This window comes from Thermobia domestica, chromosome 16 (genome assembly GCF_964235325.1).
Source record: "Thermobia domestica chromosome 16, izTheDome1.hap1.1, whole genome shotgun sequence".
Taxonomy (NCBI): Eukaryota; Metazoa; Arthropoda; class Insecta; order Zygentoma; family Lepismatidae; genus Thermobia; species Thermobia domestica.
This window is the reverse complement of record NC_137469.1, coordinates 84,692,905-84,764,993: the sequence shown is the minus strand read 5'-3', so window position 1 is coordinate 84,764,993 and position 72,089 is coordinate 84,692,905. Positions and strand designations below refer to the sequence as shown.

General features: G+C 35.0%; 1 protein-coding gene across 4 annotated transcripts; it reads right to left on the bottom strand.

Annotated features, from left to right (window-relative positions):
• Nucleotides 1-21,145: 21,145 nt before the first annotated feature.
• On the bottom strand, nucleotides 21,146-52,958 carry LOC145673217 (nitric oxide-associated protein 1). 4 transcript variants are annotated; one of them, XM_081742704.1, is made up of 4 exons: nucleotides 52,936-52,958; nucleotides 38,191-40,263; nucleotides 26,969-27,157; nucleotides 21,146-24,503 (listed from the first exon to the last, which is right to left on the bottom strand). In XM_081742704.1, the coding sequence occupies exons 2-3, from the start codon at nucleotides 40,202-40,204 to the stop codon at nucleotides 26,982-26,984; spliced, it is 2,190 nt and encodes a 729-aa protein (XP_081598830.1). In that variant the 5' UTR covers nucleotides 40,205-40,263; nucleotides 52,936-52,958; the 3' UTR covers nucleotides 21,146-24,503; nucleotides 26,969-26,981. The 4 variants fall into 4 exon arrangements, with proteins under 4 accessions (XP_081598830.1, XP_081598829.1, XP_081598828.1 ...); XM_081742703.1 differs by lacking the exon at nucleotides 52,936-52,958 and adding an exon at nucleotides 52,736-52,874; XM_081742702.1 differs by lacking the exon at nucleotides 52,936-52,958 and adding an exon at nucleotides 52,589-52,832 and having other exon boundaries at nucleotides 26,982-27,157.
• Between the last annotated feature and the right edge of the window lie 19,131 nt (nucleotides 52,959-72,089).

Genomic DNA, 72,089 nt, shown 5'->3' with positions numbered 1-72,089 from the left:
TTTAAAGTTTTCATAAATAAGATGATAAGAGTAATAGGATCCTTGGGGCAAAATATGATTATTAAGGATTTAAAAGACAGCATAATTTATAGTGTCATGATAGATACTACTCAAGATATAGCAGTGATAGACCAAGTAGCCGTTTGTTTTCGTTATGTTGTACAGGGTAAAACCTATGAAAGACTTCTTCATTTAACTATAGCAGAAGATACCTCTGGCGAAGCACTATTTGAACAATTACAATCATCGCTTGAAAAGTTAAATATACCTCTTTCAAATATGGTTGCATGCTCTTTTGATGGAGCCAGTAATATGAAAGGCTGCTACAATGGTCTTCAAGCACATTTGAAGAAGGTAAACCCAGAAATCATACACACTCATTACATGGGACTCGTTCTCAATTTAGTTAATAGAAGATTCTACTGTAAAGTGCCTCCAAGCAAAACATTTATTCGGGCTTGTGGAAGAATCCGCTTGCTTTTTAAGCAATTCATACAAGAGAATGATCGTGTGGGAGAAATTTACAAAGAAACATCATTCTGGGTGGGCAAAGCTATATCGATTTAAGAAAATAGGTGCTACTAGGTGGTGGAGCAAACACAAAGCTCTATCATCCATAATATATTTATATTATGATAATGTTGAATTTTCTAAATTCGTTACATTTTTGTCAGTATTCTTAGATATGTTAACAGGCAATTTCGATTGCAAAACAAAATTTAGAGTGCGTTCCCTTCTAGAACAGTGGTGCAAATTCGAAAATTTGTTTCTAGCTGTAGTCATGCTAGACATGTTTTCAGTTACTTCTCTTGTGTTCATCTTTATCCAAAGCAAGTCTTTAGACTATGCAAAGGCCTGGCAGTCGGTAGATGCATTATTAGACGAAATTAGAAGAAAAAGAAGTGACAAAAATTTTAAAAGATTGCATGACAAATGTAAATCCCTCGTTAAAGACATCAAAGCTTATTTTAGGAATGGGAAAATTGATATAGAAGGTGATTTTCCAGAAAAAAGAATTCCCAAGGTGCAGAAAATGCCTTGTGAACAAGTTTCTGACGAGGCTAGAAATTTGTCACATGACCAGAAATACAAAGCACTATACTTTAACATTCTCTATTATACGAGTAAAAGTATAGAAGAACGGTTTGTACCCAACAAGACTCTACTGCTTGATTGTACCTGGTTAGACCCAAAAAGGTACGATGATATAGTTGCAACGGAGGTAGAAGATTTTCCAGATGATTGCTTCTAAACTGTTTCTCAATTAGCAAACGTGAATAGAAGTGAAATGAAAAAAAATGAAATCTTTCAGTTTTACGTCCCACGGTTATACCGGTTAGGCTAAAGGAGACGGTGATGTTGAGAGATGAATGAAATGAAGAAAGTGGGAGGAAACGGGGGAACCCTGAGAAAACCCACAAGCACGGTGTTTGTTCACCACAAAGTCCACACGGCGCAAGCTGGGATCGAACCAGGGACCCCAAGCACCGGAGGTGAACGCTCTACCACTGAGCCACCGCGCTCCCAGTGAATAGAAGTGAGTTGTTGTTAGAACTGGAACAGTTTGCAAGCCAGTATCGTAATCTGAGTGCAGATTTTAGTGACAGGTCTGAAAAACCTGAAGGGAAAGAAGAGTGTAAATTTGTGAGAATCACAAGTAATGATGGTGATGGTAATTCAGGTGAAAGTGTGTCATCTGAAGAAGAATCTGAAGATAAAAAGAAAAAGTCTGAAACTCAATGTGGTACTAAAAGGAAATGTTTCAGATATCTCTCATGTGCATTTCCCATTCTCTATGAACTATCGTCACAGTCTGGATTATTTAGTAATTTATATACTGTGTTTAAATATATAATGACCATTCCATCCACTCAGGTGACTTGTGAACGAGTTTTTTTCGAAATCGAAAATTGTAAAAACAGACTCAGATATTCTTTAAGCGAGAACTTACTATCTCCTTTAATGTTGATGAATGTTGAGAGACTTATTTATAAATTTTGACAAAAATAAAGTCATTGATGAAATTGCGGTGACAAGCGAAGTTTTGAAAAGAAAATTAATGTATTGATATGTTCCTGATACTTTGTTATTCCTGTGTGTGTCTGAGTCATTTTCAATTTTACAATTATGTGCCTTATGATATTGTAATCATTTATTAGTAGTAATCAATAATTTGCCTGTTTGTATTAATATAAATCTAGAATAAGCTTCACTTTGTTATTGCATACCAATATTTTTGTCTTTTTACAGTTACGTCATATAAATGTTGTAATACACGTTAAATATTTGTCATTAGTTCTCATAGAATAAAAAAAAATGTATATAAATATACGGGTTTCGCATAATTTTGCCATATCAACACATTTCTCTTTATTTCACTCATTACATCATATAGTACAATGCTGAACTGACGCCGAAACCTGTATCATGGTTTATATATACGTCATATTGCTTAAGTATGTTTTACCTTGTCATTTATCGTAACATACATAGATTTAAAATACTTCAGAAACTTTTTTTCATAAACAAACCTTTAATCATTGTTGTAAGTACCGAAGATAGACTGTGAAGAGTTTCTCGATCAGGGGACCCACGACCAACTTTAGCCGAGGGCCCGTGATTGCTCCAGACCGGCACTGTCCTTGAAGAATATAACATTTAAACTATATTTATTATTGAAGTATATTATGTAATGAATTGCCCTTTATTATGTTCGTACAATGATATCAATTTATAACTTTTACTATGAATTGTGTGTCACTAAAGCAGTGTTTGAGATCTAAAACTTGGTTAAACTTGCCTTGATCACGAGACTCAAGCAAATTTTCGTCTCCGCTCGATTCTCGTCTCGAAAACGACATAAGAATTGCAATGTTTGTCTTGTTTCCAATTGGAAAATACACTTCTAGTCTCATGAAGAACACTAATAAGGCACTGGACAGACAGTATTGGCAGGGAAAGGACTTTCATGGAAACATAAATCTTTACGTAATATTGCTGAATATAATGAGAAATAAAAATTGCGTTTGAATATAAGCAAACACGCCGTGAATGTTGTTGCAGAGAAGGAACTCCGATCAATTCTCTTGTTGAGCTTGAGATCTAAAAGGATATTATACTGTAATATATATATATACTGTTCTGGCCTGGGAGAGTTTTTAGCTATTCACTTTGACGGTAGAACTTAGCGGAGGGGAATTATAAAAAATTAATAAAACTCATAGTACTCGCGCCGAGTCGTCAAGCTTGACCTAGATCTACCGATTTCATCACCCAATAGAACGCGAGGGTGTGTTCCGGTCGTCAACCCCCACCCACCAAATTTTGTCAGTGTCTTCTCTCGCGCTACACGGAAAACATCTCCCGAGAGTACAGTGTTGTCGGATTGGCGTCAGGTACCGTTTTGTTAATTCTTTTTTTTTTTTTTGCGTTATGTTTCGTTGTTACTATTTGTGCTATTGTTACCATTTTAGACTAGTTGTTACAGTATTATTGTTACAGACTAGTTGTTACAGTAGTAGTAGAAAAATGGCGGTTCTGCGCCACTGATCCTCTACCCACTTTCTCAGTCCCGCCTGAAGCAGACAACGAATTTTCCAGTGCCGCCTGACACACTATGCCGGGGGACATATGGGGGATACGAGAAATCGAGCATCGTGAACCGTCAACCCACGGTCTTTTACGACCTCCATTTTAGGGGTGAATTTGTTCCCTTTTATGAGCACTTTTTAGGGGGTGTATTCATTCCCTTTTATGAGCACATTTTAAGGGGTGGACTCGTTCTATTTTATGAGCATATTTTTCAACCCCTATTTTAACATAGCAGATAACACATAGCAGAGACTACGTAACATACCAAGGGTGTACTCGTTCCCTTTTATGACCACATTTTAAGGGGTGAACTCGTTCCCTTTTATGAGCATATTTTTCAACCCTTACGAACACATAGTAGAACATAACAGAAGATCAGATAACAGATAAGAATATGAAACACACAGCAGAACAGATAACACATAAGAGTACGTAACATAACAAGGGTGTATTCGTTCTCTTTTATGAGCATATTTTTCAACCCCTATTTTAACATAGGAGATAACACATAAGATTACGAACACATAGAAGAGCAGATAACACATAAGAATACATAACATAACAAGGGTGTACTCGTTCTCTTTTATGAGCATATTTTTAACCCCTATTTTAACATAGGAGATAACACATAAGATTACGAACACATAGAAGAGCACATAAGACTACGTAACATAGCAAGGGTGTACTCGTTTCCTTTTATGAGCATATTTTTCAACCCTTATTTTAACATAGGAGAACATCAGACTACGTAACATAAGGAACATACAGCAGAGCAGATAACACATAAGACTCGTTCTCTTTTATGAGCACATTTTAAGGGTGAACTCGTTTCCTTTTATGAGCATATTTTCCAACCCCTATTTTAACATAGCAGAACTAGTAAAAGAGTATGACTTATTTTTTAACCCTTAATTGAACATAGCGCATCAGACAGAGACTACAAAACATAGTGAAGATTAAAGGGTGAACTCGTTCCCTTTTATGAGCATATTTTTCAACCCCTATTTTAACATAGCAGATAATACCTAAGACTACGTACTTTTTCCATCCCTTATTTTACCACAGCAGAGAATACATGGAGACTACGAACACATAGTAGAGCAGATAATCTTTTAGAGGTGGACTCGTATGATCACTTTCCACCCCTGTTTTTACCATGGCAGATAATACATAAGACTACGTAACATAGCAGGGGTGTACTCGTTCCAACCCTTATTTTAACATAGACAGTGATCACATTATAGCAAAGATTACTGAACTGTTCACCCACGTTCTACAGATAGTCATTTTAAGGGGTGTATTCATTCTCTTTGATGATCACTTTTCCACCCTTATTTGAACGTAGCAAATTCATTCCACCCCTAATTGAACATAGTTCATTTTAAGGGTGTATTCATTCTCTTTTATGAGCATCGTTTCCAACCCTAATCGAACACAGCAACAAACTAGAGAATAATGGGGATGTACTTGTTCCCTTTTTTAACCCCTATTTCCCACAGAGGCTACGAACATAGGAGATTACATAGCAAAGAATTCTTTTTACCTGGGTCTTATAGTTTATGTGGGATACGCCCTTTCTATGACAATTTTAACCGATTTGGATGAAACTCGGCATATGGGGGTTTTCGGACATGCTGATTACGAATATCATATTTATTTTTACCAGGGTCTTATAGTTTATGTGGGATACGCCCTTTCTATGACAATTTTAACCGATTTGGATGAAACTCGGTATATGGGGGTTTTCGGACATGCTGATCACGAATATCATATCTATTTTTACCTGGGTCTTATAGTTTATGTGGGATACGCCCTTTGTATGACACTTAAAACCCAATTACTCGTAAACGAAGCAACATATTGAGGTGCTGTTTCCACATTTAGTAATTGGTCATCAGGTACTACAAGTTCCAAAAATAATGACCATCGAGGTCAAAGGTCAAAATACTTAAAACCTAATAACTCGAAAATGGATCCACATACTGAGGTGCTGTTTCCACATGTAGTAATTGGTCATGAACTACTACAAGTTTCAAAAAATAATGGTCATCGAGGTCAAAGGTCAAAATACTTAAAACCTAATAACTCGAAAACAAAGCAACGTATTGAGATGGTGTTTCCACATTAGTAATAGTTCACCAACTACCAAAAGTTCCAAAAATAATGGTCATCGAGGTCAAAGGTCAAAATACTTAAAACCTAATAACTCGGAAACGAAGCAACGTATTGAGGTGCTGTTTCCAAATCTAGTAATAGGTCATCAACTAGTACATGTTAAAAAAAGTACTGACCATCGAGGCCAAAGGTCAATCTCTTAAATGGAGCAACGTATTGAGGTGCTGTTTCCACATTTAGTAATAGGTCATCAACTACTACAAGTTTCAAAAAATAATGGTCATCGAGGTCAAAGGTCAATCTCGTAAATGAAACCACATATTGAGATAACGTTTCCTCATTTAGTTAATTTGTGATCTATTCAATTTTGTACAAAGCAGAAAAAAGTGAAGAAGGAATAAATTTGAGTGGCTTATTTACTTTTGTATTAATGAGAAAGAAATCAAAGGAACACAATTTTAACTAGCGCAGAATTTGTGTACCTTTTTGGGCTATTCAAATGGACTAACAAGAAAGAAAGATATGTTATATTAACTAGCTGAGAATTATATGTCATCTTGTATTATTTAAACAAAACGAAGGGCTAAATTTGAGAAAGCGAACATGGACCATTTTACGCAAATTTGGATAGAGTATTTATCTTTGTATGAACCCCCAAAAAATGAAGAAGGTTCAATATTTCTGTACAATTTTGTACTACCCAAAATAAACGAAATTTTATTTTTGTACCAATCACAAGAAAATCAAAGAAGGGTCATTTTATACCTTCTTGTGCTATTCAAATAATAGAGGGAACAAATTTCAGTGGTCTATTTTATTTTTGTACCAATCAGAAGAAAAGCAAAGGTATGCCATTTTAACTATTTAAACAAACGAAAGGATACATTTGAATGACCTATTCAATTTTGTACCAACGAGAAATGCCATTTTGTACTAATCAAATAAAAAACCGAAGAAGAATATTTTTAACTAACTCAGACTTTTATACCATTTTGTACTACTCCAATAAACGAAGGAATACCAACCAGAAAAAAAGAAGTGAAGATTAGGTGGATTATTTTCTTTTGTACCAACTAGAAAAGAGAAGAAGAGCTACTTTAACTAGCTCAGAATTTATGTAACTTTTGAACTACTGAAATGTTCTATTTTTGTATTAATCAGAAAAAAGTGAAAAAAGACCATTTTAACAAGCTCAGAATTTATATACATTTTGTACTAATCAAATATACGAAAGAATAAATTTAAGTGACCTATTCAGTTTTGTACCCATGAGAAATTGCATTTTAAATGGCTCAGAATTTTACTACTCAAATAAACAATGGAGTATTTAGTTTTATATCACCGAGAAAAACAAAAAAATTGTACCATTTTGGAGTATTCAAATAAACAAAGGACATAATTTGTGTCAACACAAAATCAATTAAACGAAGTAATGCATTTGAGTGAGCTATTTAATTTGAAAAAACCGAAGCAGGATCATCTTAACTAGCTGAGTATTTTATACCATTTTGTATTATTTCAACAAACAAAGAAATAAATTTATATTAACCAGAAAAAGCAAAAAAGACCATTTTTACTAGCTGCGAATTTTATACTATTTTAAACTAGTCTAATAAACGAAGGCATAAATATGAGTGAGCTATTTAGCTTTGTACTAACCAGAAAAAAGTGAAGAAGGTTCACTTTATACCTTTTGGTGCAATTCAAATAATCGAGGGAATAAATTTGGGTGATCTATTTTATTTTTGTACTTATTCGAAAAAAGCGAAGAAGGACCATTTTATACCTTTTTTGCCATTCCTATTTCCTTTTGTTCCAACGAGAACCATTTATAACAGGCTTAGATTTTTATGCCTTTCTTGTAATATTTCTACCAAACAGAAAAAAGCTACACAAATAAACAAAGGAATAAATTTGTAATAACCACAAAAAAAGCGAAGAAATGCCATTTTTAACTAGCTCAGAATTTCTAGACCATGTTGTACTATTTAAACAAGCAAAGGGATAGATTTGAGTGGTTATTCAATTTTGTAGCAAGAAGAAAAAGGAAAGAACTAACATTTTGTACTAATCAAATAAATGAAGGAATAAATTTGGGTAGAATATTTAGTTTTGTACCAAGCAAAATAAGAAAAAGCAGTGAAGAACGAATAAAATTTGGATGGACTATTTTCTTATGTACCAACAAAAAAGAGAAACCGAAGGAGGAATAAATTTGGGTGACCTATTCAGTTTTGTACTACTAAAATAAACGAAGGAATAAAATTGAATGTTCTACAGAAGAAAACGGAGAAGGGTCATTTTATTTAATTTTGTAGTACTCAAATATACAAAGGTATAAATCTGTGTAACCCATTCAGTTTTTGTACTAAGCAGAAAATTTGTTGGCTTTTTTTAGAAAGACCATTTTATCTTTTGTATTCAGATTTTCCGGCTACTTTTTGCGCTCTACAAATAGAGATCATTTTATGTGCCTTTTGTAACGAAGGAACAAATTTGAAGGAGGCTCATTTTAACTAATCCTGCTGCGAGTAGATCAATGTGGCATTATTGCGACTTTCATTTTCGAATACATATGGATTAAACCACTATGGCAAAAAAAATACTACTTTCTCCTTATGCTTATTTGGAGTAGACTTAAAAGGATCAACAATTAGAAACCCACTAGTAGGGCGTCGATTCAGTAAAACCTGTTATGCTTTAGAAAACAAATTCTTTCTTCTACGGTCTTCGGCATGCAAGAGCAGCAAGATTAATATTTGTATTCCCCTGCTGGATAGAAATTCGATACTTGGAAATTGACCCAATAAGCATCTGTTAACTTTATCCATATCCGTAAATATTCTTTGGTGTGTAAAATTGGATCCACTCATCAGTATAGTAGTTAAAGATAATTGCTTCCAATCTCGTAATACCCTGTAAAGGCTTGTCTGAACATTGAACAAAATTTGGCAAATAAATTTGTTGTAAATTTTAATGGAAGAATTACCTGTATTCCATCTAAGACAATCTACACCCACGGAATCATCGTTGTTACAAATAGTGTTAATATTCTTGTCCTTCCATTCAAAAATTATAATACCTGCAAAATCTTGTGTAATATTCTGTTTGTAGATGTTCTGAAATTTTTCTATTGGCACATCTGCTAATTCCATCCTAGTACTTCTTACTTATATCTCCCAAATACTTTTGCACAATTTGTGGTACACCTCTTCCCCATTTAATTTAGCCTTAAATCTGAGAAATTAGATGGTATAAATGTGTTAAAAAACTACAAGCTTCCTTCTTAACTCTTTATCCTTCACAACATAATCCCCAAGTACATTGTCGCAGAATGGTGGTGTAATTGTTATCGGGTAAGTTTTTTCTTTACCTAATAACTTTCTTAGAGATCATTATTGCTGGTAGACTAGAAAATGTACACTACAATACACCTTTAAAACTCTTGTGCAATGTAACCTATTTAAAAAGTTTTTAATGTTCTTGTAAAACCTACTCTCATTCGAAAAATAAACTGCACTATTACAGATTATAATTATTTTATAAGCACAGTGCAACACCACTATTAATTGGAAATTCTTACACAATGTATCGTTCTTGTAATCGAAGTATAATGTAATACCACCTAAATTCTCCTGTCTACTCCAAATAAGCATAAGGAGAAAGTAGTATTTTTTGCCATAATGGATTATTCTGTATGTATAGCTTTATTGTGAGAAAAAACATTTGTTATTCTTTTTCACCAAGTTTCCAAATACTGCGAGGTCCAACAGATAGGTATCAGGAGATACCGCAAGAAGGCCAGTTTTATCACATCGTGTAAAGTAACCAAGTAAATCTGCAATCTGAATACTTGGCCTGAACTCGCACCCATGATTCCAAAAACTGTAGTAGCTCATCCAAAGTGTCCTGTGTTCTCCCATAGCGAAAGAAGCGATAATAGCGACTATTAAACAAATATCTATCCATCAAATAATTGTCTACCACATCGTTATAGCGGGCATTGTGTTCAACAAAACATGGCTGTATACCATTATCCAACCGAAAATATCTAACCTACAATACTAAGCCTTGGTACAAAACTAAATATTCTATCCCAATTTATACCTTCATTTATTTGAATGTTTTTTTCTCGGTGGTACAAATAGTACAAAATACTTAGGTTGTTACAATGGTACAAAACTAAATTCCTTCACTTTTCAGAGCTGGTACAAAAGAAAATATTCCATTCAAATTTTATTCATTCTTTACTCCTTTTTTGCCCGGTACAAAACTAAATTCCTTCGTTTATTTGAGTAGTGCATTTCCCTACATTTGTTTAAACGGCACACGATAATAAAATGGCATATCTTGTTCGTACATATGCCACTCAAATTCATTTATTCTTCCCTTTGACCTCTAAAATAATAATGATTTAAAATTTAATTATCCATTTTTTCACACTCTCTATCTCTACTTAATTAAAAAAACCTTCGTTTCTACTACTACAGTATTTACCCATATGGAACTGTCTCAAAATTATCTATTCGTTTTCTTTTACTAGCTGTAACCTCATAAATTCTAAGATAAGGATAAAGTTAACAGATGCTTATTGGGTCAATTTCCAAGTATCGAATTTCTATCCAGCAGGGGAATACAAATATTAATCTTGCTGCTCTTGATCTAAAATGCATGCCGAAGACCGTAGAAGAAAGAATTTGTTTTCTAAAGCATAACGGGTTTTACTGAATCGACGCCCTACTAGTGGGTTTCTAATTGTTGATCCTTTTAAGTCTACTCCAAATAAGCATAAGGAGAAAGTAGTATTTTTTTGCCATAGTGGTTTAATCCATATGTATTCGAAAATGAAAGTCGCAATAATGCCACATTGATCTACTCGCAGCAGGATTAGTTAAAATGAGCCTCCTTCAAATTTGTTCCTTCGTTACAAAAGGCACATAAAATGATCTCTATTTGTAGAGCGCAAAAAGTAGCCGGAAAATCTGAATACAAAAGATAAAATGGTCTTTCTAAAAAAAGCCAACAAATTTTCTGCTTAGTACAAAAACTGAATGGGTTACACAGATTTATACCTTTGTATATTTGAGTACTACAAAATTAAATAAAATGACCCTTCTCCGTTTTCTTCTGTAGAACATTCAATTTTATTCCTTCGTTTATTTTAGTAGTACAAAACTGAATAGGTCACCCAAATTTATTCCTCCTTCGGTTTCTCTTTTTTGTTGGTACATAAGAAAATAGTCCATCCAAATTTTATTCGTTCTTCACTGCTTTTTCTTATTTTGCTTGGTACAAAACTAAATATTCTACCCAAATTTATTCCTTCATTTATTTGATTAGTACAAAATGTTAGTTCTTTCCTTTTTCTTCTTGCTACAAAATTGAATAACCACTCAAATTTATCCCTTTGTTTGTTTAAATAGTATAACATGGTCTAGAAATTCTGGGCTAGTTAAAAATGGCATTTCTTCGCTTTTTTGTGGTTATTACAAATTTATTCCTTTGTTTATTTGTGTAGCTTTTTTCTGTTTGGTAGAAATATTACAAGAAAGGCATAAAAATCTAAGCCTGTTATAAATGGTTCTCGTTGGAACAAAAGGAAATAGGAATGGCAAAAAAGGTATAAAATGGTCCTTCTTCGCTTTTTTCGAATAAGTACAAAAATAAAATAGATCACCCAAATTTATTCCCTCGATTATTTGAATTGCACCAAAAGGTATAAAGTGAACCTTCTTCACTTTTTTCTGGTTAGTACAAAGCTAAATAGCTCACTCATATTTATGCCTTCGTTTATTAGACTAGTTTAAAATAGTATAAAATTCGCAGCTAGTAAAAATGGTCTTTTTTTGCTTTTTCTGGTTAATATAAATTTATTTCTTTGTTTGTTGAAATAATACAAAATGGTATAAAATACTCAGCTAGTTAAGATGATCCTGCTTCGGTTTTTCAAATTAAATAGCTCACTCAAATGCATTACTTCGTTTAATTGATTTTGTGTTGACACAAATTATAAGTCCTTTGTTTATTTGAATACTCCAAAATGGTACAATTTTTTTTGTTTTTCTCGGTGATATAAAACTAAATACTCCATTGTTTATTTGAGTAGTAAAATTCTGAGCCATTTAAAATGCAATTTCTCATGGGTACAAAATTGAATAGGTCACTTAAATTTATTCTTTCGTATAATTGATTAGTACAAAATGTATATAAATTCTGAGCTTGTTAAAATGGTCTTTTTTTCACTTTTTTCTGATTAATACAAAAATAGAACATTTCAGTAGTTCAAAAGTTACATAAATTCTGAGCTAGTTAAAGTAGCTCTTCTTCTCTTTTCTAGTTGGTACAAAAGAAAATAATCCACCTAATCTTCACTTCTTTTTTTTCTCGTTGGTATTCCTTCGTTTATTGTAGTAGTACAAAATGGTATAAAAGTCTGAGTTAGTTAAAATGATCCTTCTTCGGTTTTTTATTTGATTAGTACAAAATGGCATTTCTCGTTGGTACAAAATTGAATAGGTCATTCAAATGTATCCTTTCGTTTGTTTAAATAGTTAAAATGGCATACCTTTGCTTTTCTTCTGATTGGTACAAAAATAAAATAGACCACAGAAACTTGTTTCCCCTATTATTTGAATAGCACAAAAAGGTATAAAATGACCCTTCTTTGATTTTCTTGTGATTGGTACAAAAATAAAATTTCGTTTATTTTGGGTAGTACAAAATTGTACAGAAATATTGAACCTTCTTCATTTTTTGGGGGTTCATACAAAGATAAATACTCTATCCAAATTTGCGTAAAATGGTCCATGTTCGCTTTCTCAAATTTAGCCCTTCGTTTTGTTTAAATAATACAAGATGACATAATTCTCAGCTAGTTAATATAACATCTTTACTTTCTTTCTTGTTAGTCCATTTGAATAGCCCAAAAAAGGTACACAAATTCTGCGCTAGTTAAAATTGTGTTCCTTTGATTTCTTTCTCATTAATATAAAAGTAATTAAGCCACTCAAATTTATTCCTTCTTCACTTTTTTCTGCTTTGTACAAAATTGAATAGATCACACAAATTTACTAAATGAGGAAACGTTATCTCAATATGTGGTTTCATTTACGAGATTGACCTTTGACCTCGATGACCATTATTTTTTGAAACTTGTAGTAGTTGATGACCTATTACTAAATGTGGAAACAGCACCTCAATACGTTGCTCCATTTAAGAAATTGACCTTTGACCTCGATGGTCAGTACTTTTTTAACATGTACTAGTTGATGACCTATTACTAGATTTGGAAACAGCACCTCAATACGTTGCTTCGTTTCCGAGTTACTAGGTTTTAAGTATTTTGACCTTTGACCTCGATGACCATTATTTTTGGAACTTGTGGTAGTTGGTGAACTATTACTAAATGTGGAAACACCATCTCAATACGTTGCTTTGTTTTCGAGTTATTAGGTTTTAAGTATTTTGACCTTTGACCTCGATGACCATTATTTTTTGAAACTTGTAGTAGTTCATGACCAATTACTACATGTGGAAACAGCACCTCAGTATGTGGATCCATTTTCGAGTTATTAGGTTTTAAGTATTTTGACCTTTGACCTCGATGGTCATTATTTTTGGAACTTGTAGTACCTGATGACCAATTACTAAATGTGGAAACAGCACCTCAATATGTTGCTTCGTTTACGAGTAATTGGGTTTTAAGTGTCATACAAAGGGCGTATCCCACATAAACTATAAGACCCAGGTAAAAATAGATATGATATTCGTGATCAGCATGTCCGAAAACCCCCATATACCGAGTTTCATCCAAATCGGTTAAAATTGTCATAGAAAGGGCGTATCCCACATAAACTATAAGACCCTGGTAAAAATAAATATGATATTCGTAATCAGCATGTCCGAAAACCCCCATATGCCGAGTTTCATCCAAATCGGTTAAAATTGTCATAGAAAGGGCGTATCCCACATAAACTATAAGACCCAGGTAAAAAGAATTCTTTGCTATGTAATCTCCTATGTTCGTAGCCTCTGTGGGAAATAGGGGTTAAAAAAGGGAACAAGTACATCCCCATTATTCTCTAGTTTGTTGCTGTGTTCGATTAGGGTTGGAAACGATGCTCATAAAAGAGAGTGAATACACCCTTAAAATGGACTATGTTCAATTAGGGGTGGAATGAATTTGCTACGTTCAAATAAGGGTGGAAAAGTGATCATCAAAGAGAATGAATACACCCCTTAAAATGACTATCTGTAGAACGTGGGTGAACAGTTCAGTAATCTTTGCTATAATGTGATCACTGTCTATGTTAAAATAAGGGTTGGAACGAGTACACCCCTGCTATGTTACGTAGTCTTATGTATTATCTGCCATGGTAAAAACAGGGGTGGAAAGTGATCATACGAGTCCACCTCTAAAAGATTATCTGCTCTACTATGTGTTCGTAGTCTCCATGTATTCTCTGCTGTGGTAAAATAAGGGATGGAAAAAGTACGTAGTCTTAGGTATTATCTGCTATGTTAAAATAGGGGTTGAAAAATATGCTCATAAAAGGGAACGAGTTCACCCTTTAATCTTCACTATGTTTTGTAGTCTCTGTCTGATGCGCTATGTTCAATTAAGGGTTAAAAAATAAGTCATACTCTTTTACTAGTTCTGCTATGTTAAAATAGGGGTTGGAAAATATGCTCATAAAAGGAAACGAGTTCACCCTTAAAATGTGCTCATAAAAGAGAACGAGTCTTATGTGTTATCTGCTCTGCTGTATGTTCCTTATGTTACGTAGTCTGATGTTCTCCTATGTTAAAATAAGGGTTGAAAAATATGCTCATAAAAGGAAACGAGTACACCCTTGCTATGTTACGTAGTCTTATGTGCTCTTCTATGTGTTCGTAATCTTATGTGTTATCTCCTATGTTAAAATAGGGGTTAAAAATATGCTCATAAAAGAGAACGAGTACACCCTTGTTATGTTATGTATTCTTATGTGTTATCTGCTCTTCTATGTGTTCGTAATCTTATGTGTTATCTCCTATGTTAAAATAGGGGTTGAAAAATATGCTCATAAAAGAGAACGAATACACCCTTGTTATGTTACGTACTCTTATGTGTTATCTGTTCTGCTGTGTGTTTCATATTCTTATCTGTTATCTGATCTTCTGTTATGTTCTACTATGTGTTCGTAAGGGTTGAAAAATATGCTCATAAAAGGGAACGAGTTCACCCCTTAAAATGTGGTCATAAAAGGGAACGAGTACACCCTTGGTATGTTACGTAGTCTCTGCTATGTGTTATCTGCTATGTTAAAATAGGGGTTGAAAAATATGCTCATAAAATAGAACGAGTCCACCCCTTAAAATGTGCTCATAAAAGGGAATGAATACACCCCCTAAAAAGTGCTCATAAAAGGGAACAAATTCACCCCTAAAATGGAGGTCGTAAAAGACCGTGGGTTGACGGTTCACGATGCTCGATTTCTCGTATCCCCCATATGTCCCCCGGCATAGTGTGTCAGGCGGCACTGGGAAATTCGTTGTCTGCTTCAGGCGGGACTGAGAAAGTGGGTAGAGGGTCAGTGGCGCAGAACCGCCATTTTTCTACTACTTGCAGTGTTATTATTGGTAATTTTTAAATGCTTCTTTTATGTACTCGTTTACTATGTCTTCAAAGTTTGGCAATATAGTTGGTGAATTTCAGCTGTTTGATGTTTCCCCATCTGTGCGCTCGGGAAGCGGCTCCACGAATTGTACCGAAGTTTTCCGATGTGTTGAAGCTCAAGTAGAATATTTCTATGATTGGTTTAGAGTCCAAGCTTCACGACTCGGCGCGAGTACTATAATAACTCTTGAACCAAACGACCAATCTCGATCACATTTTCAACACACAGTAGATGGCGTTCGTGCCTGGAATGCATTTTACCATTTCACTTTGACAGAATAACGTAGGGGATGGGGAGATATACAAAAAACAATACATGTAAAAATAAGTGACCATGTTCGTAAGTTAATAAGTCTTGAACTACCCGATCGATCTCAATCAAATTTTCAGTATAGATGAAGCGCCTTTGGCGTGGGAGAGCCGGGTTTGGTTCCCGACGGGATCTCATATGGTTCGAATTCCACGTTAATCAGTAGGTACGTCTCATATAGCCTCGCTGCTGAAAGGGACGCTAAACTCAAAATCAAATCAACTCAACTCAATATAGATGAAGTTCGAACTTGGGAAGTTACTATTTCATTTTGATATTAGAACTTGGAGGAGGGTAAATATATGAAAATGAATAAAACTTAATTCTTGAACCACCCGACAGATCTCGATCAAACTTTCAACATAGATAAGGTTCGGACTGGGATGTTTTCATTATTTTACTTTAACGGCACAATGTAGAGGAGGGGAAGAGTTGACATGTGTAAAAGATTTTTTTTTTAAAAAAAAAATGACTGTCCTTGTGACTTCATCACGCAGAAACCCCCGAACCAATCTTAATCAAATTATCAACATATATGAGGTTCGGACCTGGAGTGGCTTTTTATCTACCCTTGGACGGTAGAACTTAGGGTAGAAGGAGGGGATATATATATATATATATATATATATATATATATATATATATATATATATATATATAACTCAATAACTCTTGAACCACCTGACCGATCTCGTTCAGATTTGCCAGAAGTGCGGGTTTGCTAGTCTAAATTAAAGGTTTTAATCTTTGATCTAATGTTAGTTCGTACGGATTAATATTCGATGAAGGCTAGACCCTATACTTTCTCTGTACGTTTTGGTACGTGGTATATAGTAATGATTTTTCATGTGCTACGAAATTACATTTATTAATTTGAAACAGTGGAAAAGTTTTTATCATAGCAATAATAATTTTAAAAGGTAAATATTATAGAGGCACTTTTATGTTATATATGAGAAGAAACATTCTCCGAACGGGTTTTCTATTCAAAAAAATGCGGCTAACCAAAATTATATAATAACTGTATACGTGCTGTTTAAAGTTATAGTGTTTTCAAACTATAAGTTAGTACGTATAAACAGCACTTCGACTAACATATTCATGCTACTCTTGGTCTGCTATAATCAATGCCGGATTTAAGTTTGATGGGGCCCTTTATACGTCAAGCTTTTTTTTTTCAGCGACATTTTTTTTTTTTTTTTTTAAGATATGATGTTATATGCAGGCACGTAGCCAGGATTTCGTAATAGGGGGAGGGGGTCCCTGACATGAAATAATGTGGTTATCACACCAGGGGCTCGATCATTCTAAACTATTTTACAGACAACATATATTGGTTTGTAAGGACAAAAAATGAAGAAATGTTACTAAGTATTTTAATAACAAACTATGAAGAAATCTCGAGCAAATAATATTTAAAAATGTTACCACAAAAAAGATTTTACAGTATCTACGTTCCTTCTGTTCATTCAAATATAACAATTTTCCTCTCATTATATCAATTATTATTTAAAAAAGTACATATCCACTATTATAAAAAGTACATATCCAATAATGTATTGTAAAATATTTTACAATATCTGCGTTCCTTTCTCTGTTGAATCAAATATTAACAGAATCTTCTTCCACATCACTTTTTTGTTTTTATTATTCCGTCAACTACTGTCTGTTCCAAATGACAAAGGAGCAGTAGAATTTTTTTTTTTTTTTCTGAAATAACATGTTTGATACTGCAGAGAAACGATGACGAAAAATTATAATAAATGTCCACACTATTACAGAGAGGCACTAGGTTTTCGAAATCTTGAAATTTAACTGACTAATAGCAGAAATTCTGAAAATTCCGTAACTTTTCTATAAATTTCAAATTTCCTTATTTTTCCAGAACATCCCTCTCATTCGCCACCATGTAAGTAATTCGGCTAATGCGTTGCTCGTAACGCTGGAGTGGAGAGGAAACAATTAGAAGGGCACATACCGATGACGCTGTGCTCAAGTTAGCGTATAATTGGCTACTACTTATTTAACTTGTCATTTGGAACATATAGTAAAACACGTCAATAACTTTCTCATTCTGTCTAACAAATATTTTTCTCGTTTCTTTTTGTTTTATCCTTCCTTAAAATCATCTTCATCTCTGGTTTCAAAGGGAAGGGGGGCGTGCCTGGCTGTATGCTAATTTATTGACCTAATGTGACACCTAAATGGAAACAAGGGCACATTACAAGAAGGGCTGGGAAAAGGGGGCTCCATTATTAGCGGGTATGGATAACAGTTGCCTCATTACAAGTGGAGCTGAGAATAGAGCCCGATTACTTGCTTCATAAAAGCCTAGTACATAACAATACAAAACACCATTGTTGTATGTGCGTTTTATCCCTTTTGCTTTTTCATGTTATTTGGAAATTACATTACAATGTTTTTTCTTCAAATTTTTTGGGCCCCCATGAGAGTGGGGCCCTAAGCTATAGCTTGTTTAGCTTATATGTGAATCCGGCACTGGCTATAATACTGCACTGCATCTCACTCTTAGTTGGCAGTTATACTACATCGAAATTACAGAACATCTTATTCCTGGCTAGATATGGTGGTACGTCGAGACATCACACTCTTGATCAGCTTATAGAAAAAGTCAGTGCTATCCTTATTATGTAGATATTTATTTTATGTCCAACAAATATTGAATTGCTCGAGAATGGATTTTTTGTCGTATATGTATTTGGTAACACTGTGTTACAAATTTCATTTTTTTTTCTTCCTCGATGAAAGAAGGTGATGTTTATAGATTTTGACCTCCTGATTCAGGATCTGTTCTTAGTTTTGCTCTATCACCCACAGTTTTCACGAAACAGCAAAGGCTAGTGTATATAAAATAATATTGCAATATACCTTTGTACATGAATCAATACGAAATTTTATGGGCAACATGAAGTACAATACAATATTTCATTTTTTTTTAAAGTTCAATTTATTTTTAAAATTACACTTAGATTAGAGCAAAGTTTTGCAAAGTAACGTACAAAAAAGATCCTGAGATGACCAGAGCAGAGTGAAAAAAGAATGAACTGACTGGTCATCTCAGGATCTTTTTTGTACGTTACTTTTATATAGTGGTATGTATTCCTGGTTTTACTCCTTTTATCTCCTTTCCGTTTTAATCTTTTTTACCTTGCCACTGAGGAAGGAACCAGCTGAGAGTTCCGAAACATCAAAATCTTCTAAATTTTTCAAGGGAGGATTCATTGGTAAGTACCCAATTTTTTGTTAATTTTGAATATCCCCCCATGCGCCCATGTAATTATAATGGAATGTCAATTCACTTCATCATATTAATGAGAAATATAGTGGAATAACAGCTACTTCGAAGGTATCGAGAAACTGGTACACCGTCAGAACTATTGCCTTAATGTTGGAGTCGTCTATTTCCAGAAAACTATGAATCTGTGAGGTAAGTTCACATGTCATCACATGGGAGGCAGCTAAAGCCGTTTAACAAAGATACGCAATTTTGGGATGCAAAGCTGAGTTCAGTGAGCAAATATTCGTACTTAAAGCTCAGATCATTATTGTATGGTTCGATTACGATTCGAATTGGTTTGTTGGTCGATTTGGAGTTTAGCGTCCCATTCAACACCGAGGCTATGAGACGTAGGTCTACAGCTTAACGTGAGATACGCACCAGAGCTCCCACCGGAAATCGAACCAGGGTCTCCTGCGCCAAAGGCTCGTACGATAATTCATTGCTTGGTAATGCTAAGAGTATGGAACAGTTTTTAGACCAACATTTCTTTATAACATGATTGATTACAACTACCTTACTACAAAATAATCTGCATCGTGACCACTATCACCGTGTACAGTTTTCTAATGTACCGGTAGCTCGTTTAGGAAGGAACATCTGCCAATGCTAACATACATGATAATGTTTCGGATACCAATTTCAATGACATGATACAACACAGTCTACGTTACTAAGTTTAGTCATTCTACCCAACCTGTTTACGAGAATTCAATGGTAATGAATGGGATAATACTCGCCCTTTTCTCAAAGATATAACTGAACGTAACCTTCTTGCTCCAGAATATAATTTACACCATGCTGACTATCATGTAGAAGTTGGCCACTGTACAAGGGTAATTTGATAAGTTCTCAGAATGATTCACAGATGGGAGCACTAATTCCAAACCGAACACATTATTATCAGCCATCTTCCGTTTGACAATTTTGTCATTATTGTATAGATCAGCAAACAACAGTTAACGTTACAAATAACTATTGTACAATCCGCGGCAAAAAACCTGCAACATGAGCATATAAGTTTATTGTGAAATGACGAAGTCTTTTGCTCCATAATAAGTATGCACAGGAGGAGGCCGAGGTTTATCCTGGCATGATTCGTTCCACTTACACGTTATGTTCATTCCCTGTGCTGTTACGCGTAGTTTCACAAAAAACTTACATCCTCATGTTGCAGGTTTTTTGCTGCGGATTGTACAATTGTATTGTTTATTTTAATAAATGACAAAGATAGGCGCCATGACTGCTAATATTTGAGCACAAATGATTCATAATAGAAATCTCTAAGGAAAACTTAGCATCTTTTCTTTCTTTTAAACTGATTCTATGCGTCCATTTATAACCACAGATGAAACATAGAATTACAGAAACAAAATAGCGATCAAAACAATGGAAACATTCTGGTTCTGCATCTCCGAAGAAGGCAATGTATGTAAAGTATGTCGGAAAAACTGTCATTGTCGAAAAAACTATGAATGCAAAATATACCCTTCACATTGACTACCTTCCACCTAATAATACAATCACTGTTGAATTTCGATACAGTTTTTTTTTCGGGGGGGGGGGGGTCAAACTACAGGTAACAAATGAATGCAAAAAGGCCAGATTTATCAAAAGGAACTCGTATCACAACAATGCTCGCTCCCATACAAGTGATGTTACAATGACAATCAACCAGAGAGTATAATTTACTGTCATGTATGTCTTATTCGCCAGATTTAGCTCCCTCAGGTTCCCATCTATTCCCGAAGCTGAAAAAATAACTTCACTTTGATTTTCTTCAGGCGAAGAGCTTAAAGTATTACTAGAGAAGTATTTTGCAGACCTACAGGAAACTGTTCTCCGCGATGTCACTCATAAAAATTTAAAAATATCGTTGAACTAAGTGCCTTATTGACATGAAAGACACTGTTGGTAAGTAAGGATTTCCAATAGGAAAGTAGATGTTTAGTACGTCATTTCGATAACTTCTCAAGTGGCCCTCGTAGCTTAAATTATCTTCGAGAAAAATGACTTCAGGGAAACGCACACCACAAAGAGCCTATGACGTCTTCTTTTTGCGATTCGTGAAAATACTCCATATATCACAGAGAAAGTCATAACAATAACCACAAAGTAATCTTATCACGTAAAGGAAAGGTTTAATAGGAAAACTGAAATAAAACAAAGGAGATATATCATAATATTTACTACAAAATTTAAGATAACTAACAAATCAACAATAAGAACTGTCTTCATAATGAATCCGATTACATGCCATTGGTGATTGTAACTTCTCATGGTGCCTCCTCTATGTCAAATGTCCTGACTATGAAAAATATGATGTCCCCTTGCTGTATTGCTCACAAGTAGCTACCTATGTCGGCACTTTGCTATACGTACTTCTTCAATACACATTAATTCTTGCCCTCTCCTCTCTCGATACTGTATAATAACAAAGACAACCCACAAGTAAACAGAAACCTCGAGCTTCAGGTTCGTTACAAAGACTGCTATTTAATGACTGACATTATGTATAATAGCGACATATTCTCGAAATCAAGAAGTATACCTCAAACCACTAGTGCTACACAACTGAGTGATTTTCCTACGAAAGTTAATGAATGGGTCAAGGACGACGTATTTCCGTCAGTACTTCTGAACGATATTTGTTTCCGGTGGGTTCTAAAGACATAAGCTACATAGGAAACTTACAATGGTTATGTTCTAGGTTGACTCACAAATTACGTTGACTAGATATATACTCGAAAGAAAATGAGTATACTATATCTCGATACATCAAGGTGTCTACTAAAATTCCAAAATTTAATTTCGTGACTTTTTCGTGACCTTTTCTTCACCAAATCATAAAATTTTCTAACATTTTCAAGAGCAAATTTGGGTGCGAATTAGACCGAAATTTCATCCATGCGAAAAAAACGTACTTTGCTTGCGATTTGGTAGCATCTAAACCCGACCATAGACATTTTTGGCAGTGAATTTTGATGTTTTATAGAACAAAATTTTCCAATCTGTACTTACATTTGTACAATTTAAACAAAAATCGTGACCCAAAAGCTAAATTTAGTGACTTCTTCGTGACTTTCATAACCGTTTTCTGATTTCGTGACATTCGAGACCGATAGACACCCTGTACATGATTTATTTATTTCAGAAACGTCTACGATCCGGTAAGGAGGGAGTGCCTCTGTACCATTGTAGTTACTAACGCTCTTGTCTTTGGTGCGAGAAGACTAGGGTCCGATTCCTGGTGGGGACACTCGGTCGAAATTGTGTAAAAACTTTTTCAGGCCAGCCATCCTGAGTCAGCTTAACCTCATTCACACCAGGCAAATGCAGGATGGTACCTAACATAATAGTTCCAGGCCTTCTTTCCTTACCCATTCTTTTCTTCCTCCCCAATTCGCTGGGTAATGTGATCGTCGAGGGACGTCATCCCTTATATACGACGGGCTAAAATGGCCATAAATGCCTAAAGCCTAGAAATCTAATTCCTAATAATAATCGGTTAAGAGGGAAACATTGTACAACATTCTTACTGAATTTGTATACCGAAAAAGCTAGTTAGATTAATTGGATATGTTTAAATGAACCTCAAAGTAAAGTCCGAATAGGAGAGTACCTGTCCACGAGGTGCTCTCGTGGCCTGAAACAAGGAGATGCGTTGTCATTCTTATTATTCAATTTTGTTCTGCAATACACTATGAGGATATTCAAAGCAACCAGGGCCTAGAGCTGAATGGTACTGACTAGGTTATGGTGTATGCTGATGATGTAAATCTTACAGAGGATGATATGAGGACAATCGAAAGAAATGCAGAGGTGTTATTAAAAGCCTGCATGGGCATAGATTTAGGAGTAAATACAGAGAAAACTAATCATATGGAAATTCGCCGTAATACTGCAAATTATAGGTACGTTAAAATATCAATCTAGGACCAACTAACCGATCAAAACCATACTCACGAAGAAATTAAGTGTCGATTGAAATCAGGAATCTCGTGTTATTATTCAGTACAAACTCTCGTCCTCACGAATTCTGTAGAAGAATTTGAAGCTTAAAATATAGAAAACGATAGTTACGCTATTGTGCTAAATGGTTGCGAATCATGGTCGCTTACCCCAAGAGAAGAACCCAGACTGAAATAATTTGAGAATAAAATCCTATGGCGAATATTAGAATCTCAGAGGGACGAGTTGAAGAATAACGGAAACTTCATAACGAAGAACTGCATAATTTGTACCACCTAGCAAATATTGTTAAAGTCATCAAGTTGAGAGTCTCAGGTGGGTAGATCATGCAGCCAAAATGTAAGAAAGTAGGAACGCTTTCGAAAACTGGAAACCCCAACCGAAAAAAGACCATTAGGAAAACCTAGGCGTAGATCTGAGGTCAATATTACGATGGATCTAGCAGAAACACGAATACAAAGTAGAAACTGGATTTAGTGTCCTATTGACGGAAGTCAATGGAGAGCTTTTGTGAATGCAGCATTGAATCACCGGATTCCATAGGCCATAGAGTTATAGATATACCACATTGACTTGACACCTAGTCTTCTGTTCCAAGCGCTGTTATCGACTGAAGGAACTACACTCCCTTTGTCTCGCTTAGCAACAGTTGAACCCTTATTGGCTCAACGCGTGGGTATGTGAGGGTATGAGCTTTAGTTCGCGTTTTTGCCACGGATCAAGACATTTTGGCAGCACAATAGTTAGTAATAATGGAAAATTTGCAATTTTTGTTTAAATTTCAGAAAGAAGATACTTTAAAGAGCAAATGGATCAAAGATAAGAAAACGTATGTAAGAGAACGTAAAGCAGAAGGTAAGAAAACGTATTTACATATAAATAAAGTAAAACACACATCGGCCTATGCCTTCTTTACCTAATAGACGTTTTGCTTCGAACTGAAAATGTGACTTTTGGAACACTGCGCTTAAATTGACTGCGGAATTGACGAAATTTCTTGACTCACCCGATGCTGGACATTATGAAGGTGGTATAAATCAGACAATCTTCTCCAATTATTGAAGATTCCACTGTCCCCGTCAATCGAACAAAAAAAGCATATACATTGCAATACTGGGCAATGGTGGATTACTGGTCAAATCATTCTTTGTCCAGAGATGGCGCTTCATGCCAAACTGTACAGAATGCCCAACACAAGCAGGCAGTACACATTCAAAAACTTCTCTTACAGAATACGTCTGAATTAACGTTGATTGTGTATTTAACAACGCTTGTAAAAAATATTCTTCCCGTGAAGGAACGTTAAGAAAGTTTTGAGGGCCAAGAGAGTCAATGTTTAACAGGTCAAGACAAGAGAGTTATGGTTTCATGCATTTTAATATGAATAAACTACATTCGTATTCTATGACTAGCATTAAATAAACGACGATATCCAAATACAAAAGGTGTCCATTTACTTCTTGGCTGTCTTTGTACACAAATATCATGCATTTGGGACGTGAAGTTGTTGCTCTTTTCAACTTGCACTTGTTCTCATGTTCTCTTCACTCTTCTACGTTCTGTAAAATAATAATAATCATATGCTGTAATTTATTCACATAAGAGCTGGATGTACACTTGAAAGTGTTGCTCTGACTTATCAAGATCGTCGAAAATGTTCTGTTCAAATAAGTAGGCCTATCTTGATCAAAATTATTTAAAAAAAGAAGAAAAAAACGTATTCTGCACCTACAACTCTTATACGAAGAAAATCATTAGCATCTTCCCAAAAGGTTCGTAAGGTATTAACAGCTATTTTGTATATTAATAGATGTACATGAATATTTTATTTATTCAGTGGGGGTAAAAAATCTATACTACTAAAAGCTTATTAATATAGACATACGGTCGTATATATTTATACATTAAATAACTCGAAAGTTGGTTTAGTCCCATGTCATTGGAAACCTCGAATAGCAAGTTGTATGCTGTCTGGAGTATACTTAGCAAAGAATTCATACGGATAGAATGGCCAGTTCCTTTCCACTAGGGATAATATAGTTAATACAGTTAGTGGAAAAATATACGATGGTGAATAGGCAATCAACACTGTGCTACTTAATATATATCAAAATCAATCTTAAATTATTATTAAAGAAAACATGTGTGTTCGGTATTTATTTAGTATTCCTATTGGAGATGATATAATTAACCATTACATTGTTCGTAGGCAAGGTGAAAATCCAAATATTTATAAATGAAACCTAAATACACACAAAAATACACATAATGGGTAAATACATAGGTATTTACCTGTTGAAACAAATAGCCAGGTATTTTATATCACTAAGAACGGATAACAGCTCTTTATTTTATATTAAAGGAGGATAGTTAGTTGACTGTTTAACATTTCCATTTACCATAATGCAGTTTTTTGTAGTCATACCTGTCAAACATAATTTTTTTCATTGTATCTAGTGAATCATTTTAAGTTTCAAACAGAAGGACCGTGAATTCTCTACGGCAAGGTTTTTGAAACTGTAATCTTCGGATCACAAGTGGTCCTCTAGGTCTGCTTTTGAGGTCCTTTTAGACTGAACATTAGTCAAAATACAACTAAAGTGAGTTGCGTATCACACGTATAGGTGGGAACCTCAAACAGGTATAGATTATACAAATAATACATTACGATGCAAGAATGAAATAAAATGAAATCTTTAAGTTTTACGTCCCACGGTATGCCGGTTAGGCTAAAGGAGACGGTGATGATGAGAGATGAGTGAAATGGTGGAATGAAGAAAGTGGGAGGAAACGGGAGAACCCCGAGAAAACCCACGAGCAAGGTGTTTGTCCACTACAAAGTCCACACGGCGCGAGCTGGGATCGAACCAGGGACCCCAAGCACCAGAGGTGAACGCTCTACCGCTGAGTCACCGTGCCCCCCACATTACGATGCAGTAAAGATTATAATTCTAATACCTTATTTAAATGTACTATTATCATATATTCTTGATATCCTTCAATTATTAAAAGTAAAAGAAACAGCATGAATTTTCTTCTATTAACACCAACATAGAATTAAGGGACTTCAATTATTATTCTTTTCAAAACATAAGTATATGTATACAACGGTATACGCTCAAAACTTTTTATTTTATTTTAATACAAAATGCTTTCGAAACTGACAAGAGCAGGGTAGTCCGTAAAACATTATGATTAATAAAAGTGGTCATCAAGTAACAAAAAGTTTCAGTAACGCTATTCTATAGCATCAATTAGAATATAGTATTACTTGTACAAAAGCAACACGGATCTTACATTAGACGGTTTTTTGGTTAAACCCAGAGGCGGACCCAGGGAAGGTCCGGGCAGCTGCCCGGGCCGCCACAGTGAAGAGGGCGCCAAAACGAGCCTCAAAAAGTAAATTTTATAACGTGTCTTCTACTGGCTTTTGGTTTATATTCTTGTAAAGTAGCGTCAATTACATCATCTTTCTCCATTCCACCATGGAAGAAGAGAGTTTCGTAGTACTAGGGGGACTGTATCGATAAATAGAGACATGGCATATAGAAGGAAGGGTGGAGAAAGAGTTGGTATTGTTTATAGCAGACCATGTTCTTTGTGAACTTTTCCCAGGCAATGAATGTTATTGGATTTTATATATGTTACTCTTTCAAAGTGATAATGAAGGGGAAGAGTATATACATCACTTATTTTTGATTTCTTAGGAACAACACTGCTGCGCCTTTGTTAAAAGTAGTGTCTACATGTTATTGTTTCATTATGTACTTTCGTAATAAAAGTACTAAATATACCTATATCATGTATTTGAGTATTAATTTTTCTTTTTGAAAAATGGGTTAAAAATATTAAAATCACTGTAATAAAATGTAAAATATAAACTAGGACGGGGGGAAGGCGTCAAAGTCACTTTATCCAGGTGAAAATTTTACCTTGGTCTGCTTCTGGTTAAACCTATTAAATAAATTAAGAATAACACTTGGTATGAGATCTAATAAAAATGGAACCCACTTAAACGACTTACTGAATATTCTCACTTATTCCTTGAAGAGTTTTCCTTTTCTATATGACAAACTTCCACGGATACGTTTTCCTCTGAGATTCACAGCGTACCGTAACAAAGGTGGGTGCCGTACATATATCCCTTTACCATTAGGAGTATAAACTCGAAATGCACATTTCTGATTAATACCTGTGCTTACTGCAATCCATCCTGAAACAGAAAATTGGATTTAAAAAAATATACTGATTACAGTAGAAACAATTAAAATTTTCATAAGCAAACTATGCGTAAAAGAACTCATATGAATGGATACTAGAAAGCGGTGGCTAAGGATTAATTAAGTCATTCACATATGGAATTAATGTGTTAACATGTGCTTACTATAGGGTTTCTTATCGCATCATGCCCTGCCCGCTAGTGTAGTAGATAGCTTGCATGCCTTTGGTGCATAGGTTTTCGGGTCAATTCCCAGTACGATTTCAGATTTTATAACAATGCTTTTCAAAAACATTGCAACAGTTAGGTCTTCCACAATAAACAGACTTCTCAATGCACGCCCACAAAATGGCTGACTGTTAGTAGCAGTTATTCTGTATTCGATATTACTCTAGTCCACCAGTATGTCAAATAATATAAAATACAGCTTTTAGATACTGCTGTTAAAAAGCCATTTCGTACTACAAACATCAATATACAAAATAAGTTTGGAAGAAAGTTCGCCAACAGAAATTTAAATGTATCATACAAACATTCGTTTCTTCGAACTGAAGAAATACCTAAATATATTTCTCAGGGCTTTCCATGACCTGATTCGAGGAGGCTTAATGGAGTTTTACTTTTGTCGGATACCAGACCATGAAAAAGAAAACTTCATTATATTTTAGGATGTACGTCTTCATGTAAAATATTCGCCTGCATGCAAAAACATGAACTTTTCATATACATGTATATATGTGTATACATATGTGTATATATAGCTTGCATTCAACATATTACAGGCATCTTCACAGACTAAACCATCCGTATGATTTACAGTAAACTGCCAATTATCGGCGGAATCGGGTGGCGCGAATCCGCAAAATGGCCGAAGCAGGATAAATATTTTGAACATTTTTGATGTACAGTAGAACACCTACACATACAATTATGGCTTAATAAAGAATAGTTTTCTGTACATACAAGTTTGGTCGTTTATTTTTTCACAAAACAATCGGCAAACTGCTTTTGTTCTTTCCTCTGAAAACATCTTTTCACTATTTGTGATTGAAGTTGTATTTAGCGTCACAAAATTCTTTTAGCAACATTTTCTTTTATTACCGTAATTTATCGTCGCAAAAATAAGAAAACAAGGAAAAGAACAACGACGGATAATTAAAAGTTTACTGTATAGTATGTATAAGCGATACGTGAAGATGGCCGAACTAAGTTGCCAACGATAGGTGCGTTTCTTCTCTTTCGACATAATCCCCATCAAATATTCAAATTATTGAAGATTTATTCTGTATCATATAACAAATAGAGAAAAATCCGTCTCCGTCTAGTTATATAACGCTTTTCAAATTTCCATCTACAGTAAACTATTCTTAAGAAAGTAACTAATTATAAGAACTAATCATCAGTGCATTTTTCAAGGGACACACATTTTCTTAAGAATAGTGAGAAATAAGATTCTAAAGACATACACTTTCAAATTAACGAGTGTTTAATACATACGCAAATTTTGAATTATTTCAACTTTCTTTTTGGTGTTCACAAAATAATCTCTGACACACAATCATAGTCAACGTCTTGCGAATAAAATCATAAAAAATAAACACACTGCTGAACAAGACTGCACTTATTTAATATAAAAACACATTTACACGTGACGTTTCGATCTTCTAGCCAAGATCCTCATCAGACGTACACTGTGATGTCTGTACGTCTGATGAGGATCTTGGCTAGAAGATCGAAACGTCACGTGTAAATGTGTTTTTATATTAAATAAGTGCAGTCTTGTTCAGCAGTGTATTTATTTTTTAAAATAATCTCTTTTGATCTGAAGTCACATACATATCGCAATTGTTTCAGCAAGATATGAAACCAAAGTTTGGTATTTCTAATAACTAACAGAGTAGACGAAATACATATTACCAAATAAAATTATTATTATTATTTATTCCTAATGAAATAATATCCAATATTTCGAACACTTTATTGTGTATTCATTTTCACGGCCCTTGAAAATAAATATTCGATAAAGTGTTCGAAATATTGAAAATTACTTCATTAGGAATACAAAAAGGGTTAGTACTGATTTATTCGGCACTATGCTAATTGTACTAGAATCAAAAAATATATTCACTCCCCACCTGCTTTCGACTGCTACAATAAAGAAGGTCAGACCATCAATATTTTCATGTATTGTGTTTACTTATAATACAATAAGACCTCTCAACTTGGACACCCCTCTATCATAGACACCTCTCTATCCTGAACAATCAAACAAAAGCCTATATTTTTGTATACATTCAAAACCCTTTATCTTAGACACCCCTCTATCTTGCATCTTGAGCAACTATTTAGACCAAGAGGTGGACACCTGTAAATAATTTTCGTGCTTTATATTTTGTTGTTGGTAAGATAATACAGTTACTTGCTCTGGTAATATACAGAACAGGGGAAGCATTATCAACATGGAATAATATTGGTTCTAGTGTCTTTGTAAAGCATTCAAGAACAGAGGAAGGAAGTACAGGAAAGTGGTCAGCTACTGAAATTCACTTTGAGAGATACAAATGCAGAAGTTAAAGTTTTATTTTCCGTCATTCACCTCATTTTGTGTTGTGTCAATATCGTGCATATTCCATGATGAGTAAACACAAATTAAATGAACTTTCTATTGAGTACAAGAAAGAAGTTTTGCATTGTCTTTAGAAAGACGAAATCTGTACGAAATTGGGAGAAGAATTTTGTGTTTTTAAATTAACAATATCCAACATACGTCGCAGTTAAGTCAGTATTGTCCAGGCGTGGAATCAGATTGTAGTGAGGAAAAGAAAAGACTGTGCAGAACGCCAAATGATGAGATGAATGACAGTTCTGGATTATTTTTTTCGGTTGTGCAGTTCAAAAAAAAAGTCCAATGACCGGGATGACGCTGAAAAAAGCTATTCAGTTAAATGTTACTGAATTTACAGCCAGTGACGGGTAGTTAGAGCACTTTCGAAAACACAACGAAATTAATTTTAATGTATTTTGTGGACAATCAGCTTGTAGGTTCCATAGTTTTGGAGCTATGAACCTTTAGAGTTCATTTTTTTATGTTTTCGGCAGCTTAAAACTCCGAAAGGATGCATTTGTTCACCTAGGTTGATCTATACTTTTTGTCTTATCTTGGTGTCAAGAATCATCTCCTAAACGTTGTCGGTGTTGTTTTGAAACACCCTGCATATTTTCTTAATTGTTTTAAATAATTTTTTGGGAGAACGGTCTTGCAACAAGTGCTCAGGAAATTCCCGTAATTGAACGCACAAAGTATCGGAAGTGAATTTCAACAATAAAACCATTTATTTTACGCTAGAAAATATTTAATTTTATTTAAGACATTTTGAAACGTTGAGTTGATTTTAGTTTAGCGTCCCGTTCAGCAGCGAGGCTATATGAGACGTGGACCTACTAATTAACGTGGAATCCGAACCACATGAGCTCCCGCCGGGAATCGAACCCGGGTCTCCCACGCCAAAGGCGCGTACGATAACCGCTTAGCCACGAAGGAGCTCATTTTGAAACGTTTATTTTATAAAACATGAATTATATAATTGAGTTGTTCTAAATTAAATTAATATCTTTGTTTTAAATTAATATATTTGGTGGTCATATTTAGCGAATGTCGCAGGGTATTGGGAAGATTCGATCTACATGTGTTCGTTCTTCTGCCTGTACCACACATATACTACACGGTATCACTTTCGGTCTTTTAAGTTTAACCTTTCAGGGTACAAGCACGAGACTCACTAAATTTCCTGTACAGATTTTGGTGGCATACCAACATAAAATTTCAAAATGGCGGCCATTTTTTCAAAAAGCGGGTATCCACGCCGCAATTTTCGTTTTTTTTTAAAAAAAAATGAAATCTTTAAGTTTTATGTCCCACGGTTATGCCGGTTAGGCTAAAGGAGACGGTGATAATGAGAGATGAGTGAAATGGTGGAATGAAGAACGTGGGAGGAAACGGGAGAACCCCGAGAAAACCCACGAGCACGGTGTTTGTCCACCACAAAGTTCACTTGGCGGGGGCTGGGATCGAACCCGGGACCCCAAGCACCAGAGGTGAACGCTCTACCACTGAGCCACCGCACCCCCTTTCGTTTTTTTTTAAGTTGAAATTTTTAGAGTAGAAGCATAAGACACTCTAAATTAGCTGTATATATTTTGGCGTCGATCCAACGTAAAATTTCAAAATGACGATCATTTTTCAAAACAGCAATGAATAGAAAATTGTTGCAAGTTTTGACAATGATAATTTTGAAATATAAATCACATTTTAACACTTTTATCCCAAAGTCATTGAAATATTTCGAGAAAACCCAATTAAACCCGAAAAAACCCAATCAAACCCGAAAATACCCGGAAAAACCCATATGGGCCCAGGTGGGTTGGGCTTTATCAAAAAGCCCGGGTTTTTTCAAATCCTGATGGTGGTCTAGGAGAAAAAGCTTATTCGGTGCAGGCACCACCACTAGACATCATTCTGCCCTCCCTCTAAAAAACAGTCAAACATGGGATCAAGGATTCAAAGAACAAAGATGTGGATGCTCTGATCCGATTTGTTACTCCTGCCAAGCAGCAGTTTTACAAAAAACTTTCTAAACCCTGTTGGTGTCTTTGAATTGCGCTACCGGATTCTGAATCTGAAATGGACGTATCACATTTGGAGTTTTAAACGAGAATAAAGACAGTGCAGTTTCCGGATTTTGTTTGCCTGCAACGTTAGATTAATGTATATTTCGTATTCTCGTGTGTCCCTATAAATAAACGTTGCAACTAGAGATGCAAAAAAGCCGGCTTTTTTGAATCGATGGTTTTTTGCATATAAAAAGCCGGCTTTTTTGGGAAAAAACGAGAATTTTGGAAATTTTGGCTTTTTTTCATTTTCATGATTTTTCTGTTTAAATAGCTTTCTTATAGTATACTCTAAAGTTAAATAAGATTCCATGACCTAAATGCCATATTTCGCTCTGGAATTCACCATCATGATAGATGGAGCATGTGGTTTATGAATTAAAGTAAACATAAAGTACGTAGTAATTGAGGGCAATTTTAGAAGGTATTTTAACTTTATTTTAACTTCTGAATTATCGACATTTTTTCTTCTCTAGATCATTTCTTTTTAGTCATCCGTGTTTCACTTCTTAGTGCTTAGTACTCTAGCTTCTAGCACATAATTAAACTTATGATTTTCAATATATCCATCAGAGCGTACGTTTTTCAATATATCTGTCAGGGCGTACTTCCACATTTCCGTTATACTGTAGCTGTGCAATGATTTAACAATAATCTTCCGGACAAAATTTTGAATACCATTTGATAGAAATAATCAGTATCGGAGTTAGAAAAATATTTGGGAGGGGTTTTTCTGAATAATGTTTGGTTTTTCTAAAAAGTTCCTAATTTTTTATTTGAGGACAGCTTGAAGTTTATGAGTAAAGGCAAAACTAATATTTAGTTTGTTTTAGAAATTCCGTAATTTCGGGGTAGAGGCTTCAATCCGAAAGACATCCCCACCCTAACTCTCTTCGCAAATCCATCACTGCTGGTAATTAGTAATAACAAAGATTTAAAAACGATTAGAAAGGAAGTCGGCCAGGACTCACAGTACACGCACTATCTCTACATTCACAGATGGAATTAAGAAAAACTTCTGTCAAAATGGTCGAATGTGGGGTTGAATCCTGGACTTCACGATAGAAGCGCGAAAGCTAACCTCTAACCGATGAAAGCGCGAAGCTTCACTCATGTTTGTTATGCAGTTGTGCTTAACTTAAATGTTATGACAGTCGTCACCTTCCACAATTGTATCCATATTGTTAAATAAAAATTTGTATTTTTGTTTTCCTATCTTTGTTTCAATTTGGATGTATTTTTTTGTCCACGTTTTCTTTCACGAAACTGGGCAGTGGTCATCGCGTTCAGCATCCAACAGGACACCCTCGCTTGTCACTAGGGTGATTTATTGTTCTCGGGTGGCAAAGAAATCCCAGCCATCTTAACGAACTACACACGCACACACACACAAATTTCAAAATTACCAGAAGAGAGAGAAAGACAAAATTTTAAAAACTACGACAGTTGTACTGAAGCATTGGAACAGACACCACGGTGGATAGTGCCTTCTATTCGTTCGTAACGTTTTTTTTGTTTCTGTATTATTCGAAATATCATCATGCGATAATTAGTGACGATAGTGTCGTCGTCGTCAATGTGCCGAACGTCCTTCATTATCTAGATTCTCTCTCTCCTGAAGATGTGTGTATTGGACAGTGTGTTTGTGTGTAGTAGCATGTTTTGGCGAGTAAGCTTCAACGAGATATCAGTACCAGAACTTACTTCTTTCTTGTCGCAGAGGGAAGGAGAGGACTCAGGCCCCAGCCTCCAATCTCGATTGTATATAGAGGACGTAAGAGATCGAGAGTTTTCACACATTAAAACTGAGGTAGGCTGTTTAAATCTTTTGTTATTAATCAGACTGTTGGATGTACGATGGATCACGGTTCCATGGCCAATGTGGTTATAATCCATTTCTGCACCTATCCGTAGCTTCTGTGTTGAGGGAATCCCAACGAACTTTAAATTCAACGTTCGTTATTTTGGAGACTTATCAGTAATGTATATTTAATTCCCGAAAGAAGATGTGACTCTTATTTTTGCTGTGTGGGCGAAATTAAAACTTCATTTTCTCCATCGATAAAAACTGTGCAGATGACCAAATTTTAATAACAACAACAACAATAATATTTTTTGATCAAATTAAGTTATTACTTACATCGGTCTTCTAATGACCTAGGGTTGCTAGTGGTCATAATTTAAGTTCCAGATATGATTTTGTAAAATCGAGACCATTTGTAGATTAATATTCACAAATGTTGTAAAATCGCTTCCTTATCATTCGTGTCATTGATGACATAAAAATTAACAATATGGTCAGTTCATCTAAGATTGTTATGATCAGAGTAGCATTGGATATCTTATGGTTTATCTATTTATCAGACATCATGTATTCTTGACAAATTTTTACTGTTAGGGAAATACAACATAAGCCTATTACCAGGACTAAGTTCACAAAGGTTGTGCACGAGTCAATTTTCATTAAATAAATGTCGATACTATAAATATCACCAAGTAATAAATCATTTTCAATATTTTTTTTATTTACAAGTTTGAATATTTCTATGTATCAAGTGCTTCGCATATATATACATTATTGTGAAGATAAAAAATATTTGGTGTTATGAATATATATATACAAGTATAATTAATGATTATTTCGTATGTTTAATTTGTGTAGATGTATTTCATATGCTCATATCCAAACTTAACGTTATCTATTCTAAACTTCGTAAGTACACTTTTATTCTATCTATTCTTCATATATTTTCGGGCTTTCGCTCATTTAGCAAGTCATGACTGCATAGAAATTCAGAAGTATCCACAACTTCTAAATTACTCAAGTATTTTTCTCCTTTCATCATTTTTCTCTTTTTGATATATTTATTTTTTTTAAATAAATCATTTTACGTGTAACTCGATACCTGTGTATCAATGTGCTATCTCGTAAAAGGTAGATCAAAATAAATTCAATTCATTAAGGTGCAAAAAGGATTTTTAAGGCCTGATATTGTGAATGTAGTTTAAATAATATTCTTGTACTCAAACAAGATAACAGATTCAGTTCTCTTTGTAAAATTAAGCAATAAGATTGCAAGAAGGTAATTGTTATTAACCATTTTCAAAGTCACGGTAATTATTTCTATAACAAAATTCCTGTTACGCAACCATTTTTTTTATTTGTTTTGTTGCTGTTTCAAGGAAAAGAAAATCAAAATTATTGTTAACTCATTTTATATTCACATTCGAATTTTTATTTAGTCAGTAAAAGTTTATTTCCGTTATCAAATTTCTAACTGTTATCATTTATGTTAAAACTCAGTAATCCTTTTATTATTATTATTATTATTATTATTATTATTATTATTATTATTATTATTATTATTATTATTATTATTATTATTATTTTACTCTATAGTATTAGTGTTTTTGGTGACAGTTAAGCTGACCATCACTACGCCAATCACCCTAATCACTCATTTAAGAACTATGTCTTATTTTAATTTTTAAAATACTTTTAGTAAAGTCTAAAATTGCATCAGGCAGCAACTGAATTTTTAAATCTCTAAGAATTCACTTGCTTCTTGAGAGATAGTCAGCTAGGCTATCCCAATCGAATTGCAGTAGCGTGATTGTATTTCAGCCATGCAGCATGTGAAAGAAGACGGAGCAAAACATTTTATTTAGCGTTCATAACATTTTCTTTAAATTCCACTTTTAAGACCTACCTTTTTCCAAAGCCCTGGAATCCGTTCGGAGAGGGGTTGGTCTAGGAGTGAAGTAGGAGGGGAAGTCATATTCAGGCAGCCCAGCGGACGAATCCTCGCATCAGTAGCGTTTTCAGCTGAACCGAGGTTCGACTCCAGTCGGACTCAAATCCCGGTAAAGCTGAGCGTGAAAATGTATTCTCTCTCTCTTTCTCTATGGCCACAAAAGCTCTCTATTGACTTCTGTTCTTCTCCAATCCATTTTCTACTCTGTATTCCTATTTCTGCTAGATCCATCTTAATATTGTCCTCCCATCTGGGCCTAGGTTTTCCTAATGGACGTTTCCCGATTGGATTTCCAGTTAAAACTTTGAAAGCGTTCCTACTTTCTTCCATTCTGGCTACATGACCTGCCCACCTGAGCCTCCTAGACTTGATGACTCTAACGATGTTTGGCAAACCATATAAATCATGTAGTTTCTCCTTATGAAGTTTCCACCATTCCCCATTCCCGTTCCTCTTGGGTCCAGATATTCGTCTCAGAATTTTATTCTCTAAAAATTTCAGTTTGCGTTCTTCCCTCAGCGTAAGCGACGATGTTTCACAACCATAAAGCATAACAGGCATTACCATTTTATATATTTTAAGCTTTAAATTCCTTCACATAATTCGCGACGACAAAATATTTTGAACTGAATAATAAGAATTTCTTCATTTCAGTCGACATTTAATTTCTTTGTGGGTATGATTTTGGTCTGGTAATACTGATCCAAGATACTTGAAAGTATCCACTGTGTCGAAAGTATTAATTGATATTTTAATGCATTCATAATTTGCCGTATTACGATCCTTGTCAATTTCCTTGTATTTAGATTTCTCTGCATTTACTCATGTCCCTGCAAGCGTTTACTAAGGCCTCTGCATTTCTTTCGATTGTTCTCCTATCAGATTTACATCATCAGCATACACCATAACCTGGTGAATACCATTCAACTTTAGGCCCTGGTTCCTATCTTTGATTTTTCTTTTAGCATACTCCAGAACAAAGCTGAATAATAACGGCGATAACGCATATTCTTGTTTCAGGCCAATCTCGACGTGGAAGCTCGCATTTTTCTACTTGGACTTTACTCTGGGATTCATTTAAACACTTAATAAATGTAGCTTTTTCGGCACTCCAAATTCTGTAAGAATGTTGTACAGTGTTTCCCTCCTAACCGAGTTGTAAGTCTTTCTAAAATCAATAAACAGTTGATGTACTGGGTAATATATGCCCATTTCTTTTCGAGTATTTGTCGAATGGCAAATATCTGGTCGATTTCAACTAAATCCACACTGATAATCTTCAATAATTTCATCTGCGTATGGGGTCAATCTTATTAATAGAATGTTAAGATAAATGCCTCGATAATTATTACAATCAATTTTGTAGTCTTTCTTGTGAATTGGAACAGTGATTGATTCTTCCACTCTTTTTAAATGTATTCCATAGTTTTTCTACTTTGTAAAAAAAAAAAAAAAAAAAAAAAATCGTAACGATATGTTGAATTTTCTTGTTAAAAATTCAGAAACCTTTAGGACTGGATAAACTGTGATGGTGGTTCTATATTCTACAGCCTAGGAAACCATACGCTCAGATGAACCGTCTATTACGTATATGATCCACGAACAGAAAATTCGATACTTTCCCGATTCTGAACAAGCTTAAAGAACAGTCAATGCATTACTGAATTTGGAGCTTTACCGATTTTGCAGATCCGAAGCACCTGATAGGTGGTTACAGATTATTACGTATGTGATCAATTAGTGAAAAATTTGTTCGAAATATTCATACAATGTATATGAAAGCTAAAACTTAACTGAAAAATTTCAAGATTGTACAGAACCACCCGAAACGAAGCTCTTGATGTGCAGATTTCTCTAATGTTTTTCTTTATTTTGCTTCAAAAAGAGGGTGTGTGATATTTTGAAGTAAAAATACTACATACAATTTTGCTAGTTATTTGTGTATCATTTTTTAAAGTACTTATTGTATATAAGAGGTTAAAATATTATTACATATATTGGTTAATCCTTTGGAATTCATCATGTAAATATGTTAAGAATTTTTAAAAATCTTTTTGAAATTCATGGTTTATTTTCGAGGTTTCATATTATTATCTGCATCAACCACTAATTAAATGAATTATTTTGTTGTAGAGAAGCGAAACAAAGTCTGCTTTATCAGTTTAAAGCACAATTTTCAAAAAAGCCCAAAATTTCCCAAGCAAAAAAGCGAAGCAGAAAAAAACAGAGTTTTTTTTTTTTTTTAAAAAAACGGGTTTTTTCCGAGCCCTTGCATCTCTAGTTGCAACACACGTCATTATGTGTTCTCCGGTCCTTTTTTCTTTCCACCAGTATTTTAGAATACGCAATAACAAGGTACATGCTCACTTTTCCACTTCCGTTATACATTATTTCTCATTTTCAGTATTCGTCTTTTATGCTCCAAAGCATACACCAAATGTTACACCATTTTTCTTCATAGGCATATATAAACACACAGGCTTACTGCTGTTAATTACCACGTTTCACGTTAAGTTTATAAACTTTGCAACTCAACACCTCCATTTTAAACTTACCTTCTCATTGCAGAGGGCCCTTCAATTAACTAATTAAAATATAACTTACCCACAGATGATAATACGATGTCGATGGCACACTCCTTCCAGCCAACTCCCACTGTTTCAATTTGTTTCCATTTCATCTGAGGCCAGTTCTTTAATCTCTGGTTATCACCAGAGGGCACAGCAAACAGTTCTGAGCCAAGAAATGCTTCATACAATTTGTCGGCTGCTTCCGTATGGCATATAGTTACAGGTAGCTTGCTTGAAGCCATTACAGTAACACGCACAGGGGATGTTCCTTCAACATAATCCACTCTCCCTAAGCCGGCAAGGAAGAGCGTCATGTGGCACTTGAACAAATAAGTTCTCGGAGACAACATCGTCTTTGGTAACGTCAACATTAATTCCTCCGTAGTCAACATATTCAGTATCTGTTCAGGGTGTATTGAACCCGGAGTGTCGTAACACCATTTTCCTCTGCAGAAATCGTTATGAGTTGGATCAAACACTTCTCCGATGTTAACTGTGGAAGCATTAACAGAAAATGGATCCCGAACTTCTTCCGGCTCATCCTTAAAACTCATTCCTACTTCACCTGTTGGGATTGCGTATCTCGGATTATTGGTTTCTCTTAAGCGTTCCTTTCGCAGTTTCTCTTCGTACAGCTGAAGCTCTCTAACTTCTCTCAAACGCCTTGAACGAACTTTAAGACGCCATCGCGAAGGGTAAGTAATCGGAAATTTCAACAAATTAAGTGTCGTTCCTGGCCATGGCGATGTAGTTGCTCTGGCTATCAAGTCTACAGCTTGTACTTTACAGAAATCAGACTTCAGCAGTGCGTTAAACAAAGTAGACTTCCCTACATTAGTACAACCAATCAAATAGACGTCGCCTTTAGTAGACCACGTTCGCTGGAGTTTGGTGATCAGTTCCTCAACACCATAACCTGTTTTTGCACTAACGAGGCATAGATGTTTAATATTTTCCTCAGGTATTCCTATACTGTTCAAGTTCTTACGAAGACATACTTTAAAATGTTCTAAATAGCTTTTTGAATCTTTCGGTATCAAATCAACCTTGTTTCCTACAACATAAATAGGGCGTTTATGGCCAATGAAGTCTAATAATTGAGGCCAAACACTGCACGGAAAATCAAACAAATCAACAACCAAAATCACCAAAGCTTTTTTCTCTTTAATTTCGCCTATTAATCTTGGGTACTCATCTGACGATACGCTCACGTTAAGTGCAACATCGTAAGTCTGCATTAGAAAACATCGCTGACAAACCATAGAATATAATTCTTTCTTAGTTTTTCCGATAAATATTTCACTAGGTACATATCCAGGAACAGACGGATTTTGACAATGCATTGTTGCACCGCATCCACCACATGGGATTGGACTCACAGGAACATCTTTACGAGGGGTTCCGAAATCTAGTTGTGACAACGCGAGTTTTTCCTCTAATGGATTTATAAACGGATTGCCGAAATCACTTTTGAAATAATCTGTTCTTAATTTTTCCAGTGCACGAAGAGATGTATCCATTTTTCTATCCGATGAATCCTCTTCCACTATTTGTTCATCTACGTAGCTCATTGCCAAAGGTGGTGCATTTTTATAATAAACACCTTCGTTATTTAGTTTATTTCTTTCTTTACTAAGTTTACTTTCGCGGATCTTTTTCTTCAACCAACTCAAAGTCGGATTGGTTTTCTCAATAACAGAACTATACAAAATTTGGTTTTTATATTGTTCAAGTTGAGATACAAAATAATTGGGATCATCTTTTAGGACTAGCTGCGAACTAGTCACCGTGGTCTCAGTAAGAGTATAATTACTATCAGAATCGTTCTTCACTACTAGATGAGACTCATTCACTTTACCAGCTGTACGAACAAAACAACTAATTACATTGTTGAATTTATTTAATTTACTATACCCAAGATTTGACAAAATAAAACGTTTCGTCACCAAACAATGGATATGCCTCTTTAAAGCGTGGCAAGGGAACACTTTGGAGGAACCTGAGCATTTCAGCGCGCTGACCAAGACTGGACGTGTAGTCATGTTCATGTCTGTATTGTAATTTCCAAATTATCTATATGATTCCAGTGACTGAAGGGTGAAAATGCCTGTAAAATAAAATGAATTTTATAAATATGATACTATTTAATGTGGTAATCAATTAACATTGTCATCAAGTGTACAAATTAACAAGTATTATCCATCATATGTTTTCTCAAAAGTAGAACACCAGTTTAAAAAATGAAATAAAATAAAACTAATAAATAAATGAGAAAAAATCTCGGGTGGGTATCTCCAAAGCTGAAAATACTGAGTTATATAACTACGAAGAAAGCCAATATTCTTTCGCACTGGTGTGAATAGAGTGTACTTTATATCGCTATTAGCTGAGAAGGAACTTGACTATATGTCTCGAGGTAATTGCGATATTGTAGATTTTGATGTACATATCATACATGCTCTTTTAAATCAAAGTTTTTGGAGTTACTCACTTTACACAGACACCCAAGAATTATTCTTAAATCTAGTTCACGACTTCTCTGATCCCAACATCAATGTGTCTTCCATTGCTCACTAAAATATGGATGTAGGTTCTGTCTATTCGTAAACACTCACGATTCAATACAAAACTTTTGGAAAGAAGGAGGGAGTTCATTCCACACTTCGTGGAAATTTTTGGTTAAAGATGTAAACGTTAGTTCACGTAGTAATGCGTTTCATATCTTGCGAAAAGTATTTACTTCTGAAGTTGTGGTAATTATGGAACGTTGATAAGTAGAATGTATTGTCATTGATACTGCCTTATAACTAGTTACCATGTAATTCAGTGTTTACAACTTTAAACAAAAATGTTCACAGTGTTAATTGAATTATCTTCTCACCTCTTGCTTTATATTGAAGCATAGGTCTTTGCGGACGGACAGAACCTATAACCATATTTTAGTGGGCAGTGTGGTGGTTGATAGTACGTTGAAAAAGGGGCCAAAGAGATCCTGAAACGTATGGTACGATTCTCATGTCCAGGATGAAAAGTAAGAATATTTTTTTCCAATATTAAGTACATATCCAATTGCTTTCACAAGTTAATATTAAGAGTATCAAATTAATTGCAGAGTAATCTGGGGACTGGATTGGCACGGCCAGATTCTGTTTTCTGGCGCTTCCTTACTCCAATCTTTACAGAAGAGAGATGTTTGGAATTTACAGAAAAAGTCCAGTACAACTGATATTTTAGTTGATGAAGCATCGGGAATTTCTATATATACTAAAAAAAAAAAAAAATAGCAGACCTAGACGAATAAAGTCGTATGGCTGAAAGATATTACAGCAATTGGTTGACAAACGAATGATTGAGGTTTGAATTAGGCTGGTGGATTTCTCTTTGTTCTATCGCACTGCCAAAACACTTAAAGGCTATTTGAAAGTAGTATACAAATCGTGATAATATCGTATTATTTACTCAAATTCTAAGTTTCATCTTAATTTTTCATACCTCAAGTAAAAAACAATTTGCTGATACATCTAAGACGCATTTTCACTGATTTTTTTTCTGAATAGGAGATTCAACAGCACATCTACACCCTCGTTCGTCCTGTCACTTTCTCCATCACTTTCTCTGCAATCTTCCCAGACGATTTTATCACTGCATTAAAATGCAGCATCCTTAAACTATTTTACAATTAGCAGGGCGGGAATGCTTTCTCATAAGGTGGAAAAGTAATGAACCACCGCCACTGACCGTATTATTCCTTCACCTTGGTTTTAAACAACTTTTGATGCTTACGTTCAGCGGCTGAATTGATGTCATGCCACCGGGAATCAGAACAAACTCCATCATTCGTCGTTATTTTGTTCCTTGGCTCTGTTGGTCAGTTATCCGCGAAAGGAGTTCATGCAGAACATCGATCTCAGGTTCAACAAAACATCAGGTCCGGGCGCCCCAAGACATTTTTCAGCTAGCTAATCACCCCTGAACTCTGAGATGGTCGTCACTACCAATATCTCCGTTTGTAATAGACGCAGTGCACGCGAATCTAAAATACCATCGATTCTACGAGCACCCTGACTTAAAGAGAGCCTATTTGTTAAAAAAAAAAAGTGCATCTTAAATTAAAAGTATTAAATTACTTTCATACGTATAAGGTATACAGTAGAATAAGTGTACTTAACAGACATAAGCAATATATTTAAGTTGAAAAAAAAATAATCTAAACAGTAATTTATGATTATGAACTTGTAGTGCACACAAATATAAACTTAAAAAAGGTGTGGGAGGATTGAGATACTCTTAAATTTCTAATTATTTCCAAGATAGACTTCGCTGCCCCAAACAACAATGAAAAATTTCCCTCGAAGAAACATGATGACTCAGTAATAATGCGCTCATCTCCTGTACGAGAAATCCTTGGTTAAGAGTCTAGACCATGAGTTTGTGATCGGTAAGATCGTGTCCGTGAGTTATCTAAATATTCTTCCGCCTGTTCTACATACTCATTCTTTCAATATTCTTACACAATTACTCATTTATAGATAACATCTATCCTCATAAGCATAAAGGAAACAACCTCTGAAGTTAAATTGAATATTATTTTAATTTAAACACACACAATCTTTTTCACAGATCAAGAACTGCTCATTGGTGATTAGAGACAAAGCGTGAATGCAAAAGAAATGGATTGGTATGACTCGATATATGGGTTAAGGAAAATGTAAGGAATTCGAAAGATGATGCACAGGTATCAGGTTCTTAAATCAATATTTATTTATTTGATTATTTTATATGATTTTTTTTACTGAATATTCTTATATTAATTAAGTAATAGAGCCTATTTATTACGATTTGTGATCTCGTCATTCAAGTTTTGTACTGTCAAAATGTTTAAGATTAGATTTTATTATTTTGTGAAGATGATTTTCCAATAAAGAACTCCAACCTACAAAAGACAGGAGCATCTGTTGAAACAATTTATTAAAAAAAAAAAAAAAAAAAAAAAAAAAAAAAAAAAAAAAAAAAGCAAATGACTAAGTTTACATATTTCTTGTTTTACAGAATTGTAAGCAAATGTACAGAGAAGTTACTTTAGAGTAATTCCAAACAGTGCATTGTAAATAACAAGGAGCGTGTCAATTGATTATATCTAGGGGCACGAGTTTTTCGCACTAAGAATTTGAAAATTTCGCGTTTCGTTTCTCATATTTCGCGTTTTGTCGCATTTTCCAAATAAAGTTTCGCATTTTGTAGCTCTTGTGGAACAGAATTCCATGACCTTTTTTTTTCAATTGTTCCTTTTATTCATAGATCACTATAAAAATAAACCATTAATTACCTAAAAATAAAATACACTGAATATTTTACTTGACAATGTCAATTTCATTTCATTTTATATATATATTTTAAATCAAACTGAGGAAAATCAGTAACTAAACTTACTATGAGTAGGAAAGTTTTGCTGTCTTCTGAAAACACACAGGCACAGTTTACATTTAAACATTAAACATAAGCATTACATGTTTCCACATTTTCCTCCTACATTGTTGTACGTTCGTCACTTATAATCAGTCCATACTTGAAAAAAAAAATCTCACAATTAGGATTGCTCCTTGGAAGCCATACATATGTAAGTGTATTTACAACAAACTTCAAACAATCATCACTTCGGAACTCCCCATCCAGCCTCGATGGTGATACCTAACGGGCAACATGTTTCCTATAGTCGTGTCCTAATCACCCAAAATGCACAGTTCATACAACGTTCTACTGTTCCGTCAGCGGAAAACTAGCATTTTTGAAGTAATGAAAACGTATTTTTAAAATTTCGGGTTATATCGCGTCTTGTTCGAAATTCGGCGCAAAACTGCCAATTTCTCTCATTCCTGGCGACCCTTCTGTTTTTGCTTTCATTGTCGCATATACACGATGTTAAACCATATCGACAAACTGAACGAGGTAATTCCTATCAAAATAAGAAAGAAAATTTTAAAAAATTTATATGGACCTGTGGCAACAAGTGCATAGTTCCGGAGATTGGGATGTCCAAAAGCGTGGAAAAGCTTTCAAAGAACTGTTAAGTGGAGGTCTATATCAGCTAAAAGAAGTTGGATATATCAATATGCCACCCAAAAATGCATACTTCAGCAATGCAATAGATGCGCAAAGGATTTCCTAGAGAGCATAATTCCCATACATGCTTGCAATAGAATTCTCAGATATGCTTTGACTTCATGGTGGTTCAAAGTAGAAAAGAGATAAAAGCCTTGACTGTAGCAGACACAGAATGCTCAGCGGAAAGTCAGAAGTGTTAGGGACCGCCAGTTCCTCATGTTTGAAATAACGCGTGCTGCGATCAGTACTGATATGGCAACACTTAACTTTCATAACCAGTATGGAAGCCATAGTTTAGAAAGTTTTTTTTTTTCTTCACAAAATGAAAGGAAATTACAATTAGTCCAACTAATAAAAAACTGGACACAATTAAAACAAGCAACAAGAACGCTACAAGTTCAAATCAACTGTGGTACGACTGTTTAATTATAAGAACAAATTTTTAAGTGCTGAAATGCGAAAATTGTAGATAGTTTTCAAAAATAAAGAATGGCTCAACTGACATCTTTAGCGTTCTGAGTGCAAAATGGGGTGAGTCATATTTACTCTACAATTTTACAATGGCCTGAAACAGGTTTAAGCAACGGACAGGGGCTGGACATCAGGAAGTAGCTAACGAGATTAAGTTAACAGGTATGGTTACATACAAACTAAGAAGTTTTGAACATCATTAACAGGAGGTACCACGGAGCCAGTTTTTCCATTTATAGATTGTGGAATGATACACTGATATAATCGTAAATAGATTTCGGCTTGTCTCATACCTGCGCTTGACAACGGTTCCAGAGAGAACTGAAATACCGTGTAAAATAATGTCCTAAACAGAAGCATCAGCTGGAAGTTCACGATAAGATTTTAAGAATTATTTCATAATTAAAAAGAAAGAAAAAAGAAATTTAGCTTCTCCGCATATGAATTTTTAAATACCTGTATTGGTAAGTAGCATTCTGAATGTCCAAATTCCAACTATTCGGGTTGTTGTTCTGAACTACTCATTGTACAGAGACTACCTTGAAAAGTAGTTTTGTAAGCCTTGCAATCTGACGATTCTGAAGATTATTTTGATTTCGCTGATAATATTCTCCTTCAGGCATCTTTCCAGGATGGGTGGAACTCAAATGCCTTACATCCTTTTTAGTCCTTTTGCCCAATTTTGATCCGACAGTTCGTTCTCCAGTAATGGCATTCTTCAGCAAAATTTTGGGGGGCTTTCGCTACAAAATGATGCACTTCTTCACCCTTGATTGTATTAATTTTATTCATGTCTTTGTGCACGGAGTCTTTCTTTCTCGAAGTTCTTCGGTATAATATCCGAACACCCCCTCCAATATGCACCAAAGTCTAGTAAGAGTGGAGACTCATTTGCATCCAGCACATGGGTTTCATGGGTCGAGATGCTCTTGACTCTGGTACGAAGTTCTTAATTTCTATGCGGGCTAAACATGCCGCTCTCGCACCATATTCAAGTGTACACTATCTACTAATGGAAGTTCGTTTTTATATGACATTCCGCTCTCGAGTTATAGCTGTTTTCGTATTTTTCCGACTACTATAACACCAAAAGCAGGTATTTCTGCATCCAAGTTAGTCTATACTTTTTGTCTTACGTTGGGTACTGGTCCAGTTCAGGGTTCTATAAATGTGTAAAATTTACGGAAGAAATATCTAATGTAATTTTAAAAGAGGAATGTATAAGTAATCAAATTATGTGCCCATTTTTAACAATCAGTACACTGAACCACCTTTTCTACCACACTTTCATCACATAAGAAACAATACCACTCTGACCATTTTCTACCATTTACAGGTTGTTGTTTGCATGTAGTCGCATCTTAATCGCATAATTGCAATGAAAAAAAATGAAATGAAATCTTTAAGTTTAACGTCCCACGCTCATGCCGGTTAGGCTAAAGGAGACGGTGATAATGAGAAATGAGTGAAATGGTGGAATGAAGAAAGTGGGAGGAAACGGGAGAACCCCGAGAAAACCCACGAGCACGGTGTTTGTCCGCCACAAAGTCCACACGGCGCGAGCTGGGATCGAACCAGGGAACCCAAGCACCGGAGGGGAACGCTCTACCACTGAGCCACCGCGCCCCCTAATTGCAATGTCTTGTTCACAGGCCTAACTCTTTTTTTTTTTTCGTTTCAGACAATTTTCGGTCTCTATCTTCTTGGATGATATTGTATCTCGTGACGTAGATGGAATAGCATCATCTTGTTTCGAGCATGAAATACCTAAGTAATATGTTGCTCAGTTTTGTTCTTCAGCCTTTCTTGTTGCTTGACTTCTAATGGCTGGACGTAGCTTGGTGTCTTCAGAGCTTTCTTGCTGGACATTTTTTACAATGAGACACATAAAAACTTGTGGCAAGTCGATCGTTGCAGAGATCACGTGTCTTCTACAAGGTTTCCAAGTGATTCTTCAGCAATGTCTGTTGGTGAATCCGATCATAGATACCTGTTCCAGTTTGTCCTTTTCGTTGCTTTCCATTTTCCAAATTCTGTTGCCTATTTGTGACGAAATCCGCGCTATCAACAGGCCAACATGCCACTAGCTTTGATATCGGTTCATATTGCAGCTTGGAGATAAATTTCACCAATAACAGCACATACGTGGCACTGACGCAAAGCGACCTTATTGTTTCTACGGCATTTGTAACCAGGGTGGATTGATTTAAATCAGTCTGATTTAAATCACGATTTTAATCAAGATTTAAATCACTTGATTTTTTAAATAAAAATCGTTGATTTAAATCAAATTCCGAAATGAATTAATTTAAAGTGAAACTAAGTAAAATCCCGTTTCTCTTCTGTTATTTCGATTATGGAAGATAATAATCATAATACAATGAGACTCAAATGTATGTAAGCACAGTATGAAAACGAGTATTATGTAGGGAACGATCAGGGAAAATCCCGTTTGAACGGGTTACGGGTGAACCCTGCTTTCTTCTCTTTGTAACACAGGGTTTTGAAATTTCTATTCCAACGGGGAAATCACCATGGACATTGAAGATGAAAACTCTTTTGTGTCCACGACTATTTGTTTGTTTCCAGATAATATGGGCGTATTTAGAGGGGTCCAATCCCCTCTCCTAAACATCAACAACAACAACAACAACAAAAAAAAAAAAAAAAAAAAAAAAAGATTTTAAAATTTTGAGCGAAATTTATGTACTAAATACATAGAAGTTCCTCGGGATAGTAATACGACAAATTTTGGATGCGTTAAAATATCGAATAATACTTTTGATAAAGTGGATACTTGACCCCATTGCAGAACATGCCGCAATCTGCGATGTGATCGCAGAAAATTTGCCGCGCCTGTGCAGGAAAAATTGTCAGAGGAAATAAAATAGCCAACAGAAAAGTATAAAAACGTGCCTGCTATGTATAGATGTCTTAAATGCACGGACAACTCCACATTTGAACTGTTTTTCACGTCACACAAAGCATATTTTTAACAATCACAAGTTTTTCGTCTGCTGGAACTGATCTTGATTTTTTTATTTTGGAATTCCTGCAGAAAATTTTTGACTTACAAAAGCTCATCGCATAAAGACAAAGAATGTTTTGCCATCGGCTAATGTATAGGATCAGAAAACGATATTCACGAAGTAATTAAATATCGACTAAAAGCAGGGAATTCGTGTTATTATTCAGTTCAAAATCTCTTATCGTCGCGAATTGTGTCGAGGAATTTGAAGCTTTAAAATATATAAAACGATAATTATGTCTGTTGTGCTGTATGGTTGTGAAACATGGTCGCTTACGCTGAGGGAAGAACGCAGACTGAAAGTATTTGAGAATAAAATTCTGAAACGAATATTCGGAACCCAATGGATCGGAAATGAGGAATGGCGAAAACTTCATGATGAGGAGCTGCATAATTTATAGCATTCACCAAACATTGTTAGGGTCATCAAATCTTGGAGGATCAGGTGGGCAGGACATGTAGCGAGAATGGAAGAAAGTAAGACCCCTTTCAAAGTTTTAACTGGAAGTCCAATCGGAAAACGATCATTAGGAAGACCTAATCACAGATGGGAGGACAATATTAAGATGGATCTCGCAGAAATAAGAATACAAAATAGAAACTGGATTCAGTTGACTATAACGATATAAGTCAGGCGAGCTTTTGTGAACATGGCATTGAACCTCCGGGTTCCATAGGTAATAGAGTTAGTTAGTTAATTTTAGGCGAAATTTATGTACTTTATATGTATTTCGTGCCGCTAGCTAGTTCCAATTGTTTAAAAATATGCCCCTGCCAAATATCAGTAACTTTCGTGAAAACAAAAGTGTCATGTTGATATACATTGCTGTACTTTTTTCCTTAATGCTTAAGAAACATTGTTTGGGATTGAAATAGGTTAACGATTGGGAATTAATTCAAAATTAAAACCCAACACTTTCACTTAAATGGCATAATTAACATTTAATACTAATTCCTAATGTATTTTTCTTCAGTTAGCGACTTGTATTATACGAAGAAAAAGATTTGATTTAAATCAAAAAATCGATTTAAATAAAAAAAATCAACAAAAATGATTTTTTTGAAAAAAATCATGATTTTTTCCCACCCTGTTTGTAACTCCTGCGTCTAGTAGAGCTGCAATGGCTTAAATACTATCAGGTCAAGGGGCTATTGGTGATGTGTTGCTGGGCTAGATGTTGAAGCATAAGGACGCTATTATCTCTCGCCAACTTTATGGCTTAAAAGAAAATAACCTTTTCCTCAACAGTATTATTCTGAAACAAATAGTAAATAAAGAGCTCCTTCGTGGCTAAGAGGTTAGCGTACGCGCCTTTGGCGTGGGAGACCCGGGTTCTATTCTCGGCGGGAGCTCATGGGATTCGGATTCCACGTTAATCAGTAGGTCCAAGTCTCATATAGCCTCGCTGATAAACGGAACGTTAAACTCACAACTCAACTCAACTCAAAAACAGCAAATAAATGTTGTATTAGGAGATACTGTCAGTTTTATTTTCTACTATGGCAAAAACTGTAAAACATTGCAATGGTAAATATTTATTTACTTAATTTCAATAATGTTTGCTACAGTAAGGTATAACTGAATTTTAAAGATTGACTGTTGAAAGATACATTAAATAAAGTAATTAACAAAACATTGCTGTACATCACTTCTTTTATTTAAACGTCCATCGAAAGAGGTAGTTCAAAGGACTACGTAATATCTTTTATATTTCTATAACGAAAAAAAGTATATAAAATGATGTAACGTATTTTAAGGTAATATTTCACTTTAATTCTTAGATCCAAATGACTTTCAAATGATTATTTAAATTTATTTTCCCGGGGGAAGCCCGAAGGGTACTGATTAAGAATAGTCCGCCATAAAAATTGTAACTTTATGATTAAAATTTTTCTCCTTTATTGGCATACCCTAAATCGCTGACAAGCCTGCTTCCCGAGGACGCACATCCACGTAAGTCTCCCTGTTTCGCTCGTGGCCACCTAGCATAAGTTGGTTTGTGTCTTTTGCACAGTGGTTTTGGGTTTGCTGTATCATAGGAGCAATTTTAGGAAATTTACTGCATGATTTAGAGAATTTACTTTGATTTGTGAGGAAGAGTGAGTAAAAATCAGGCGCAAAGAATAGAGGAAGGTAAGAAGGTGGTTGTTGTTGGTGGTTGGTATTGATGTTATGTGGAGGTGGAAGGGACTATTTGGTAGAGAGGAATACTTGTTATAATTTAGTGGCGGGAAAGACAGTATATAATTCAAGAAAATGACGTATCATGTTTGAGTTTATCGAATTATACAAAAAAATAACGAGCGTCAGTTGTTGAAACTGTGTGAAGAACACGGTCTACTGAACAGATGAACAGTTTATCATACGTGTAGAAACGAAAACAGTTAGTTATAAGTGTGGAAATGAACTGAAATTACAGACAAGAAGAGGAATATATTATTTTCAGCGTGCAAAAAGGACACGTGGCAAAAAACTGCTACGAAAGGTACTGTTTCCGAAAGAAGTAGATTGACTTTAGATAAAGTTTCACTACTTGTGCATTCCTGTTCGTTGAAGCGTGATATACATAAATTCAATGAGCAAGAATTGAAGTCTAACTCACACACTCCAATCGACTGGAGTAACTACTGTAGGGAATTTTGATTGGACTGGGGTTTTAGGAAAGTACGAAAGTTGTCCGGCCTGGTAAACAAGCTCAGATCAATGATAGCAAAGTAGGGAAACCGAAAAACAATAGAGGCAGGCGTGTGGAAGGGCAGTGAATATTCGGAGGTGTTGAAAGAGGCAATAACATGAGGATTTTTGTACTAACTGTACCGAAACGCTTCAAAGTCACGTGACTAAATCACGAAATTTAACGTGGAGAAACAGCTGTCTGTCCACACACAAGAAGTGGAAAGCAGAAGGCGATAGATCAAGAATAGTATGCGAGCGTTGGGGAAGAACGAAGAGCATTTCGAGAGTTATTTATCGGAATATTCGTTAAGGAAAAGGAAACCCACCGAAGGAGTTGTACACGAGTTTCTACTCGTAATTTGAAAAGTTTACATGCCTCTGTTTCGAAGGTAAGTGATTCTAACTCAACCTAAACTAACCTAATTCAATACTTTTTTTTTTTTTTTTCGATTTTCGTGTGGTCCAGCGATACAGCAGCTAGAATAACCTAATTTAGTACATTTTGGTACTTTTTGGAGCAAAGTTTGCAATACACGCTACAGCTCACATTGATAAGTGGGACCGCTTTAAAAGAGTATAGTACAGTAGAGTAATATAGGGATAGGAACGTGTTAGCTTAAGATTAGGGAAGTTTTGACCCATTTTCATAAAATTAACAGAGTGAAATTTCTCGTTTCTGAGTGAATATACCAGCTGGAGCGAGAACTGTAAAGTTAACTCCGTTTTTCTATTTTTGTTTAACCTGGTGGTAAAGCAGAAATGCCGTCGTGTCTATATACACTCGAACGCGTATTTATAAAAGTAACGGGAAGTCTTCGTAAAGTAAATCTGCACCCATGAATGCAACTCCTCCCCTAAGAAACAATTTCTAAGACTCTAGGAGTGAATTTCGTACCCAAATAGTTGCATATAGTGGGATATGGCCAAAGATGCCGGAAGTCCACAAATCTAGGTCCTAAATAATATGACATGTAAACATATCCAGGGCACATCATTTTGCATGCATATTACCAATATGTAGGCCTACACAATTATTTGAGTATGCGCCATGTTAATAATTTCCAGAACGTCTTATGGGAATCATTTAAAGCAAGAAAAGTGAGAGAAATACGGTTTTCAAATTCCCTGGTTTTGCTCCCAGTATTCCAAATTCCCGAGGGGCACCAACATTGTCTTGTACACATCATCTGACACTTAGACTGGCGCTGGAAGTGTGTAGACTGGGCGGAAGGAAATACCGGTATCTGATTTTCTACGCGATTTCTAATTTTCGTTTAGCTACTTCTGTTCATTAAAAGCTGGTGGGGATTAACGGAATGAATGCCAATCATAATGCCGCCGTGTGGACTTTGTGGTGGACAAACACCGTGTTCGTGGGTTTTCTCGGAATTCTCCCGTTTCCTCCCACTTTCTTCATTCAACGATTTCATTAATTTCTCATCTTCGCCTTCTTCTTTAGCCTCTCCGACATAATCGTTGGACGTAAAACAAAGATTTCATTTCATTTTCCGTTTACAATAAGCTGATGTCTCAAATTTCTTTGGAGATACCAATATTGGTAAAGTTTGTAATTCGTAAAACCGTTTGCGTGAGAGTGTTATACTCGCCAACCTAAAGACAAAATTAATACTGATTTAGGCTTGTGTATAGCCCGCTCCCCCCAGTTCTTTGTCACCGGAACTGGAAAAGTCACTACTACTACTACTACTCATATCGAGAACAGAACCCAACCAACCCCTGCGGGGCTTCTAACCCGTTCCTACTACTACTACTACTAGTAATACTACTACTATTGCTACTAACTACCACTACTACTATTGCTACTACTACTACTACTACTTATAGATACTAAAGCTTCCTTACCACAAGATTTAAATCTTAAATCTTTACAACATGCGATTCCGATTCATTATGAACTAATATGAATCGTTAGAACCGCTATGATTCGTTAAAAATCACCGGTGGGGGAGCGGGCTATACTCAATCCCTGATTTACTTATGACATACTCAAATTTGCACACGAACGAAAGGACCCCCCATCCCCTTCAATGAACAACTAAACAAGGTGCAAAAAGCATATTTGTTGTTCTCGTTACGAATTTCCCTTTGCACTATGAAACTATTACTTGCATTGTCAAGCAAGATACTACTTACCGTTAAAAATGCATTCTAACCGCGAATTCAGTAAGTTACATCTAACCCTCTTCATCATCAAATATTCTAATTGGATCTCAATATTTCCATTTGCACAAATACAACAGTTATAAAAAAGATTTAACTTGCTCTTCGGACTTTACTAACCCTCACTCCATTTACTCCAGCCTATCTACAACCATTGAGCAATACTAAAACCAAGGTTCGTACACTAAAACAAAGAGTTCATAATAGATGGTAATGGAAAATAATTGCATTGAACATTTTAGCATAAAAATGGGAATTTGTTTACAAAACAAAAAAGACTTATTAATATTTAACAAATGCACAACCTAACGAGCATATACCATATTTGGTTGTTTCAAACAATGAAAAAGTTTATAATCAACATTTTGTATTCTTTGCGTTGCGTTGTTGAAAGCAGAATTTTACGAAGTCTGGAAGGGAATATCCCTTTGCAGGGCCTTAATTACCCACGGCCAGGGGCGGCAAACTTTCTCCGAATAGTTTTCTCATACTCTAATTTAGGAAATTCCAGAAATTTGTTAATATAATTATGATATGGAATTTTAACCCTTTAAATAACCAAATAGTCAGAATTTTAAATTAACATTTTACTTATGAATTTATGAAAATTCTTTATTTCATTTTTATACCGCGTTCATCGACGGTGCTTCAAAACCTCTCCGTTTTCGATAGTGGCGGCTCAGTAGTTTACAAGAGAGAAATCACATCGGCAATGGTACTGAAAACAGTTTTGCGCATCATTTCCTCAAAAATCAATCCCTGGCTTTGGGACCTCCAGTGATTTTCGTAGGGCCAAAGTATTCAAATACTAAGTGAACACATACGAAATTGCATTAAAATGAAAAATAGAATAATATACTAGCTATAAAATATTATGCCCGTGTAATATAATTTACCTGACATCAATACGTATTTCACAACAATATGAGATTTTCCAATGTGTGATAAGGACATGATTTTCGTCTGCACCAAACCCTGCTGCACCTTCCGCCGAATTCGCATGAACGACTCTATACAGATATTTAGAAAATAGAGTTAACCACTCATTTCGTAGAGAAACACGTTCAAATTCCAACTTTGTGTTATTCGGAATAATTCCCAAGAATAATATTTTATATTTAACTCTAATATAAAATTAAAATAATACCTTACGCTTGTTCCATGATTATATAATAAAGAGAAATTAAAATTTATATATAGACAAACAAATAGGATAAGTTTCATATAAAAATAAAAAAAAACAACCTAGAGTCCAAACTGCACTTCACAACTCACCCCTGGTAATGTTAAATGTGGTAACTACAACATTTCATATTTCCACAGTAAGTATGAATTGCTGACATTAGTTATGGAATACCTTACATAAATATTTCTGATATATATATATATATATATATATATATATATATATATATATATATATATATATATATATATATATATATATATATAGTAAAATTTCGTATTGGATAGTATTCCACTAATTTATCTCATGTTTGTATAAATCTCCTCTACTCCAATACATTCTTCTATTTCCGTAGGTCAGCAGTTAGAACGGACTTTCTGAATAATTCTGACTGATGCATTGATATTAGTGCAGATTAACTCAGTTCTTGGACCTTTTCCGATGTTCTGTAGTCAATTACATGAATAACTTTCTTAAGATCTTTCCTAGTTTAATTTTGAAGAAGTTGGTTCCGAGTATGTGTGCTTTCTTTCTTGCAAAATTACACTTCTTTAGCCTTTGAAGATTTGAATAAATAGTGGGATTAATTGTAACAGAGTTGAATCGATCACTTATTTTATATTCCAACTTCCTTAATGAGAGTTGTGCCACATTAAATTATGCAAGGAGACTTCTACATCTAAAACATCCACATGATGTAGATATATAGATTTGAGATATAGCGTGGAGACAGATGATTTAGTGTTGCGTAGCCTCGAATGGGATTTGGACTGCGAGAAACTATGGGTTCCTATAGGGGAGATGAAAGTGTCTCAGCGTCGGAAAACCCACTCAATGCAATGCCTCTTTTAGTAGCCCACATGAAGGAAAGTAAGACCATGAGAAATATGGCAACCCCAAGGCTGAGGTTAGATAATCGAAAATACCCAACAACATTTGAGCTGCAAAACAAATTTATCCACCTTCGAAAACAGGTAAGAACCCAAGCAACCATTCACGAAATAGAAGAGTATGTAGATGGTTACACTGATTTGTCTCTTGTAAGGAGAAATTGAATTTTTCTTTAAAAAAAAAAAAAAAAATAATAATAATAATAATAATAATAATAATAATAATAATAATAATTAAGCACCAGGCACTGTTCCTTGTTAAGCCTTGTTGCATAACAAACAATGTATACAAAATAATGGTAAAGAACGATCACTCTCTGAAATCAAACAGACGTATTTTGGGGAAGATATACCATACATTCTAAATAATACTTGTGCTGAAAACTATGAGATTAAATGCTCGCACATCCTCTGTTGATGAAATTCTGCGTATGCCACTGAATGTGAGGTACAAATATTACAGGAAAAACAACAACGAATTTGCCATTGCATAATTATATGATCAGTATCATATACAAAATCATTTAACTTTATATTTTACTTCATAGAAAATATTCAAGCTCCTGAAGAAATGGAAAATAATTTATGTTCACAAAGTTACTAAAGACACTTCTTTAATTTTAAAATTCTCTATCGATTTTGTAAAAATCATTTCGTTACATTTGAATTAATATACATACAGTAGGAAATCGAAAATCCGAATTAATTAAGACCAGAGGTAGTTAGGATTTTGAAATTGTTCGAATTTTCGAAAATGACCGAGATGATGCCATTTCGGCTTAAATATACTAATTATACGGTATACTCTTTTATCGATACAGTGCATACAGTAATTACAACACCGTAGTAAGGCTACTTACATTTCATATTTCGGAAGAACCTGCTCGTGCACTAAATTACACTGTTCTTGTAACACACTTGTATATCACATCGCCACCATTTCTCCAATGTTTTGCCAACCGATTTTGCTACTAGGGTGGCGAACAGCCATGCTTCCAACTTTTTTTTAATGTTTATTACTAAGATTTTACTTTATGTTACTTCTTTTACTCACTTAGAACGACAAGGACACGAACCAGACACAGAAGTTTCGGGGGGGCATGAATAAGATAGGGGGCCAAGTCATTTAAACTTCTCCTACAAATATCTAAATTGTGATTTTTGTATTAATAATAGCATTTTGTATTGAGGTCTGGAGGGACCATGAGAAGTTTAGGGGGCTACCCCCCTGGCATGACACGAACACAAAAATATCGAGATAGTTAAAATTCCAAAGGGTCTCCCACCAGGAATCGGATTACACCAAAGGCGCACGTGCTAGCCACTAGACTAACGGAGAGGGCAAATCGGTTACAATCACACACTTTACAAGTGTTGGATATTTGACAGATGTTGTGCATTGTAAATCTTCCTTTTTTAAAAAAGCTTACTATAACATCACTCTACCAGCATCATGTATGAAGGAGTTAGCCAACGATAAAACAAAGTGGCCGAGTGGTGCGAAAAGTGTTTTCCGTAGAGCGGTTCCCTGATATTTAGCCAACGCTAAATTAACATATTTCTTGGTTGAAAAAAAAAGTCAATTCCAGTAACATTGCGTGAAGGTTGGATAATAGTTGGTAGGCCAACGTAAGTTTTTCCGCTATAGGTTCGCACCGACCATAAGCCACCTTTTTGACGAAATTCCACTCAAATACCAACGGTGAGCCAACAAACATTGTTACCAGGGTAACGGTATTCTGGATTTCGGTGGAATTGCTTGAAACCGTTACACATTATACCGTTGGACACATTATACATATTGTGATACTGGAAAGAAATCTTAATGGACACAACCACCAATCAGTAACTATTTGGCCTCTAATGGGGACCACTTTCTTGAAAACAGTCAAAGAAAATGATATTCTGGATTTCGGTAAAAATGACTGAAACGGGACAAGTTGTAAAATTGTGATCCTGAGAAATAGTCTCGATGGACACAACCACCCATCATTGACTGTTTGGCCACTTCAGGGCCACTTTTTGAAAACAGCAAGATATAACGGTATTCTTGATTTCGATGGAATTGCTTGAAATAGTGATATATTGTAGATACTGTGATCTGGGAAAAGGTCTCAATCGGTACAACCACTCATTACTGACCATTTGGCCACTATAAGGCCATATTTTTGAAGAGCTGAAGATAACGATATTCTGGATTATGCTGAAAAAGATTGAGACTTTATATGTTGCAGATATTGTGATCCTGAGAAAAGTCCTAATGCGCAAACCACCCATCTATGACCGTTTGACCACTACAAGGTCACGTTTTGAAAACAGCAGAAAGTAAAAATATTCTGGGATTTTGTTGGAATTATATGAAACTGAAAAGATTTACATCTTCTCATCTTATCCAACAATCCGGAAAATTCATGGGGAAAGTAGCAGCCAACACAATTTAAGCATAGATAACATACCGATGTTCATCTTGCGAGACAAAGGAAAGTCCTGGAAAATAATAGACAGTATGACCAGCCCGAGGTAAACCTCTACAATGCGAACAAATGGTCTACCAATTGACCTAATGTTGCTCGGTACCCACAAATTAATCCTTTTTCTCAAGTTCACGACTTCTCCGTAATCCAAAATATTATTTTATGCTGTTTTCAAAACAGTAGCTTTGTAGTGGCCAAACGGTTCGTGATTGCTGATTGCGCTCATTAAGACTTATCTCAGATCACAATATCTACAAAGTATCACGGTTTCAGTCATTTTCAACTAAATCCAGAATTGGTGGTTGTGGCAATTAAGACTATTTCGCAGGATCACAATACACTTTCAGTCATTTCCACCGAAATTTAGAATACCATTATCTTTTCCTGTTTTCAAAAAAGTAGCCCTGTACTGACCAAACGGTTCGTGATTGCTGATTGCGCTCATTAAGACTTATCTCAGATCACAATATCTACAAAGTATCACGGTTTCAGTCATTTTCAACTAAATCCAGTATATCATTATTTCTATTTTCAAAAATGTGGCTTTATAGTGGCGAAACGGTCAGTCAGTGGCGGCGTTTGAATGTTAAAAGTAAGGGGGGGGGGCAAGACATGATCTGAACAATTGTATATCAATGCTAGATTTCCTGGTTGTTTCTAACATTGTTTGATAAAAGGTTTTATAACTAATAGGACACTATCTTTTTCACTTAAAATACCGTATATCGTATGTCTATTTTATTAAGTAAATTCATAAGAGCGATACAGGTAGGTACTAGTCATTTATACTCTTGAACAACGAAAGTGTAAGAAGAGATTTGAGTTCTTGCCCATGAACATTTTAAAATTCTGTCTGGAAAATTGTGTGATCAGATTATTTAATAAATTTGCAAAACAAATAAATAGAAGGGACAATATTAATCATAGTAATGAATAATGACGCTTGGTTTGCAGAAGTTATATTAAACTGGGAATTAATGAACAACTTATATTTTTAATTTCACACATGCCATTAAATAAATGTTTTTTTCTCTTAGAAAATGAAATACAGTAAGTACTGCAAGCATATGCTATGGCATTTAAAGAAATGTGCAATTTCAATATTAATTGCTTGAACTGCAATTAAAACGCAATTCCTGTAGCTTTCTTAACTCCAGGGAAGACAAATAACCAATACGTGCTCAAGCAACGGTAAATATCATATGGCACCATTTTTTCTATGAAACAGTAATACATACAAAACCTTTACCAGGGTGTCCATATTCTGGAAAATAAGTGAAAGCCAGGGAAAGGTCAGGGAAGTAAAAATGTATCAGGTGAAGTCAGGGAAATGGCAGATCGGTCAGGGAAAGCCAGAAAAAAAAAAACGATTTAGGTCCATTGTTCAATTACTGAATTAATGAAATAGAGTTGATTTCTTTACTGTTACTGGGTGCAAAATGTGGTGTTCTCAATGATGATATTGAGGGAGTCAGTGTTCTCTGATATAGTTGTTGAAACTAATTTTCTGCGAGAAACGCATCTAACTGCATCCTTGCATATTTGCTCAAAAGGGTAGACGCTGTTCTAGAAGAATTGCATGGTGCCAAGAGGATATCTGGACAAGTGGCTGAGAACGCGAAGAAATAGTATCTCCAGTTCACAGTGAAAGCTCCGTCTGAAGAATTTAAGGAACACTCGAATGAATTCATAGTCAATGACAGAGATGGTATTGGACTTGATGAGTTTTTTACTTAGTCTTAGGAAATGGGAAGAACTTCGTTGGCTTATGGTCAGTTATGAAATTGTGTTTTATCTTCTTTCACGGAAAAGCATTTTTTGAAAGTGGTCTCACAATAAAGAAAATTTTCATTGTTGAGAACTTAGAAGAAGAATCTCTGGTGGCTCCACGGATCATATATGATTCTGTGATGAGAATAGGTGGATCATCAGGATTAATAGTTACAAGAGGTATGATAAATTCAGTGAGAAGTTCAATGAGACAATATCTGGTGTATTTGGAAAAGAAAAGAGAAATAAATGCTGAAGACGAGAAGAGGAGTGAGAAACGGAAGATTCAGCAACAACTAAAGGGCTGGAGGAAGAAGAAAAGAAAATTAAACTGCGGATACAACAAGAAGGATATTCAGATCAATGAGAAGAAAACTATGCGAGAAAGAATGAAAACAAATTTCTAAATGAGTTGCATTTAACAACTGCACCAGCAAAAGTAATATATATATATGTGTGTGTGTGTGTGTGTTTGTTTGTTTTAATAATCAGTAAAATCATGTATGAACTGTTTATTACTATAAGTAATATTATAATGCTGTGTAATTGGTATTATAATGTGTCAGCATATAATGTGTATATTTTTCATATCTTAAGTACTCTGATACTGCACACTTTCGTTTGTAACTTTACATTTTGTGTAATATGTAGGCCTACTCAATGTTGGCCTAATGCACATGTTTGTAAATTTACATTCCTTTGGAAAGAAAATTAAAAAAAGAAAGAAACAGAAGCGGAAGAGAACAAGGCCAAGTATGGGGGTGCGGAGGCTAGGGTTTCTTTTTTCTTCTATATTTTTAAGTTATTCAGAGGTCAGGGAAATCTACAACTTTCGTCATGGAAAGTCAGGGAAAAGTCAGAGATCTTTTCTCCAAATTGTATGGACTCCCTGTTTACATTTCCAAATGAAACTATATAAATTAGGTCGTCACTTCAAAAACGTGGGGGCAACTTCCCCCTCTTGCCCCCATCCTAATTGCCGCCCCTGCGGTCAGTGATTGGTGGTTTTATCCATTAACATCTTTTCTCGGCATTACAATATCTATAACATATCACGGTTGCAACAGTGCTGGTTCCGGCTGGTTTGGAGCCGGTTCGTGGGATGCTCACCAATGATGATCAATGATGATGGCGCTTTGGAGCTTCATATAGGAGCCACTTCTTATCATATGTAAACATCCTGTCCAGCAATGGCTCCTTTCTCAGACGAGACAGCAACGAAATACAAAGAAGACCTAATTCTACCGAAATCCAGAATACCATTACCTTCTGCTGTTTCCAAAAAAGTGGCTCTGTTGTGGTCAAACGGTCAGTGATGGATAGTTGTGCCCCTTGAGACTTTCTCTCAGGATCACAATATCTACAACATATCAGAGTTTCAAGCATTTCCACCGAAATCCAATTTGAATAAGGATTATGAAGGGTCTTTTTACCCAGTAGGTTATCGAAAAACGAAGTCCTTTTGTGAAGTTAATAGCGTTTATTTAAAATAATAAGAACAGCAGAAAACCCGATTAATTTTCTCAATAACAATATACCAAAAGATCTCACAAAGACGGGACATACAATAAATACATTTGAATTTGTTTTTTATTACCTGAAGGGATTCGGCCATTAGCGAAGAATTTATCTTCCAGTTGCCCTCCCATTGAAGGGAAGACTGCACTAGATTGCTGGCTGGGTGGTCAGGATTTCGTTTCCTTAGTTTTATGATGAAACTAAGATCTTATTTTCATTCATAGGAACGTTACTATTTTTGTTACTACTTACCAATAAATACTTCTGTTTGCTTCTTTGTGGATTTTCAATATTTTATTGGGTTGCCTTCATTGCAAAAGGTTAACAGTTACCTCAAATGAATGAAAATTTCCAATGGGCTATGATTTAAAATTCATCTGAAAACATCACAGTCATATCGTAAAGAGACCAGATGTCATATCTATTTTCTGAGCTGAAGTTTCTTACATTTTCTTCGATGAAAATTCCAATCTAAAGGAGTCCCTCTTTTCGCTATCGTAAGACGAAATATTCCAGAGCGGATTGTCGCTCTTCTTTATTTAGTAGGTAAAGGAACGCAGCTATTGAATAGTTTTGCTTGATATCTACAGTTAGTGCCAAACCCTCCAGAAAATTATGTTATGTTATATATGATTTCAGTTGAAATAGTAGTCTGAAGAAGGAAGTGATATACTTCCGAAACTGTTACATTTCTCGTTAATTTATAATAAAGAATACAGACAGCCTTGTAAGAAAGTTATGTTTAATTTATGTTTGCTTTGCTTATATCAAATATGTTATAAATGGAGGATCTGCCCATATGTATCTTCATCCTATTAAATCAGTGAAGCCAAAAAGCAACCGAGCATCGGCACACCTGATTGGCTACTCTCGTTTCTACCATAGTCCGATTGGCTACTTTCGTTTCAGCCATGATTGTTGGCTCAAAACATTGCGATCCTATTGGGCGGAGTGGGCAGAGTAGGGAGGGCGAAACTGATGTGTGGCTTCAAGACTGTTGTAAGGGCAGATCCTCTATTGTATAAGATCCTTGGCTTATATATTACCTTCACATCAATGATTGTTATTATAAGTCCTATATGAGGATTTTGACAAACTATATTGCTGTTTACAGTGACGCGAGTAATTACTCACAATGATCTTCGACCGGTCAACTCCTTCAGGGTCGTGGCGATCATGATAATCTAAAATGTCCCACGTTGAACGATCCCAAGGGTCCACTGTAGTACTCCGTTAGCAGTGATTGACGGTCGTCCGAACTGTCGCAAGTACACCTCCCCGTTCGACAACCTGGATTCAGCTTGTGGAGGTTTTGAGTCGAATTTTATCACTCGAAACTGAGAATGCAAATGAGTATTGAGATGCCAACAAATATCAACTAGCACACTTCCTATAATGTTATGTTAATTATTTCACTGCTGAATCTCGGATAATATTCCAACTTTTAATGCTCTACCCGAACAAGGGGAGCCCACTTGGTACACTCTTAAGAATAAAGCACTTTCCAAGAGCACGGACTGTCCAAGGGTCCGGCTTCCAACAACACAAGCGCGCGAATCAACTTAGAACGGTACGCCCGACTTATGATTAGGGGCGGCCTACAGAACAAAGATCAACACGGATCGTGCGTCACACGACCAGAAACACCACTGGAGATTCCCTTAGCTAACTATGGCTTTTTTAGATACAGCCCAGGGTGGGTGGAAGGTGAGAGTCCTGAAAATCAAATATAGAGAGAATCATTGTCCAATCAACTCATAACTATAACAGTGCGTGGGTGACAGGTGAGAGTCCCGAAAATCAGGAAACAGTAAAACTGAAATTGGGGCCGTTGCCATAGAAACCACCGTTTCCATAACAACGAATCCTGTCACATTTTCCAATCTAAAACTGATAAAGGGCAAGAAAGAAAAAAAGAAAGAAATTCTGTAACAAATGCGATGCATGGAATAAGTCGTGAGTGGGAACCCTTCACCCCTGGTGGGGATATTCATGAAGCTATCAGCTTATGTCTAATTATATTGGAATATAATATCCATTTCTTAATTTCGAACATACTAGGTTCGATCGAAATGAGAAAACCTTTTATCGGACTTCTAAAGAAAATAAAATCAAATAAATACATGACCGTGTTTATTACATATAGAATTCCCAGTCACGACCCCCTTTTCAGTTTTATTAAAAATAGAAGAAGAAGAAGATGAAGAAAGGAAAAGGAAGATAGAAGAGGAAAGAGGTAAAGTAAGAAGGTGATAAAGAGGAAACTATTACTGAATATTTTGAGAAATATGGTAAAGGGAAAGTGAATAATTATCGAATTGGGATCATTTCCAATAGCTATTGGGTGAATGTTTGGTATTAAGGTGATCAAAGGTAGACACATGCTAACGCATACATCCCAGACCTAGATCCATTTAACCCCAACTACCGAATTATCCCAATCTAGCTCTGAGATAGATGAGAAAGTTTAATTTAACCGTTTATTCAATATTTCCAGAAGTTCTAGACTAATATCCAATATTTAAAAAATAAACGACGAAGTTGATGGCATGCTAGAATCGACCACAGGAAAGAAAAAAAAAAATTAAACATATCTATTTGTCGAAGATTTTGACATTCACAGTTCTCCCATGATGATCATTCGTTCAGGCTGCTTCGGTCCTTTTTACTTACTTTATAGAGCCAACTTAAATTAAGTATTGACATTCAATGACTTTAATTGCCAACTACCATTAATTATAATAAGTCACACATATATGTCACAATAATTGGTACACTTAATACTAAACCTACATTTTACTCACACACACATTCATACAGGACAACGTATAATTCAGGTTGTATTTAGTTGAATTAAACTAACCTAACTACATTTCTATAGACATTTATTACATTTCAATAAAAGAAAACTTAGTTTGACATAACAGGAAAAATTTAATACATGAAAAGAATGTTTCATAAGCATGCACAGAAATAAGCTACTTTCAACAAGATCAAATAACACATTTCTCTTTCTAGATATATTAAGAGTTGGATTACATAAAAAAAAAACGACAAAAGACGAAAGACAAAAATAAAAGGAAAAAATTCAAAGGTCAATATATTTAAGATTCAGCGCAATGAATACATATCATTGCGGGAAAAAAGAAAGAAAAAATTATAATTGGTTAATCATTCTTTAAAAAAAACACTTTAGTAGTATTTTATTGAGTTTTTGTCCCAAAAGGAGACATTTCGACAATTTTATGAGTCTTTGTTCTCACGTCGATAATAACTCCTTTTTCAACTCTCTTTATTCACTATGATTTGTGTCCATGAGAGTATTTAGTCGTTTTGGTTTTAATTCCAGACAAATAGTTGCTTCATATTATATATATATATAAATTTCTCATTTCGTCACTTGAAGCACTTGATATAAAATTTCAAAGTTTATCAAGATTTAAAATATTGAGTCCAGTCCCAAACATTGGGAACATATTTCCATATTCCTGTATTCACACTACTAAATTATTGACCAAATTTCAGTTCATTGAATTTAAGATCACTATTTTTTTTTTTTTTTTTTTTTTTTTAGTATAGATCGTGTAGTCAAAAGATTCTAGTCACTGAATAATTAGGTTTCCGATCGTAGGGGAAGGATTTGTTTCATAGTTTTCTGATAAAAGATTCGTTGGAGGGGCGCACTGTTTCGTAGCTTACTAATTTCACTATGACCTCGCAAAATAAATTTGGATAAGGATTAGGGTTATTTTTACTTTTCTTACGACCTGCTACTTGTTTTATTTACATGCAGTATTTAACATGATATTCAACTTTAATAGTCACAAACATCAATAACAACTCAACAAAATGTCATTTATTACAATTTACGCGGTAATACTGTATATCACAAATAGTTGGTCAATATCGGGTGTCAAAAGTCTATGGCAACCTAACACAACCAGGGTAAATACCGAGCCCTTTACATACATACTCGCATATATATATATATATTCATATTACTCAATATAATAAATTTCACTTTAATATCCATCTTAATATTTCGTCGACATTTAAATTCTACATAACGTTTATATTCGACAAGTATTCACGCTTGCTTGGCTCAAAATAAACAAAAACCCTGACTATCAAAATTCACTTTTTTCCCTCATAAGGTTGCAACATTGTACTTTATATGTAAACCCGATAATCAATAATCATTCTCAATTTACTAAAGATCCGCGTATAAAGAAATAATTGGTGTTATTTAATAAGTTGACATAAGATGTGGAAATACAACAAATAGAGCAGGCACGTAACTTTTCAAACTATGTAAGTACATATATATAGATGCATATACAGAGAAAGAAAAAAAAATCAAGGTTATTCGAAACTAGTGGGCCCAAACTACTAATACATACACACTATATGACCAATCAATAGAAAGAAAAACCAGAAATCAGTAATCCATGGATATAATTTGTACGATCAATGAATAACAAATAAGTTTCTAGGAATCTGAAAGCATAGTGTACCTTCTCGTCAGTTTCTCCCGTGATGGATTGAATATCGCGAAAATGGTCCTGAGTTGTGCTGCAATACCTCCACGAATTGCATCCCTCGATGTCTCAGTTAGTACATACGATCGAAATAAGTGATATGAATATTGTATGTTTTCATGAGTTTCAGAAACCGGGGGGGGGAGGTTGCAAAATTAAAAAAAACTCTAGAGGAGAAGTAGAAGAATAGGTAAAGAGAGAGAAGACAGAACACTACAACTACGAAAGATAAGTGGTCGAATTTACGTATACAACATACTAGGACCAAATATTCTCTTTTATGCCAAAAAGGGTTCGGCTTACCAAATAAATAGCCGATAAAAGATCTCTGCAAAAATGAGACAAGTCTGTGTCCCCGATGGGATTTTCGGAAAGACAAAGGCTTTAGGGAAATCCCACCACTCACCGTATCCGGTCAACACCCTTGCAGATTCCAGAATCCTCCGGAAGGTTAGAGACGGCGTTAATTTAGAATTTCAAAAGGAAAAAAAATCATCCGACCTCTAAGAAACTAGAAGATTCCAGAATAGTAAGGAAATTAGAGTAATAGCTAAGATATCCCTAATTAGAATTTGCCAAAATAAAAAAAAATTAAATAAACTGAATTTTGGATCGGTGATTTCTATTGCCAAACTTCACCGATAGCTCCCCTTCGCAGAATGCGCTAAATTCTGAGGCATCGATTAATTTCCATCACTATCTAGTTTGGAAACTGAGAAAAGAAGACGAAAATATTCAAGGGGGTAGGGGTCGATGCCCGGGTACGGTATTGACATAAATATTAATTTAGTAGCAGTTGATTTAATCGGATAGTCCGAACTGAGTTATATGAGCACTGCATAATAAATACATAAGGTAAGCAACGAAAAAAAAATCTCGGAGACAATGAATGTTAAAGGTACAAATGACCAAACCTATACTTTTCGAAGATCACAGAATATAGCGGTTAGTTTTCTTAATTATCATTTCTGTCAACCTTTAGAAGTAATCCCCACATGATGCTACCCTATCTGATGAAAGGCTTAAGATCCGGGGCTGTTATTATGAGGTACTTAAATGCGAAGTAACACACAATTTCCAACTACAATTTACTATCCAAGTAGCAAACTCGGTTGGATGAATGTACTGGTGTAGAAGTCAAAACGCGAGAGATTTTTTTTTCGTAAACGTATTCATATTTTCACTATATAACATACACTAGGCCTATCCATTTAAATATAGGTGTCATATCATCTCATTCATATTATTTTATATCATATTATTAATATATCATTACATTCATTCATTATCTACTAATTTTCGCGCGAAGAAATATTTTATAGACACCCTATTTCATACATTTTACACGCAGGCCATACACATATTTATATTACACACTAATAAATATATAATTATCACAATCTATCACGCTCAAACTACTACACGATAACATCCATCGAACCACGCACTCTTTGCTTCGAAGCACCCAAATTGTATTTACTTCGCAGTTTAAAAAAAATCATACGTGCGTATTCACTGAAAGTTAAATTGTCAACGATTAATCTATTTCTGATTTGTTGATAGAACTAAAGCAACAATGGAATTTTTCTACAGCCACGGAAAAAGAGAATTTAATACTACATTTTGAAACAAACAGTAACAGCATATGGGCTTGACTTCTATTAAGAAAATAGGTATTCTTTATTTCAGTGGATATTTCAATTACTACTGGACCTAGCAAGCTGAAATTTTCAGTACAGTAAGATCTCATGCTGTCTCATATGAAGGTATACTCATCTGAACCGAAAACCATGTCCACGGGATGTAATTTGAGAATAAATGGCCAAAATCAAACAATCTAGATCACTAAGTCATGCGATGTTGTAATGTCAACAAACAATTGATTAGCGAAACCGGACGCAATGACGCTGTAGTGGAGGCATAATTTACCGTGTACTGAAATATATACTTGTACTCATTAATCAGAAATCTATAATATTTACTCTGGTTTAGTATACTTCGAGTTAGACAAATGGTATTAAACTACTGCATATTTATACACTGTCCATACGGTAAAATCACGGCACTCGTACAAAACTACGAACTACACACCACTGTAAACACTACACATAAATACTATTAACTAAACAAACACCATTGAATTACATGCATATTGAAGAAAAGTACTCCTTTCTGATATATAGAGTTGGCTCTATTTAATTTAGGGGGGCAAAATGAGAAAGGTAACCCTAGGTCCAATTGACCTGACCAATTATTTGAAACAGGTTTACATAATGTATGACAGTATCAGGGTTCGATTCCTGGTATTCCTGTGAGAGAAAACCATATATTACAGTCCTGGATTCGATTCTCGTCTGTCCCTATCTGTTTTCCATATATAACAGTACTGGGTTTGATCCAGGTACGTCTCCTTCCCGATCGGGATGAACCCTTTATCACTGTACGTGGTTCGTGTCCTACGGTCCCAAAGTGGGCTTACGCTTTTACTATGGTCTGGGGTTCGATTCTCCACCGCTCGAATATCTTCTTTAGCATTGACTAGTGGGATTGATCGACCATTGTACCTGACCATATAGCCGCTGGACAACAGGTTCAGAGTTCGGTCAGAACGTTACGGGAAACCGGCACAAAGTTAACTCCAATTGTATTCTATAGCGCTAATGCAATTTATTAATGTATGGATTATTAAGTTGCATAGGCGCTAATCACTCGTGCTGTAAAGAAAAATGAATTAAGTTGTTCCTTAAAATTAACATATATAAATTTAGATCATGATTGTTATTTTGAAAGGATACTCAACTTTTGGATTTTTCTTTTAATTAACACTTGAACTTCATGAATAAAATTACATAAGCGGTAGCACTTCACTTTATATAACCAATATTTTAGGCCCATTTAATACGAAGACGCGGATGTCGCGGTTGACACGAATTATCGGTTAGGTTTCGTTACATTACTGATTTTACACCTTCACTGGCACTGTTCACTTACTTTGACACTGGAAGGGGAACTGTATTGGATATTCAGGGGTGATGTCCTGTAGGTTGCGGGTTGGTTTCCCATCATCTTCCTTGTGACGGACGGGTAGGTCCTTTTGCTCCTCAGCCGTTTCCCATTGTCGAACGACTTTTGGTGTAACTCTTCATATTATCGACACATTCATTTTGCGGATACTCTTCTGATGTTTTATGACATTGTAATTAGTATTGCACTAAAAATAGATTATCGTATATGCGGTAATATATGTTTATTCATCTAACTCAGCCTCCATGGCAAACACACGCTGCTATCGCACCAAGCACAGTTGTCAGACTAAAGCACCTTTCTCTCCGTCTCGTCTTGTTGCTAAGCAAAAGAATCGGTTTGCTACGCAATTTGGTGAAGTCAGAAGCTAAAAATAGCTATGACAGCCCATAGGTAGGAATGTTTTGAGACGACGTTGTCCATTGTGCTGGATTTTGACTCCTTATTTGGGAAGGAGAGGGGAACTCTACGATCTCCGTTGCAGACGAGATGTACATATATGCACATTCGTTTGTTGGCTGAGAGAAAAATTCTTGCGAGCACTTTTATGCGAGGTTTATTTAAAAAGTTAAAATTTTCTTCTTAGAAATTGACTGAGTTGAACCGTATGGTTACATTGGCGCTCGGCAGGACATTTGTTTTGAGGGAGAGAGAAAAACAAATAGAACCCTGCAACACTGATCACTTCACCATTGTCACCAAATTTCATCCATTGGTCTTCAAAGGGTTAACATCACTTAACTCTTCTCGTGACGATATAACGAAAAATTTTCAAAGTCCTTTCGGAAATACGGTAACGAACACGTGGGCCATACGAAACGAAATTCGAATTACGGTTGGGCCATAATTTCAATAAAGTTTATTAATGTCTTTCATTTTATTATTATCTGTTGTCGTTAAAATATGTAAGTGCCACAGTTTCCAACACAACAAAACATGAATAAAATTATTGTTATTTTCTTTCAAAATATCACATTTAATAATTGAACAACTAATTACTGGCATTGTTTACCATTAAACACAAAATATTACAAGTGTATTAAATAATCATTGTAACCTAAAATATTTACTAATGTAGTGCCTTGTACTTTTAAATATGACATGAATTAACTTTCTTACTATTACCAAAAGCATTCATTTTCAATATTTACTTTCATTGAAAACAACTTCTAACATTCTTGAAAACTAACACAATAACTATATATCTGTTTTCATTTATATTTATTAGTAGTAGTCTTATTTCAATTATCATTACTACTATGAACCAAATATATAGGACACAAATTAAATTCAAGTACGAGCACACGTAAATATTTTCAAAATATTGGTTACGGTATGAAAATTATGACTTAATTCTACGATAACACTCAATATCATGATATTTACAATTATTACATTCCGGTTAAAATTTAACCAAGAATGGACTGAGCAGTGGATGGTTTGTCAAACCATTACACTTTTCAAAGTGTCTGCCCTCCGAAATTTCGAAGATACCTACCCACATTAAAATGTCATTTGTTTCCATCCCCGAAGCAAAGTGAAAAGATAGGATATTTGGGTAAAATTCAAAAATAATATAGAAGGGACTAATAAGAAAATTGCCTACTCCGGGCATTACATAATATGAATAACCCATAACATTGGAGGGACCTTTGCTTCCATGTTTTCAAGTTAAAACTTGAAATGTTTTCGTATTCAACGAAAAGATTAATACAAATAGTTGCTAATAATTATCACATACACAACTTACTTGATACTCATTCATAATAGGATGTCTCATTACATATTCTTTTCAACTGAACGACGCGCCAAGAAGGTGGGTACAGGTGTAAAATACTACTACAATAACTTACCACACCAAAATTCAAGTATCCTCAGCTGATTAGTAATCCCAGAGGCATACTGATTAGTTAAAACAAATTAACTTGACAAAACACATCGTAAGTATACATTACTATTCATTGACGCATGGTTGTTATTTTTAAAATTGAAATCTTTAATGCATTAAGTTAAAAGTGCTTATTCAGGTTTGTTACCGAATGGTTTTTCATCAGAATATCTAAATCTGTGATTCAAAACATTTTAATTTTGTAAAATTGCAACATCGTGATGAAATATTCAATATAAATTTTCTATATCTTCACAATTTAAATTTATTTCTTTCACTATATCTGAAAATTTTCATTGCGCAAATTCACTCTTGCACTTCGAAAAGAAATACTATATTTTCTATGATTCAAAAAATTAAATTTCGTGATGAAGCATTAACAAAAAATATATATACATATATATACTATTACAAATAATTTCGTATTACGTATGCTTGAATTTTTTTTTTTTTTTTAAATATCAAAACCATTGCAAGTGTCGGTTTCATACAGTACAAGCAGTCCAGCTTAACGAAGTTTCGTTTATCCTACACCTACTCGAGGCTTTTTCAACACAAAAACAATTTTCAAAGGTTTCATTTGCCAATAAACAACTAGCATGAATGGTTTCTCAATATGTATGACTACTGCATAGCACAAGAAATTTACTAACTTAGCACTGCTTGAATTGCAATTACTTTTCATTTGTAATAATATTCGATGTGCACCAATTTCACGGTATTCAAAATGAACACTAGATCGCTTTTTTCTTTTCACTAGGTTTTTCCGTTTACCTGTATGCTTAGCCTTTATTATGACGTCACAATCAGCTGATAGCACATCACTGACAACAATTGGCGATTGACATTTAATTTTGCTATTACGTTTCCTTTCAAATCGCTTGGACGTAAAAGATTTATTCACCCGGTTACCACATTCTTCCTGAAAAGGTTCGTGATGTTTGTCTGCAGGTGATGAGTGGTCAGCGCCTGACCTATATACTACGCCATGGATCGCTAAGTTACTAGTGTGATTTGATTCAAAATTTTGATCACCGTGGTGCGACAACATCATTTGACATTTACGACTACTTGTCTGAGCATTGATACACCTATTACATTTATTTCTTGAAAAACATTTACGAACATACTTGGAAAATTTTGAAAAACAATACAGCATACGTTTAACTCTTTTTAGTTTCCGTCTGACTTTACGTACTTTCTTTTTATATTGCCGGTGCTTTTTGCCATAACGCACTTGTAAACTATATTTTCTTGCCCTTTGACAAACAACATTTCGTAACCTACTGAAATTATCTTGACAGGTTTTCAATTTCATTCCCCACGTTACTAAGTTATGGTCATTACCATTAGGCCTACCTTGCATAAAGCCGTTTGTACTATCTTCTAAATACATAACTTGAGTGCAAGTAACGATACAAAAGATGACATAATTCATTTGTTCTATCTGTATATTTATAACTTTCAACTCACAGCTTAAAAAACTACTCTTCACTTTACAAATCTTTACAACCCTAACAGACGCAAAAAATAAACAAGTTTTGTGAAACGGAACGCATTCTAATTTACTGGTTAGCAAGGTGCCATAGAGGCAATTTTCCTCTAATAGATATACACTACAAGGCTGCGTGAATGGGCCGCTTTCGCCTTCATTCTCAACGCAATTTATTACCACTGTAGTAAACCTTTCTGTAGTGAAGCACGCATTGCATACGTGAATGTCTTTTGTTCCTCTACAAAACAAACAAACAATACCAGAAACAGCTGGCTTCTGATTCGAGCACGCAGCTACGCTGAACGTGACCGACTTGATGGTTAGTAGGGTTTGCAAAGAAGCAGGTGGGTTGAACTTGTTAGTCCTTTTTCTGTCTGTTGCTTTTCTTTCTGAAACGCTATTCGACAGAGGAAAAACAAACTCTTTGGCTTGGCCTAATTCAGCGTTAACGTGACTGACAACAGGAATGATTTGTTTTTCTACCTTTAGTTCACTCTCAGATATTTCTTCAACCTGTTCAAATTCATTGTCAAGAAATTCAATATTGGCTTGATTTAGAACGATAGGAGGTGACTGAGACCTAACACATGGCATAATAGTACAACGTTCAGCACATTCATTTTTCACTGTTCGTGCGTACGCTTTCTGAGCTACGGGGGCAATGTCCCACAAAATACCTTCAAACTCACGT

Excerpts from the sequence above, each read along its gene's own strand:
- LOC145673217 (XM_081742704.1), bottom strand. The coding sequence starts at position 40,204 with ATGAACATGACTACACGTCCAGTCTTGGTCAGCGCGCTGAAATGCTCA. Across the intron at positions 27,158-38,190 it reads CATCGTATTATCATCTGTGG|GATGGATTGCAGTAAGCACA; the intron begins GTAAGTTATATT and ends TTTCTGTTTCAG.